The sequence below is a fragment of the Prionailurus bengalensis genome, chromosome A3 (genome assembly GCF_016509475.1).
Source record: "Prionailurus bengalensis isolate Pbe53 chromosome A3, Fcat_Pben_1.1_paternal_pri, whole genome shotgun sequence".
NCBI classification, from domain to species: Eukaryota; Metazoa; Chordata; class Mammalia; order Carnivora; family Felidae; genus Prionailurus; species Prionailurus bengalensis.
The window spans coordinates 84,741,801-84,813,889 of NC_057354.1; positions in this window are offsets into that span (position 1 = coordinate 84,741,801).

Here is a 72,089-nt window from a genome sequence, read left to right on the forward strand (position 1 = left end):
GGGTGAAAAGTAAAGACTTAACCAAAAAAAGTAATCTTTTCTTTTAAGAAAGCAAATACCCAGAATACAGAAATCCTCTTTAAAAATTGTTTCAGTTTTGTAGCTTTTGCCAAAATACTTGAAAAACAGAATTAATGAGAAGCATTTATAAGAACTAAGGCTATTTTGCTGAAAGCAGCATGACGATAATGACGATGCTGATGATGCTATGTTTTATAAAGGCTAACCAACACATTTTTAACTCTACCAAGGGCAAAAATTAAATGTGTTCTGTACTAAGTTAACTGGGGCTGCCATAACCAGTACGACAGTCTGGGTGGCTTAAACAACAGATCTTTATTTTTGTCATAGTTCTGGAGGCTGGAAGTCCAAGATCAAGGTGTTGGTACAGATGGTTTCTCCTAAGACCTCTCTGCTTCCATTGTAAATGGCTATCTTCTGGTGTCATCACATGATCTGTATGTATCTGTGTCCTAATCTTCTCTTTTTATAAGGCCACCAGTCATACTGAATTAGGCCTACCCTAAGGACCTCATTTAACCTTAATTACCCTAATTACTTTAACCTTTAAAGCCTCTATCTCCAAATATAATCACCATCTGTGAATGAGAAGTTAGGACTTCAACATGTGAATTTGGACGGGGGACACAATTCAGCTCATAGGTGGTTTAAGCTGTAGCATAAATTTGGATATTATAAATGTTAGAAACACACCTACATATAAGAAATAAGAAAAACTTTGTAGATACAGGGTGAGTCAACTTTAAAACAATTTTAAAACCTGCTTTTAATAACTTATTACACAATTTTATAACATAACCTATGTTTATTTTGGTTTAAAACAAGGCACTTCTAAGAAAAGAATCAGGTTTCTTTTTACTCATTCCTCACCAAATGGTTCTGGGCACAATGGCAACCTAAGATCTCCAATGAAATCCTGCTCCTCCTCCTCATCTTCCTCCTCCTCCCCGAGCTAACATTTATTAGGTACTTCCTCATGGCATACTTTGTGCTAATACACATTACAAGTACTATTTCATTTAATCCCTATAAAAATCTTACGAATTAAGTACAATTACTATTCCCTATTGTGGGTGAGAAGACTGAGATTTAGAGAGTTAAATTATCATATGAATACATAAAATGAGTAAATGCTGGAAGCCTGATTAATGGCCCTTGGTGTCTGAGTCTCGAATCCCTATGCAGAACTACTTCTCGTGATGGATGTGATATAAAGGAAATGTGATATAAAGGAAATGTGATGTGACTAGCAGTCAGAACTAGGGACAGCGATATACAAATACAAGAAACTTGTTAAGAACTTCTGTAAGATTTAGACTACACTGAAGTAAATCCAGTTCTGATCCATATATGGGAAAGCATATGGCTTAGGAGAAGGGAGGAAGAGATTTGGGTAGAATATTCCCAGTATTTCCTGGAATAGGATTGTCAAGGGCAAAGGACGGGTTCAGCAGTGTGGGAGGACCTTGCCATGGGGTTTACCCTCAGCCCAACTCACTCTTATCACCGATGGCCAAATGATGAGCAAGAAAATAAGAGGAAAGCAGGGAAGGCAGCCTTTTGACAAGAGGGAGAAAGCATGAAGTGACATGGAAGATCAAACTTGTAAAATACTACAATTACCATGAATGATTTAAAGTCCCCAAAGGTTCTAGCCTGGCATGAAGAAACAAAATCTAGTTGTACACTCTTTGAAGCAAGAAACAAACAAAAAGGCACCAACCTAAATGTTCCAAATAGGAGACGAGTTAAAAATATCAGTTATATATTCAATGAAATGCCAAGCAACCATTAAAAATTATGATCTACAGATTAGTTATAAGGATTGAAATTCTTCAAGATAACATTTTTCAGGTGAAATATTGATTACAAAATATATTTAATATATCTTTAACACAGGGGAAAAAAGGCTGAAAATATGTGCCACAGAGTAGTGCTCCTTGTTCATGTAGTATTAGGAGTAATCTTTACTAATTTTATGCTTTATGTCTTAGAATTTTTTCTACAAAAACATAATAAAAATATGTTTAAAAACATAAAAAACATGTTAAAAACATTAAAAAAATAATAAAAAATAACATTATTTAAAGCAACTTACAACAAAAAGGCATCTTAAAAACTAGATGACGCAACTTGCTGAGAACAAGAGAAGTACTCAACGATACTAGAATTATGGCAGGCTCTTCAAGCAAAAAGGAATGAAACCGGGAGAATGCCAAATCTTCTGATGCTTCAAAAGCACACATGGTTAATTCAAGCTGTTGTATATTTTTTCTATCTTAATAAACAAAGTGTGAGTCCTGCTAATGTACTTGAAAGTATAAGGATTTACTCAAATCAAGGTGAGAATGTGTTGTAAAGAGCCACTAATCTACACCAAAGACTCTCAACTCTTTAAAAAAATTTTTTTAACGTTTATTTATTTTTGAGACAGAGAGAGACAGAGCATGAACGGGGGAGGGTCAGAGAGAGAGGGAGGCACAGAATCTGAAGCAGGCTCCAGGCTCTGAGCCGTCAGCCCAGAGCCCGACGCGGGGCTCAAACTCACAGACTGCGAGATCGTGACCTGAGTTGAAGTTGGATGCTTAACCGACTGAGCCACCCAGGCGCCCCTGTCAACTCTTGACAGGACAAAATCAACTGGAGAACTGCATAAAAATACAGATTCCCTCCGTCTATCACAAATCAATGAAATCAGATTTGCTGAGATAGGAACCAGTGTACTTTTTAAAAGTTCTGCAGGTGAACCTGATATGAAACCAAGATTGAGGACAACTAATCTAACTCTAAACATGATGTAGTTAATTAGCCCACAAATACTTTTATCCTTGACACATTCTTGGTCAAGAATTTTCTAATCAGAATTGTTGAATACATGTATTTTAATGTGTATTCTCTCATGATAAGACATTTTTGTCTTCCTTTATTATGAATAGCAAACTCCCATCCATTGCCATCATCAACCACTTACAGTCATATAAGGATTAAGTAGAACACAAGTGCCATTCAGAGGAAATTAAGAGAAGGAAATAAATAGATCTCCGAGCACGGAGTGTCTTCTTGCCCTCAAACAGATTTGCACTCTCCTCTGTTCTCCCAAAGCTCCTGTCAATGTCTCTATTTAATTGTGTCCTTTTGTATGTATCTCTCCCTCTCAGTCCTGCACTCCTTCAAGCATACAATGAGCCTTCTCTATCTTGTTTATCATCAAAACCCAGCACACAGTAGAAGTTTAATAAATGTTTGTTGATTGGACAAAGAGATGAAGTGCCAGGCATTATAATTCTTTCTATTATATTCCTTTCAGTTCTATCACTCTAGAATTCTATGACTATTCTCAATTTTCCAAACTTCCTATTTTCCTTCTACAATATGATAACATTACTTGATAAACAACCAACTTTCCTAGTCATTCTGAAAAGCTGTAAACAATTGTGAAATACACTACAATATTGTCCTCAAACAGGCCTGAGAGTTTTAAATGTTGTAACACCATTTATCAATGCAAATGGGAAGCCATATTGCTCTTTATTTGCCTGAAAACCCCTTTGACTTAATGAGTACCAAGTTATCTGTGCATGCCAAACTATACAGGGAGTAAAAATAACTGTGGTAAAGAATAAACGTCTGTGTAGGTGAACTATAGTTTATGTGGTCTGGACTTCTTCAATTAAAAGGAAAAAAATTCTGGAGGCAAATGGCCTAGGTACAGACAAATTCAATGTGCTCTGGACTGACCATGACCATTCTTTTTTGAGATCATCCATCCTCAAGGATGTCAGCTGAAGTTCAAATATGCCAGTACCCTATGGGTTAAGCTAATTCCATGAAACTTTAAAGCTTAAGATATGGTACAATCCATGTGGCAGGTGGACAATGGATCATTTTACACCAGAGGTCAATGATCAGAAATTTCAGGGCTGAGGAAGGATGTGTTATCCTAGAAAATATCTGCAATCTTTACTTACATAAACTATGCAACACTGATTTAAGCTATTGGGCATTAGAAAAAAATAGGCACCATGATTTAAAAAAAAAAAAAAAAACAACCATACAGTTTTAATCAATCATTTCAATGAAGTAAATATGAAATGAATTTTACAAGATGCTGCATGGCCTGCCTATCTAAACAGGGTATTTTAGCACCAGACTTAAAATATTTATCATAGACTGTTTTGTGCTTGTCCTATCACAAATAATTAGTGGAGATTTCACTTTCTGAGAAGCTGTTGTAAGAATAAAAATACATGTGGGTATATTTCACATATTATGTTTTTTTTTCTCATTGTTTAATTCCTTTTCTCGCCCTAGGAATCTGGATGCAAGCAAGTTTAATGAAGTTAAGATCTTAAAACTTGAAATCAAACAACAATATTCAGTGATCTTTGTTTTGGCTTCTTCTCTACCAAGCAGCTCAAATTATATTGCTGATGCCATTGCTGATATTGAATAACAGTAAAAGCTTTATTATAGCTTGCATATCAATCGAGAAGAGTAAAGACCTAATGTAGTCATATTTCAGGGCATGTTACTATGTGCATCAATCAATGCATCTGTCTTTCTTTAATAACAGCAGGTTCCAATGATTCTTCATTAAAATCATTAACTTTTATTTGATGAGTCACTATTATTTGTTGAAAGATAATGAGGACTATTCACACTACAGAACTGTCATATGTATTATTCTGTATTCAGGAAACTGCTCGCTATATATTGTAATATGCCATACCACACTGCATGTCCCAAAAATCACTACAAAGATTTTTTTTAATGTCCCCCGTATACACAATTGTATATACACAGTTGGAACTTCACTACTGGAAATTAAGGTAAAAATTCAGCAAGTAATAAACATATTGATATATTTCCTTGAGAAGATATGTCAAGTAAATTGATATAGAACAAACAAAAAGGGATGAACTGCAGGTGCTTATACAACAGCTCAAGTCAGTATCCTCTTTAAATCTGAATATTCAGAGAGAGGGAAACAAACCATAAGAGACTCTTAAGGATAGAGAACAAACTGAGAGTAGATGAAGGGATGTGCGTGGGCGATGGGCTAGATGGGTGATGGGTATTAAGGAAGGCACTTGTGAGGAACACTGGGTATTGTATGCAAGTGATAATTCATTGAATTCTATTCCTGAAACCAATTTTGCACTGTATGTTAACTAACTAGAATTTAAATAATTTTTTAATCTGAATATTACCTTTTATACCTTTCTAGCACCAAAATTCAGGAAAACTTGGTTATAACAAAAATCATAAATTTTTTTAAAAGATGACTTACTATCTGAAGTTACTTACTCTTGACTATTGGTAGAGGAAAAAAAAACAAATATGTTCACTTATCAATACCAAGCAATACCTCAAGGAATTTGTGACCTTCCTTAGACCAATACTCAAAGAGCTCACAACTGATGTAAAGAAACTTTAGTAATATTCTCATTTAACTACAGCATATTTCACTTGCTTTCAACCACTAATTTGGGAACAAATTCAAAGATGCATGATTTTGGTTGTCATGAAGTATAAGTTGGAATTTTTCCCCAATGTTTTATTATTAAATTTTCAACAATACAGAAAATTGAAGTAATTTTACAGTGAACACCCACATACCCTCCACACAGGGGTATTTTTAAAAGCTGTGAAATGGGCCATCTATTCTTTTTATGAAGTAATATCATTGAAAGAGAAAAAAATGCATGTTCATAGACACTTAATTATGTCTGGCAATTGGGCATAGAGTTGAGGAAAATGATAAAAGACTATTTAAATTAAGAGAAGATGAAGAGCAATTTATTAGCAACATATAGCTTAATTATGAATGAATCCATATTATGGTAGAATGATTCAAATACAATTTAAAATAGTGTTCAGTAGAAACCAACCATCACTGAGATACTAAGAAAAGGAAACATTTTTAGATCTCATCAAATTGCGGTTAAATGTGGGTAAAACATTGCCAATGAATGTAGCTGAAAATTGCTGTTTTAATGCAGTGTTTTCCAAAGTGTGGGAGGTATAGCACTAGTGGTATTGGCTTCTACACTACATAATTAAAACGTGAGTTTATATGAAGAAAAATTAGGCAAGTAATTGTACAAATATAACACAGATAATGGCCAAAATTATAGGGGTAGTTGTCAAATGCCTAAAGAGAAATATCATTTTAATGGTTGTTAGTATACAGCCAATGAGAAGATACTACACACGATAAAGTCCTTCAAAGGACTGTAGGTATCACCCTTCTCTACTTATTAAAAATTGATTTCTAGGCTTCTCTCATCTAAAATTTGAACATGTTCCTACATATTTTGTTTGTAAATGAAAACTCTAAAAATGACCAAGAGTCTCATTTCCTTGAGAACACCCAACCTATTGAATAAACTATTTTTATTTCTGAAAAGGAGTAAGGCAAAGTATTTTAATTCCTTCCCCTAACTCAATGAAAGTCTGTAATTTGAAAATCTTCTTCTATAATATAATAAATTACCATCACAAACAAATAGTGTGATTTCTAAGTCATAAAAACAGCAGGTGGATAAATATAGGTTGTGATTGCTTAGAATATAAAGTTAGTACTGTATCATCGAAAGTCTTAAATTATTGGCACTCAACTCCCCTGCAGACTGTAGGAGTAAATTTCCTCATCTATCATCATGCCACAATAGTCTTTATAGCAAATGTAGAGTCTAGGATAGGTGACTGGAGTCATCATGTTCTGCAATATGAACCATTTGAAGACAGATTTTCTCGGTGAATGAGTTGAACAAAAGATTAAATTCAACCATAGGAGTTTTGAATGTTCATTTTATTCCAGCATTTTTATATAGTTTATATAGCATATTTCCTCACCAAACCCTTCCTTTTTGCCTCCCTAATCTTCCAGAGTGGAGAAGTAGGAGAAGAGGATAGTTAGCAGGAGCAAAGAAAATATCCAATCCCATTTGGTAGAACAACACCATGCTAACTATAAACACACACACACACACACACACACACACACACACACACACACACACACACATCCCACATGAGAGAAAAAAAAAACCTTTCCAAAATACAAATGCTTTTATAATTCAACTATTACAATGTTCTGTTATTTGATTTTACTAAACTCTGTTTATAAAATAATAAATAGATTTCTATGTGGGATTTCAAACCATTTCAAATAGTTTCTTTCTATATATTTGATTATAGGTCTTCAATCTTTACTAAATATCACAGTGGTTGTACTAGAATAACTGAAGCCTATCCTTTTATCACAGAGGGAATATTTGGGCTTAATCTCGTGTCTTATAGTCAGAGATAGAGACTAGGATCACACTTTTTTCTTCTTGTGTACATTTTGCTACAGCCTACTAAGCCCTAGGATCAAAGTAAAGGTCAGATTTTCCTAACCTATATATGGGAACTTTTATTTTTATTGTTTCCAACAATTTTTGGTGTTTTATATTGCATTAAAAATTTAACTTTTAATCTAATCCCTCAGCCAGGATCATATTAACCATATTAACCTCTAGTACCATGATGTGGATGCTAATGGACCATGGCTAATAGACCAGAGTTTAAGTAGCCCTACAATCATTTTGTTCAACATTTGAGTCTCTGTAACAGAAAGGAATATGAGACTAATAGAAAGATTTGGATATTTAAGAAAAGTTTGGAACTAAGAGATGAATAATCATTGTATATTCACTGTAATTTTACTTCCAATATTGACCTGAGATTTGGAATTCTATTATGGTTGCTAGACCATCCACCATACTCATGTAGACCAGATGTTATTTTTAGCTAGATGAAAGAGAGTCTCAATCAAAATATTGTAGGCTTCTAGTGAATTTTTAAAATTAATGTGATTTTCAATAAGATTCATGTGAAAATTATCTATTTTCACATAGAATATGAAACCAATGAGAATCACTAGAGTGTTTCCTCATTTGGAGGCCTTGATTAGGAACCCCTATCCCAATTCAATTTGATGAATAGAGGAAGAGAGTTTAACTTAATCTTAAATAAAATAAACCCCCTTAAATTCCATGTCCATCCAATTTTTTAAATAAATTTTTAATGTTTGTTTGTTTATTTATTGTGAGAACCCCAGCTCTACCAAGAGTGTGAGCACAGTAGGAGCAGAGAGAGAGGGGGACACAGAATCTGAAGTGGGTTCCAGGCTCTGAGTTGTCAACACGGAGACCAACATGGGACTCCAACTCATGAACTACAAGATTATGACCTGAGCTGAAGTCAGATGCTTAACCAACTGGGCCACCCAGACACCACCAATTGGTTTTTTAAAGTAACAGTTTAGTAATAAAAAATTGGAATTCATTTTGTTCTGAGTTTCAGTCAAACCAATTCTCTTCGGTTTAGATAAAACTAGGAGGGAAAGTCAGTTTATTATTATTGTTCCCAATACCCAATTATAAAAATGTCAGATAGGAACTTCCTCTATTTTCCACAATCAAATCCACCAAATCCCTTGCGCAGTTTATCCCATTGCTTAGGATCTGAATCCAAGTTCATCTTACTCTCTTGGAAATCTTACAACATTGACTATTCATCCTTTAATTTACCTGCATTTTCAAGCTCTTCTTTTCTATTGCATTATCTCCAACAACTTTTTAAGCAAGTTCAAAAGTTCCTTTCAATCTTAAAAAAAAAAAGGAAAATCTTCCCTTGAAAACACTCCCTTGAAAACACTCCCTTGAAAACACTTCCCTTGAAAAAACTTGATTTTTCCATCTTCTCTCTGCAACTCTCTGACACTCCTGCTGATGCACAGTCTTCCTGACCCTTAAGTGTTGGGTGTTCCTCAGGGAAGGTTCTTTACTTTCTTCTCTTATTATTTCATATTCTTTCCATAAGTGACCTTCACATCCATGGCTTCTTTACCCATTGATAAACTGACATATTTCAAGTACAAATTTCTGATATTAGTATGAACTGGTATCCATCCCCAGAAGCATATCCCAGGATGCAAATTTGAATGTGAGTAGTTTATATTGAAAATGATCACAGGCAACACCAGTAGAGGAGGCGGGAGGCGGTGAGAAAAGGGAAGCAATCCAGTGGCGGGTGTGTTATCAGCCAGTTACCACAGTGAGCTAGATCCCAGATCCCACCTGGGGAAGTCTGGAAGAAGCAGATCCAGCACTATAACATCCCCATACACTCTTTAAAGAATGTTACTTTAACAAGTCTTTTTTTTTTGAGTTGCAATGATAAATGCAGTAACTCTGAATAAGCTGTGTTACTGTCTCTCCTGCTATAGAGATGTAATATATATGTAATTGATTCAAATTGCTTTAAAAGAGTGTATTACCCTATCTCCAGGGAAGAGGAGAGACTAATACACATTGGACTTCAATAATAAATTATCATCATCATCATCATCATCATCCTCATCATCAGTAATATGTGCCATGTGGATTGTCAGACAGACCTATACTCTTAGAAATTATAATGGGAACATACTACTTCCTTCTTTTTAAGAGGCTGCTTATCTGCTCTGCTTATTTTAAGAACATATCCCTGGTTCTTGGTCCATCCTCCTGTCTCCTGTTTCAAGGAAGCAAATCTTCCTGTTTACATTATTCCACGTTTCTTTTCTTCTGAATGATCTTTCCAGAGCACTCTGTCATCTTACCTCCATCTGCTAAGTCCCCTGGCCAGTGACAACTGAGTGCACACATATTCCCTACTTGGGCAGCCAGTCCTGTGAAATCATGATAAACAATAATATAATTAACTAAATGGTGTGGGGGAATATGGCATATGCAGGAAATAATAATGCTATGACTACAGGCATAAAGTGGAAAGTAGGAGAAGCCTGAAAGGTCATGCTTTCTACAACAAAGGGATAAAATCACTCTCCCTCCCAAAAGATCACAGCCACTCATTAATCCAGGAGGTGGTATAGTTTATTGCTTATGTGAGTAGGCTGTATTATCAAACTGCTTATGTGAGAACCCCAGCTCTACCAATTTGCTAGATTAGTTTCCAACCTTAAGAAGTAGAAATAATAATAGTACATAATTTACAGTGTTGTTATAGATCAAATGAGATGTCCCTTGTAAAGCATCAACCACAGTGCCTGGCATATAGTGAGAACTCAATAAATATAGGCTGTTGTGAACAAATAAATCCAGTCAGCATCTGCCAGGCATGATTTTCTCCCAGGCACATGTCCTGTATGTGACTGAAATTGAAGCATCGGAAGCAGCTGCTCAATTTCCTTTCTCTGGCAAAGAAAAAAAAAGGTGCAAAGAGAGGGATTCCATTTGACATGTCCAAATGTTTCTATTCAGTCTTTTCCAAGGCCCCATCTAAACCTCACCAGACATGTCCAATTCCAAAAGGTCTAGGTAGCATATGTCTCCCATTTTCCTGGTAGGATCCAATATGGTGGTTGCTTTTGTGGAATTCTCCTTCCAAAGAAGAATGTAGGATTTTTTTTTTTATTTTAATTAAATACCCATGTGTGTGCTTTGATGTATTTGGTCCACTGACAACTCTTCTCTAGCATTATATACATCTCCCTTTAGTACTAACATTACCATCATATATGCCTGGAGAGTAATAGTCCTAAAATTAGGGATCATCTGGTTCAGCTGAAGTCCAGAGACAACATGAGCTCTATACATCACATCGTACTTGAGAGCTACAGATCTAGACAAAATGCCTGTCCCTGACTTCCTGGGGTTCTTTTCCCTTCTACTCACTACTTGGTTGTAACAGAGAACACACCCTTTCCCTGCAAAGAGTTGAATCCCTAAGAGAGATATCATAACATGGGATGAACCTCAAATAGAATCATAATTTTCATACTTAAAAGGGAGACTTTCCTCCTCGCATGTTGATTTATTTAGGTCAGCAATTTTCTTACTGAGTGAGTGCTGAATTTCTTAAGTGTATACCTAAGGCTTTAAGGTCTTACTTCTAAAATTAAACATCAACTAAGAAAAACAAAATCTTCAGTTAGCAATTTAAAACATCAAATAACAACATCCAATTTTTCTATAAATGAGCTATGTAATGGTTCTTTTAATAAACAGACATGTATAATATTCATAAGTATTCAGACAGATATACATATAGATGCACACACACATGTGTATATGTGTGCACTGCTTAACTATAGGCAGACATTCATCAGGTAATACATCACCTCTGAAACTTCAGCACTTTTGGAGTATAAATGCAAGAGTTGGGCACTGCAGGTACTCCCTGTTGTGAGTTATGGGTTATATAATAATTTGCTCAGCTGAGTAGCAGTCTAATGATTTGCAATCCACAATGCTTTCTCCTGATTCAGCTGATGCCTCAGCTTCTTCAGAGGATTCATTAAGTAATTTTTTGATATTTATGTTCTACTCCTGTACTTTATTTTCTAGCACTGTGGTTAACATGTAGGAAATCCCTGACAGCCAAGTTTAATCACCACAAAGACGAGACTCAGTTCACTGCATATGTGTTTATGTTTTGTTATTGAAAATTGCCTGGAACTGGATAATGCATTCTGGGCCAATTTGTTGTGCTATCGTGGTGGTGGTGGTGGTTGCAGAGGGCAGTGTGAAAGAGCTTCAGGATCAAAGCAGTGGCAGCAAGGGGCAAGGAGGTGAGGCTGAGATCAGATTAGAATTGCCTTTCACAGCAGCCAGACAGGAAAAGTAAGAGTTGAAAGAAATTAATCGGTCTTGGTAGACTTTGAAACTCTCTGCTTAGGACAAAGGCATGGATAGTGACTAGTAAACAGCTGGTGACAAGAATGGATGCTACAGAAATTAGACAGAGGCCCTAGTCTGTAGAAAAGTATGAGATGGAAGTAGCAGCCAAAGGAAAGGCTTTTATGAGGAAATCATGTTTCCAAGTTATTTGAAAGTAAATCAGATTCATTTCTCAAATGAATGTGCTTTATTTTCTCATTAACTCTCAAAGTTGGGATATGCTACTGCCTTTGCAATGCCTTCACCCTCACCCTCTCACACGCCTGGGAATGGCGGGAAAACCACAGTGCTTAAGACACAGTCATTTCTTAATAAACATGAGCTATGGCTATTTCTGAGTATATGCTAAACATTTTATTGCCAGAATGCAGAGAAAGCTTTTACCAACTGCAAAAATGTTTACTTGTGTTATTTAGGAAGCTTCTCCCATTATTAGATAACCTACTTCTTTTGTTTTGTTTTTGCTGGATTATGAATTTGACTTTATTTTGGCGTGGAGGTATTAGAAAATAGAATATTTCAGAAATATTTTTGCCATGTTCAAAGTCAGCTTATTGGTTAGCAATAAGGCTTGGCTTCAAATAATGTCACAATATTTATTAGAACGACAATCTACATTTTATTCAAGACAGATTCTTTTAACATAAGATTAATTGTTGAATTATCTATTTAAAAAACTACAGTGAGCCTGACTGATTTATAAAAACTTAATATACCAGGATCATGTACACTTTTTTTAACTTCCTCATTAGAAGCAACCAGAAGTGATTTTTCTATGGCTGTTGGTTGCTTTACCTTGAAAAAGTAAAAAATAAAAAAATTAAAGCTTGGCAAATCCCTCTGAAAAGTCAAGCCAACATCTGCAGGTAGCACTAGCATTGGAAAATATGATAGTTTTAGGTCCTCACATGGTTAGCAGGATGCCATACTGTTATGGCAATCAGGTATGAATAAACCAGACCTGTCTGACCAAAAATCTTGAAGTTTTTTGATAAGCTAACGGTGTTTTACTTCTCCAGGATAATTCGATTATCTTAACCATTCAGGATTGCCAGTCATCAATAAAACCAAGAGAAGTAGCGAGTCCATTCCATTAGAAATCTCCAGAAGAGGGGCACCTGGGTGGCTCAGTCAGTTAAGTGTCTGCCTCTTGATTTCGGCTCAGGTCATAATCTCAGTTTGTGAGTTTGAGCCCCGCGTTGGGCTCCATACTGGCAGTGCACAGCCTGCTTGGGATTCTCTTTCTCCTTCTCTCTGACCCTCCCCTGCTCATTCTCATTCTCTCTCTCTCTCTCTCTCTCTCTCTCTCTCTCTCTATCTCTATCTCTATCTCTCTCTCCCTCTCTCAATAAATAAACAAAGCTTAAAAATTAAAAAAAGAAACAAAAAAAGAACTCTTCAGAAGATACTGACCAACTTTCCCTTAAAAATACTGTCTGGAGCTCATTTGTCATTAAACACGGTTCTGGGGCAGCCCCATTTTCCATTCTGACCTTTTGCAAAAAAATGTTCAAAGCATCCTGAACCTCTGCTTCAGGTCTCACTCATTTCAAAATTACATCTTTGCTCTTGGTCTCAGCATTGGAATTTTCTCCCAAGCATCTCCCTGGGTTGCTTTGTCTCACAGCAGGTGCACATGCTAATAGCCACCACTGTTGCTGATCCCATCATTTTTCACCTTATTGCTTTGATTTATTACTGTTTTGAGTTTGAATTTGGAATCCATTGTATATTCTGCTGCATACTAATGAGACTTTCTGCCTCAAAGGTGTGTGGCAGTGCCCCCCCTTTTTTCCAACTTCATATGTTATTTGTACAAAGCTGATTTACATTAGCCGATTTTTTATACAATGACCTCTCTCTCCCCCTTCTCTCTTTCCTTTTGTTTTTAACTTTCTGCCTTCACAAGTAAAGAAAAAAATTAAATTTGAAAGTATGCTCTCAGAATTCTCCCCTTATTTTTTATGAACTACCATGTTCATTTTCATAATATTTTAGTTAGCATGTATAGTATTTCAAGCCCCTAGGCTAAGTGTTTGGAATATGTAGGCGGAAAAAAACATATAGCTTATGCCACTGAGAAGCTAACAGTTCAGCAGAGATGTGGTCAAGAAAATGGACACTTATTCTACAACAGGATAAAGTCTGTAATGCCATAGTGGAGGTGCAATGCATAAAAAGAAGCCACACTCCTTGAGGAAGTCAGGGAAGGCTTCACAGAAGAGGTGATATTGATCTGACTATTGAAAGAATGTGAATTGACCAAATGCACCCAAGAATGAGGGTGAAGGCAACGCTGAAGAAGTACAGAGTCAAAGGCAGAGAGAAATAAGAAAATGGTGCACATTTTGGGAATTGTAAGTAGTTGCTGTGGGTCGTATGAGTTATTTCAAATTAAGTTGGGCTGTCTAGGGACTGATCATGAAGAATCTTGTATTTAATCCTACAAAGATTAGATTTTTTATCAATAAGTTGAATAAAAAAAGACTCACTTGGGGAGAAAGTTAAATACACATACATACATATATATATACATATACATATACATATATATATATATATTTACACACACACACACACACACACACACACGCACATATATATTAGAACCTATTTCCTCCAAAATTCTAGCTTAGTATCCTAAGATGGGCACTGGGATTCTACATTCTTAAAAAAATCCCCCTATGTGATTTTTGGACCACACCACAAAAAGAAGTCTTTGAAGAAACCTGAGCAAGAAAGGTAGTTACATAATCAGAAAGGCATGTCAAATACTTTGGTAATATTGTAGAGAATGCCAAAATAACTATTTGGTCAAGTCATTCAAACTACTGATCAGCACAGTATAAATATTTGCCAAACTCACTGGCCAATTCAGTCTGAAAGGTGACCCAATGGTCTAAAAGTCTAATGGTTTAAAAGTATTCCTCTAAGCTTATCATTCTACAGAATAATGTTATTGTTTGTTGTTGTACTTCCTTCAGTAACACAACTCAGTCTTTAAATTTTGGTGGTTTATACTCCAGAAATTATCCTTGGGTGACCTTCAAGTTTTGTAGCCTCCATATTTGTGTTAATCAAAATCAAACATTCAGCATTGGAAAAGATTTGAGCTTCTACTTGTAATGATGCAAATGAAATTGTAAAATACATTCAATTTCATACAAGCTATAAACTGGAGCCCAAGACCTTTTTCTAGTTATATCTGATTTTTAAAAATACTATCTGATCTGATCTCATGAAAGTTGTCACTTTACAAAACTATCGATGTTAGTACCTCACTATATATCCCACTCAAATCTTCCTATGCTATCAAATGTTTCTTCAATGCATAGAAATATGACTTATTTACAAACTAAGAGGATTCATCTCAGCATATACAGACCCTAAATTATATAACTTATTTTGAATTATAGTAGGATTCTCAGCTTGGAGTGAGGACCTCAGCCCTGGAGTCCAAGACTCTGTCACATGGTCTGCATTATCCTTTTTCTTCCAACTTCTTCCAGCTTCTCTCCTAGGCTGAATTTTCTCCATATATTTCAACAATTCAACATATCCAGCAGATTGCGACAGAAACCAATATGAGAATTCAGCTGTTATCTATTAAGCCAAATAAAATATTAACAGGATTTGCAAAAATCAATGCCATTTTCCATTATTTCCATTTTGCATTATTTTGTCATAATTATTTTTCATAAAATACATTACATGACTATATACTGTGTTTGTCATTTTAAATAAAATAATATATATTTTTAAATTTTCTCAGTTTTAATGTCTAATGTTGGAAATATTGATAACTGTAAGCTCTTTGGGGTCCTCACTAATTTTAAGAGTGCAAAGGGTCTTGTGATCAAAAAGTGTGAAAAATACTGGTCTATATAAAATGTGGTATATTTGGTAGCATTCAGTTCATTTGAGAAATTTAGCTTTGATTTGTTCTCTCTTGAATCAAATTCCCTAGTCTTCACTTCTAAAGACTAAATCTAGTGTAAAATCAAAAACATTGTTTTCCAACAGTAGCAGTAACTGGTAAAAATATAAGTTGATTTAAAAAAAAATGCCGAACCCTTAAAAACACTGTTCTTTCCTTGCAGGAAATGCACGAGTGTGTGTGTGTGTGTGTGTGTATGTGTGTGTGTGCGCCTGTGCATGTGCTCCTGCATGTGTGTGTGTCTCCCCTGCAGGACAGAGAGATGTGAGTCTGAAAGGACTGGAACAAAAAAAAAATAGAATTCTGAGGTTTTCTACCAAATGGATATTTTATTGCTCTATGTGTCCATACCAGGCCATGCACCTCTTAAGGGCACTTCCTGCTCCATGCTCTTGTAAAATCTTTTCCAATATTGCTACATATGTTGCCTTCTGGATTTTCTTCTAGAAGAATTCTTGGTTTACAGTGATTTTCAGAATCACTATCTATATATATCTATATATAGATAGATAGATATATGTTTTCCATCCAACTTTTATTTTCTGATCCAATTTCTAATTTCTTAATATTCCTTTTCATCATTTGTCAGCTTCCACTGGAGTCTGCTTTTTCAGTTTAAATGTGCAGATTTCATTAATACATTATTGTTTACGCCCTTCTGCAGAGCATCAATGAAAACGTTAAATAAGGCCAGACAAAAACCAGGCTTTCAAGCTCTGCACTAAAAATCTCCCTTCCCCATGATGTGTTGTTAAGTACTGTTGACCTGTCTCATTTATCATTACGTTTCAATACATGCAACAGTGTTTATATCCAAACAATTTGAATTAATTTTGCAAGTAGGATTTTGTTAAGCCCTGCATAAAAATGATTCACTAAAGTCAAGTTGGATCGCCCGCATCTTTCTAGGAAACTGTTTCTTTGCTAACTTTCAATTCTTCTACCTAGAACCCTAAGCCCTCTGCCACAACCCAAGATCTCCCTTTGATGAGAATGATCTGTGTAGTCCACTTATTAGCCATAAGTTATGTGTCACCATCAAGTTATTTGGATGTGGGCTCCTTTTTAAAAGAACTTTTAAAAGGAACTTAAAGCTTGCAAACCTAACCTTTCTGACCCCCCAAAACACTGGATTTTCCTGCTAGAGACCAGGGCTTATTTCCTTTACTCATTTTCTCTTCATATATGTATCCAGAACTCTGGGGCCATTTTTACTCATTTTGAAACTAATCTATGGTACCCATATGGTATCCATGGTTAGAATTGTGCTTCCTCAGTACCCTATCCACAATCCCTTCCAGATATATTCCATGGACTGTGGGGCTTTCTTGATAGTACAGTGTTCTGTGGCAAGAATTGCCACATAGGTAGAGATATCTGATGTCAAGAATAATCTAAGACACAGTCCATAAGCTTTACTACTTAACTTGAGAGTTAAAACCCCCAAATTAGGTCCTGTCTTCTTGTTAGGAAATGAGGGAATAAGATAGATAAATAGTTATGGAGAAATATAATTTACTCTCAGCTGACAGGTCAGGAAAACCACATCTCTGTGCCTAATCTCAGCCTGCGGGAGAGGGAGAGAGGTGACAGTATGGCAAAATTAGGGCATAGTCAGTGTTCCAGTTCTAAAATAGATAGATTACTTATTTTGAGAACTTGGCAATAGTATCTTTTAGGTAAATCTGGGCACTTTATTTTAAAATAAAAAATATTCCTGAGAAAGAGCATACTAATTGTTGACTAGAGCTTATAAATTAGTACCCTACCTCCCTGAAAGAACCCATATACCAAAGGGGCAGAGAAAGCAAATGAATAATTGAAGATATGAGAGAGTGAGATATGGTAAGGAAAAGTGTTGAAGTTGGCGTTCTAGGCACAGTTCTGCAAGATCCAGTGTCCTGAGCAATAAATCCAAACTTTGGGAAGACAAGGTATCTCATTTTGGAAAGGTGAGTAACTTGAAAAAACTGAACTAAGATCAGGATGGTGAAGCAAATGGATCCTTAGTGCCAGTAAACAGAATATTATAGGGGACAAGGATCAATCATTCACTTACTTCTTCACTCATTCCTCATTTATCCATCCATCTATCCAACAGTATTTTAAGCATCTTTTAGGTTCCAGGTGCAATTCTAGAGGCAGGAAAGACTACAAAGTTGATACAAAGCAATCAGACTTTGCCCTTAAGTAGTTCACAATATAATGGCATTGCTTCTAGAAAATTGAGTAGAGATTAGAATCCAGAATATGGAAGCAGTTTCAGAAATGTCAGAAGACTCCCAAGAGAACCAAAAAATTACCTAGGGGACCAGAGAACTGAGCCCTCTGTTTATTCTTCTGTATAGATGATTGGAAGGCAAAAAGGGGCCGGGGACATCAAGGAGGTTATTGCCTTATAGAAACTTTGCCTGCTGGCCTGGGGTAGGAAATCCAATCACTCTGCTCTGTGGAAGAAATCCAACTTTGCTTCAGGTCTTAGTTGGGCAAGAACAAAAGGGACAATGCTTTCTTTAACTATCTTTTGTTATTACAGAGCTCTAGTTAGAGAAGGGGAAAAGGGAAGCAGTTGCAAAAGCAGAATCAAGTTATGCCGATGATGCATTTATTCTAGTTTTATTGCACTGTAGTCAGGAACTATAGTGAATTGTATGATGGTCTGCCCAGGAGTCATGTTTGACCTACCTGCAGGACGCAGCATGAAAGAGTTAATGTCTCTAGGAGCAGTTCTTCAACCAATGGCAGATTTCGGGTGGAAGAATGCCCCCACTTCTTGACTCTTCAGTTGGAATAACTCTAACATGGTCCTACCGGTTTTCTAGAGAGCCTGACTTTCAGTTGCTATCAGGTAATGGACTGGACACCAAACCTTCACTGGCTCCCTTCCTTTTTTCTGACTCAGTTCCTCACTTCCCTACCAGGTTTCCTACCAGAGACCATCTCCCAAAGAAACCACTCATACTTGCCTTGGGGAACCAAAAATCAACACAGAGACCATGTCTTGAACTTTTGCATCTATATTTGCAAATAATGTTTTAAAAGACCAGCCTAAATATAACCTCTTTAGATTTTTCTTCAACCTAACCACAGTTAAACAATCCTTCAGCCATTTTGTTCCAACAGTATTGCACTTTGTTATGGCAATTATTAATTGTTATTTAAACTAATTGGGTAACCCAGTGGCCCAGTTTTAGCGTCTTGTGCCTAATTCTCTTCATAGGACTAATTCAAACCCTCATTCCTTATGCAGTAGGAAAGCCAATGACCTCCTCAAGAGTACTTTGACTTTGTGGGGTTAGAATTTTCTCGTCTCTAACTCCAGGTTCCAGTGAATGCTGAACTCTTGTCCCCTGCCTTGCAATTTGTGACTGTTCCTTTATCTCCACCCTAGCCTTGACTCATATGTATAACTTAGCCCTTTTTTCATGATTTCCACTAGAAATGAAAAAAAATGCCATGGGTAGTCATTCATTTATTTGAAACGATATATCTTAAGTGTAAGTACTGCACAAGATATCATTCTAGGCCCTGGGGAAAATGAATAAGACTGAAATAGGTCTCTGTTTGTTCTGGTAGACTTATTATAAATACTATGTCTTATCTCCATTGGAGCATGGTTATGACTGATCTAAAATATCATTTTTCCCATTTACTAATTCATTTATTGAGCATTTGTAAATATGTACTATGCACCAGGCATGTTTTCAGAAGTGTTAGGGATGAATAGTCCCTGCCCTCAACTAACTACTGCTGCCCAACAAATATAAAATACTCTGTCATCATCAGAAAAGTCTGGGATGCAGAAGGTCCTTCATTTTCCATCATCTGCAGTTTAGGAATTATAGCCCCAGCCCAAGCTGGTGGGTAGCAAACAATAGGGCTAAGAATCCAGGCTGCCAAGATATGGCTAAATAAGGCCAGTGGATTCATGGCCAGGAAAAGGGCTACAGGGCTATAGAGGTTACCCACGTAGTAATGGTGTTACCTCAAGAGAAGCTGGAACATTAGGAAATAGGAACAAAGGCTGAGGATGGATGAGTAGGTAGGTGGCAATACAAAGCCACACACAATAAAACTCACATGGTCCTCTGAGAGCAGTAACCAGAACAGAATGTTGAGTGACCCAAAAGCAGTGACCTGGTGGCTCTAATTTTCCAGTCCTTGTTATGAGTATATTCAGCCCATCATTTTTGTTTTCAAAAGCTTGATTAAGACAACTGATTATGGCATCATCAGTGCCAATATAACTGCTACAAGGAATTTATTGGCAATCCAGCTAATTGGGTAATTTGGAATATACTTGAATAGGTCAAACCTGAGATACCCTGATTAGTGGTTTGTGGCTTTCCTATTCAAGTTGTAATCATTCTCCTTGCTCAGAAGAATGAACGTCCTTGTGTATAATAATGAGCCAGTTGATTTTCTCTTAATTGAGCTGGTAGTGTAACTGGACCCCCTCATTCACTGGGGATTGGCTCTCAGCTCCCCTTCCCTTTGGTTAGGAGACACCAGTACTTTAGCAGCTATTGTAGTGTTCTTTTATGCTTCATAAATCTTATTGTCTTTATGTTACTGTATAAATTCACAGCAGAAACTTGAGATGGCTAATCTTAAACCATGGTGGGGTAATATTTTAGCAAGTCTACCCTATTTTTCTTGTTGACCCCTCTCCTCTCTATTTCTCTCTGTCTGCACTTTACTTTGGGGTTCTACACACTCACCAGTGATGAAGTCTCCCCTTCCTCCCTGATAGAGCATTCATATCTGCCATTTTCCCTTTCATATCTTCCCCATTTCATTTCTCTTTTCCTCTAGTAACTTAATCTCAGTAAGAAAATAAATATTTAAATTATACACTTATTGCCAATTTGGTAACATCTCACGCTCAGTCACTGCCTATACTTTTAAGTGTTTTATTTCTTCTTATGCTATAAATCCATAGAGACTACAGAGAATGATACTATGTTAATATTTATTTATTTATGAGATAGAGAAAGAGAGACAGACACAGAGACAGAGTATGAGCAGGGGAAGGGCAGAGAGAAAGGGGGACACAGAATCTGAAGCAGGCTCCAGGCTCTGAGCTGTCAGCACAGAGCTTGAATCCACAAACCATGAGATCATGACCTGAGCCGAAGTCAGATGCTTAACTGACTGAGCCACCCAGGTGCCCTGCTATGTTAAACTTTCAGTGACTCCTGTTCTTCCAAAGCAGTTTAAAGGTAATTTCCAGTAACATATCAAACTAACAAAAGACATTCATGTGAGAATATTTGAGAATATAAGGAGAATAATATGCTAGTTTAGTTTAAATTTTAGCGAATCTAAGAATTATGGTGTAGCTTGTTAAAAATGCAACCTTCTAGGCTTTTGCTGCTGAAATATTAATTTAGTAGATCTGGGGTAACCCCAAGTTTGAGTTGTTTTTTTTAATAAGTTGCCAAGTAACTCTTAGATGATAAAGTTTGAACATCATTGCTCTAATTGGTAGAAATAAATATGTTGTTTTATTGTTTTGCCAAATTACATACAAAAAGTATTTGCAGAAATACCCTGTACTGGACTATTGGTTCTCATTTGCTGCATCATAGTTCCAAAACATAATGACTTAAAACACTAAGCAAAGTCTGTGAGTCACCTGGGTAATTCTGATCTGGGCTGGCTCAGCTGGGGACAGATGACCTTAGGATGGCCATCTCCATATGCCCTGTGGTTGTCTTAAAGTCTACTGGACAACAGGGATGATTTAGGTACATGTCTGTTATTATACAGAAGGCAAGCCAAGGCTTCTTCACATGGCAGATTTAGGGTTCCAAAGAATAGTAAGAGTGGGAAAGCCCATTATACAAATACTTGTCAAGTCTCCAATTCAGTAATGTTTGCTATTGTCTCAATGGACAAAGGAAAGCATGTGGTTAAGTCCAGAGTAAAGGTGGGAGGGAATTACTGGCGTGTTGATTCAGAAAGGCAAGTACTGTAGCTATTTTTGCAACAATATAATCTCCATGCTCAGCTGAAAACGCAATTGACTTCTGAGTGTCTGTATGGCAGAGACAAAATTTATCTTCCAAATCAAAGACCTGACTTAACCCAGCATTCCACTTAATAACTGCAAGATGGGTATGTCTTTTAACTTCTCAGTTTCACTTTCTTCATCTATAAAATGTGAATACTACTACCACTAATATCTACTTTACAGAGCTCTTTAGAGATAATAACATCTACTTCACAGAGTTCTCTAGAGAATTAATGACACAAGAATGCTTTGTAAACTATAAGTGCTCCAAAAGTCAAGGTATTTGTAGATGCACAAGCTTAATATGACTATCCCCCACCCCTCAACAAATTATTAAAGTATTTGTTAAATCAGTGAGCTTCCTGATATTTCTGTGACTGGACTGCTGTAAGTCTAGTCCTTCCTCAATCTGCTATCAGAGTAATTTTCCTTAAGAAACAAGATTGTCATGCAATCCAACACTTTAGTAAATCTCTGACAGCTTTCCATTGCCTACACAATATAAGCAGAATCAGCATATGAAGACAAACCGGGCCCATTTCCCTGCCTACCCAAAGTTCTTGACTCCATTAAATTTTACATCATTTTCTTTACACATCAGATCTTTATTATTTCAAGCTATATCCATTCTATTTCCCTCAAACTAGACCGTTCTCATCCTGAATCTTCACTTCGGCAAACTTCTATACTTTAGCACCCAAATCAAATGTTCCCTTCTCATTCTATAAACGTTTAGTGGGCCAAGAATATTTCTTGTTTCCTCCTATGCTAATTGTTCTTCTTTTTTGATTCCCACAGAACTTTGTTAAAATCACAAGCATTTACAATAGCATATTAAAATTTATGTGTGTATATTGTCTATCTCCCCAACTAGACTGTAAGCTTCTCTAGTACCAGAACTGGAGCAGATTCTCAGTACATGGTTTTGAGCAAATAAATGAATAAATATTTCACTCCTTTATCCCTTCTCTGGTTGGCCAGATTATGCTTTGACACTTAACTAATCTGCTCAACCCCCTGGATTTCCTTTTTCAACCCTGACTATAGACTGAAATATCTATGTTCTTGACTAGTGTCCATCCTTACATCTGAAAACCAATTACTTATGTCTTCACCTCAGGTTACTTACCAAATTTTGACCGACTATCTTTCCTGATCTCTTATTACTTTCTACTTAAGAGAGTTAATTGTATCTTTTCAAATACTCTTAAAGTTATAGTGAAGCTATCCAATGGAGTTGATGATCCAGGGAATAGGAGAGGAACTGGTTTTTTGTGAGTATGCCTACCATGAATTTTATGAAATCTTTTTCTCTCAAATAGAGCTGAAAACTGTGACTCACATAGATTAAATAACTTACTCAGAGTCACATAGCTAAATATGCAACTCGGAATCTTAACCCAATTTTGTCTAACCCGAAACAAAACAAAACAACTCTTCTGATCTTTTCATTCTACCACAGTAGTTTGGCAACATACAGGCTCATGCTATAGCTAAGATTTGGGGGACTAGTAAAAGTTTACACTTGTCTAATTTGACTATAAATCTATGACCTTGATACCAAGAAAAAATATTAAGAAGTTATAAATCAATTTAAAATAAGGCATCTAGGGATAAAATCATGTGTTGGTGGTATTATATTAATAGTTATTTTGGCTCCCAAGTTTCTAGTTTATCCAATGTTTTAGAGTAAATATAAGAATATAAGGGTCATTTAAAACAAAAAGCTATACAACTTCAGTCTCTCTGCTTGAACTTTCAAGTTCAAGATTTTATCTCCCTTCTAGGCAAAAAAGAAAACTTTTGTTTTCATTTTTACTAAAAATAATAATTATGGATAAAATGATACAGTTTAAAAGAACTGGCTCTTATTCCATCTCTGGAATTTCCCACCCTAGAAATCCTTTCTTTCTTGGCAAAATATGACATAATAATTTGAAAGAAATAAAAAAAAAACTTAAGTGTTTGAGGCCAGAAGTTAATTGAATAAGACCTTAGATTCTGATGAGTTTGTGTTTTATGGTTGATTAACTTGTTTTAATACCAAAAAATGCTTAGGAAACCCAATTATCATGCCACTTAATCTGAGTTATTGGCTGATTTCTGCTAGTTTCTGGATGTCTTATTGACCAAGTTATATTTCCTACTGTGATATACAATAGAAAATGAGCTTTGGTTTGAAAAGAAAACCAAATAGGTTTCAACATAAAATAATTCAACATATTAATAATTGCACCAAATCAGAAAGATTAAATTCTTAGATTATTATATCCTAAGACCTAAGCTTATAGTTTTGGTTACCAATTTCCTCCTGGCCCTAAAAATAAGGTAGATAGTGTGAAAAAATCAAGGCCTTTATATTTTTCTATAATTGACCTCTCTTCTATTAGTAGGGCTACTACCATCTCATTGTTGTTTGTTTACTTTGTTTAAAACAGACACTGAAGCCAGCTGGCTGGTTATATATAAAGAAGGTAGAAGATTTAATACCTGAAATTGTGGTATCTCATTCGGAGCCTGCTGGCCATACTGTAAAAAACAACTCATCATCATCCTGCACGTGTTACTGGTCCTGTCTCCACAAAAAGAAATACCTACTCATATGTTAGATGGACATCTTTCTTCAGTTGCTGGAGGAAAGCTAGATAGAGGTGCCCTAAAGGACTATTGGAACTTCTTCCATGATTCTTTAAAATAAGGATTCTTATTGTGAGCTCCACAGGAAGTCTGAGAACCTCTCATCCACAGCTATTTGAAAATTTGTACTACTAATTTTTTGGGTGAAACTTTCACAAAATCTAGATTCTCAAAGAAATCTGTGACCTATAAAAATTAGATCAAGAATGACTACTCCTGGGGTGCCTGGGTGGCTCAGTCAGTTAAGTGCTTGACTTTGGCTCAGGTCATGATCTCACAGTTGGTGAGTTTGAGCCCCACGGTGGGATCTGTGCCGACAGCTCAGAGCCTGGAGCCTGCTTCAGATTCTGTGTCTCCCTCTCTCTCTCTGCCCATCCTTCTGTCTCTCCTTCTCCCTCCCTCTCTCTCTCTCTCAAAAATAAATAAACATTAAAAAAAAATGAATACTCCTAAGTTCACCAAACTTCTAGGCACAGATATTTTTCTAGGACATCAAGAAATCCTGAGAACCAAAAGAGTAACAGGTAAAACAGAGGAAAAATTAACTGTGGCTTTTTGCCAAGTGCAAGTGGAGGCAACATGGGACCATACCTTTCAAGCATAGAATCGTAGGAAACTGAGTTGACACACTGGTCAAAATGAAAGCAACTCCAAAATCCTCAGGTTTGCTGTTCCCCAGATGAGTAATGCAGAACTCTATGTAGGATGGTTCTTTTCTTTGGAGTACTACATATTTAGGAACAGAGCACTAGAACCACTGAGTTAACTGCATTCGGAGTATTTAACCCGATTCATGTTTTCTATAAATATTTAGTCGAACAGCTACATTATGGAAGGTGTGATGCTAGCCACTACAGATATCATGGTGCACTAAGCAAGAATTAGAGGGGAAGAATAAGCAAGACTTGATTCAGCCAAATCTAAAGGCATTAGGATACTGTGAAAACTCTTTGGGCTGTTTTGTTCATTACAAGTTCTTCCAAAGCCACAGAATTTTAGAGCTAACAGAAAACTTGATGATTACCTAGTCCAATTCTCTTATCTTACAATAAAGAAAGTAAGAGCCTTATTCAGGGTCGTTCAGTTAAGATGGCAATGCTGGGACTGAATCTTAGGTTTTCCTTCATCTAACCCATTCATCTTTCTGTTTTAAATTGTGCTTCACAACCTGTCAATATCCCCTTTCATTTATATAATCAACCTATTTCAGAAATCCCTGCATGCCCCCAAACACCTAGATGTCAACATAAAATCCCTGGAACCCCTCCTCTGAACATCGAGACTCCCATTCCACATACCAAGAAGGAAAATAATTCAGAATCATTTCTTAAGTATATAGGGTGATGAGAGATAAGACCTGATCAATTAAAACACTAGAATACTTTCAATGCTTAAACCCAGCCTTTGCTCAGAAACAGAAGCATCCCTGGCTCTTTAAAATCGTGGTCTCAACTGGTCCACTCCCTCATGATGTCATATATAGTTTGACGTTGTCTGGGCAACTTGGTAAACATACTGCTTCCTCCACTGGTTAATTCCCTTTCCTGAATAAGATCCTTAGGCAACCAGGCTTCATTAGTTCAGGTGCTAGCCTCAGGGAACTACTTGTTTTAATTAGAGGGATGAAATGGCATTTTAATTGTGCACAATGATTAATAAACATGCTGAGCTGCTGCATAATGATCTCCTGCGTGAAGAGCTTTCTCCCTATTCCTGATATCTACCTCCATTAACTGATTGTTATCCAGGCTGAGAGCTATCGAGCTCTTCCTCCAACCAAATCGTACGTTGTCCGTCCTCCAATTTCTTTGATAACAATAATTATTAGAGTTAAGTCCCATTTTTTTTTTGTAGCAACAGAGACAGGACTAGAATGGAGAGAGCTTACAAAGTGGCATATGGTTTATGTAATTTATTTCACTGAATCTCCTTGCAAAGGGGAGATAATAATAGGACCAACCTGACAGGGCTTTGCAAAGATTAAATGAGACAATTCATGCAAAGCGTTTAGCTGAGTGCTGGCCCAGAGTAAGCACTCTGAAAATGTTAGCTGCCATTATCATTAGGAGTATTATTCTTATCATCATCATCATTAACTTCTTCATCTTCATCATCAATTTCATCATCACTATCATCAAGACCATGATCTTGGTCAAGATTAGACACTTAGATTAGATGTAGATTAGACTCTTAGAGGTCACAATGTCCACTATATCACATCTAATTTAGGAATAATTTTCCAAAAGGTGGAGGTAAACTAGATATTTTTCCCAATTTCTCCTTTATATTGTATGAGAGTAGTTTGGAATGACTTATGAGATACATGCACAAAGAAAGTCATGTATCTTAAAGACTTAATCTCTGCTCTAAGTAACCGAGTGTGTACCTGAACTTCAATGAAAACAGAAACCAGAAAACTGAATTATAAAGTGACTTTCTCTATAATAGTTGCACATGGTTGGGATTTGTAATAGTTTTACTGGCCACTATCATAACTTGATGTGTTCATACAACATATAGCTACTTTCTCCAATGCTGATAATGCTGGTAAATGGTTTTTCTTTGCATCTCTTGGAAATTATTTCTCTAAGTCATATATATCCAAGTATTTTACTTTACTTGATTTGGGGGTAGTAATTCTTGATGAAACCCAGGGAAGCTTCTGCTATTCACTATTCGCAAATGGCTATTGTGATGTTGGATATTATGTAACTGACCCTGTTCCTTAGCTTGAATTATCGACAGTATTAAAAAAAAAAAAAAAGCAGGCTAGTTATCTATTAGTCTACTTGTCCTTCTATTTTGAAAAGCCATGTAACTGTACACCAATACAGTTCACTACATGCCCAAGAAAAGTAGATATGACTGAACATGGTAGAAGCTAAATGTGGAAATAACTTTCTACATTTAGAAATGTAGGACTTCATGGAAATAAGTCTGCCCCACTGAAGATGTTCTCCTGTACACAGGGTCATTATAGTTCAGTGAAGCAGCTATGATTGATCACATGGGCCACATTTTACCCTGCTTCAGGGAACTCCTAATTCTTGTTGTAGTTCCTTTAAGGACATGCAATTGTCTGCAAGAGTCAAAAGGGAAAGGCGAATGAACATCTTTGACCATGGCAGAGCAAAGAGAAAGATTTTAGAATAGATGCTCAACCTGAAATATCTAGGACAGGACACAAAGAAAAGGAAGACTAAACATATTTTCTTATCTTCCTGTTTCCCTAGCAAGGAAGTCTTTAAAACTACTTAAATTCCACTGAAATGTAACTACACACTAATTAGAATGTTAACATTAAAAATACTGACCATATGAAGTGTTACTGAAGATGTGAATGAACTGAAACTCGCAAACACCGCTGGTGTTATGTTACATTTTACCCAGGTAAAATGTACTTTTTGGAAAACATTTCCATACCTTCTTGAAAAGTGAAATATGCTGCTACCACACATCAAGCATTCTGTTCGTAAGCATTAATCTGAGAAATGAAAGTATATGTCCATATAGGGACAAGTTTATTCATAATAGCCAAAATCTGGACACCAAAATGTCCCTTAACAGAGAAATAGATCAACAGATTATTGTGCATCCGTTGTACAATGGAGTACTACTCAGCAAGAGAGAAGGATGCATGCAGTAACAAAGATGAGTCTCAAACCAATTATGTTCAGCGCAAGAAGCCAGACAAAACCATAATCTAAAGTGACAGAAAACAGAGCAGTGGTTGCTGTAAAGTCAGAGGGAAAGACAGAGGAAGGCATAAGGAAACTTTTGGGGTGATGTATATGCTCATTATCTTATAGTGATGACGGTTTCAGAGTGGATACTTACGCGAAAGTTATCAAACTGCAGACTAAATATATATAGTTTATGGAATGTCAACTATACTTCAGTGAAGGTGTAATAAAGAAATAAATTAAATAAATAAATGAAATCACTTAGCTGAACTTTTTTAGTATAGTATCTATGCTAATGGGACTACTGGTTGGGATGTGTTTTACTCTGAAATAGTCACAACATAGTGTATTAATCTCTGGCAAGTATTATATGTGTGTGCTTTTCTATTAAAGGCTTTCTATTCTTATGTAAAGATATGGCCTCAAGAAAACAATTCTCTTATATACATGTAAACACAATTAAATATATTGAGAACATTGGTCTCTAATAAACAACCATAGTAATATGAATATAGCTGAGTAAAATATACTTGTGGTAAATTCTCCACTGTTTAGAGTCTTTCAATTAACCAGCCGGTAATATCATGCAAAATTAAGGACTTAGACTATATTTCTAATTTTCTTTCCAATTTCAGAGAAGACTATAAGGAGAGATTTTTCTGGACAATGTAATGTTAAGACTCTACCTTTGATCCCCAGCACAATGCCTTAGCATAGTTGAGTTGGTCAATCCTAGGCTTATTTCAGTAAGTCAATCCATCAATGAATCCTTTATTATATATAATCCACATATATAATATATATCCACATATAATCCACATATAATCCAATGTGTCCTTTCTTCACATAGTTTACCTTTGGCCTCCTCAGCCTCATTTGACCTTTCTTCCAATTTTTCTGTAGCCTTTAAAATGCTGAGATACTAGAGAGCAGTTCAAGAATATTCACTTAAGACATGCTTACATTTTTTTAATGTTCTATTTTCTTTCAAAATACCCCACCTCCTAAAAACTTGCTCCATAATGAAACAGTTTTTGAAAAAAGATGGTTTGTGAGAAATTTACTAACTTTGGAAAAGAAGTCCACTGAAATATAACGTAGACTGATATATGTTCATATAACTATGAAATCAGATGCACATATATTTATAATATATTACTACTAAATTTATATTTTCCATAAATACTCTTTAATAATCAAGAACAAAGTAGATGATAATAATTCAGATGCATCAGTCTGTACTGATTAGTTTAATGGTATTCCTCTCTTTGTTAGGAACTCAACACTTGTATTGAGTGCTTACATAATAAAGCTATCAGAACAATAGTTTACAATTACCTCAGTGAAGAAGGAAGGATGGAAGGAGTGCTAGACATGATCAGAGAAGGAAAAGATCATTTTATATTTGATTGCAAGGAAATTTTCATGGAAAAGTTGACATTTGTGTTTATTCTTGAAAAAGAATTTAATTTAATTGCAATGAAGCAAAGAGAGGCAGAGGAATGAATAAGGAAATTGGAGTCAAAACACTCAAAGGGTATTCAATAAGTGAGCAAGTACTCTACATTGGAACATTCATACAGACCAGTAGAAGACAGGACTAGATTTCAAAGGACCTTGAAAGCCAGTCTAAGAATATGACAGAGTTCTCTGATCCTTCCTACTTTGAGTGTGTTCTTCAAATCAGCATCAGGATGCTCTGGAATCTTGTTAGAAATGCAGATTTTCTCCCAACCCCAGACCTCATAAATCAAATTCCACATTTTAGCAAGATTCCAAGATCATGTGCATACACATTAAACTTTGACAAGCACTCCTCTGGGAGAGGAGAACCACCTGTGTAGTGAAGAAAGCACTAATATGGGGTTCCTGAGGATCCCAGCATTATCATACCCATACTGAGTGTCCTTGGATAAATCACTTAAAATCTGTGACCTTCACTTTTCTTAAATACAAAATGATAGGTTTTGAGCCTTTCAACTCTGGAACTCTATTCTCTCATTCAATGGGGATCAATGACATGGAAATTAAGATGTGGGAAGTGAGATATTCAGATAAGGACCATTTCAACCTCAACTAGAGATGAAAGAAAGAAGGAAGGAAGGAAGGAAGGAAGGAAGGAAGGAAGGAAGGAAGGAAAGAAAGAAAGAAAGAAAGAAAGAAAGAAAGAAAGAAAGAAAGAAAGAAAGAAAAAGAAACTAGAATACCAGTTAAAAGCATAGCATGGTATTTCAAAGTCATAAGAAGACAAAAATAAAAACAAAAAAAACATATTTTATGTATACAACTATAAGCATAGATACCTTCTTAGTATTAGCATTATATTCCCCTGTCTGCATTTTTCTTAATACACTTTTATTAATGCAGTAAGCTGCAAGACACACATCATACCAAAAGAGAGAGAGAGAGAGAGAGAAATCTTCCAAAACCCAGCGGTAGCAAAGAAATCCAAGCAAGTCCAATGGAAACATTAAACAGTTGTAAAATAGATTGTTTTCTAACTGGCACTCTTTTGATATGGCTATCTTTCTGATTAGAATATTGTAGCAAAAGTCATATGGCCCTGGAGAGAAAAATCTTCATGCCTCACTTAAAATTAGCTATAACATCAGCATTGCTGAAGACGTGAAATTATTTTTAAAGGCATGAACAAGTTGACAAAATACTATACTTTTGCTCCCAAAGAAAAATTTTACTTTAATATAGTATGTTGTCTAGTGACCAACTGGGGGGAAGCAGGGGACTTTTAACTGTCTTTCTTTACTTTTTCAAAACATTTTTTTTCATTTTGTAACATTTTCCTCCAGTCCACAAGTAGGTGCCTTCAGCCATCTCTTCCAGATAAATACAGAGTGCCTATTTGAAGTGATTGAATTCCACGGATCCACTTCATGATCTTTTATTTATGTCCTCCCACATTTAAAATAAATAAGGTTAATACTGATAGAACAAGGTTGTATGGGTCTTGAAGGATCTATTTTTTTCATCACACCTCTTTTGTTCCATCTTGCTTAGCAAATCAGATGCTAGATATATTTTGATTAGTTTGTACTTTAATGGATCATGCATGGAGGGTCCACCTTTCACATTGGGGCCATTAATTTTTCTTGAGTCTGATGGAAAAAAACAGGTAGAGCTTTTTTTGTGTGCTGATTGAAAAGTGATGGATTATTTTCATGTGGTAAGAAACACAATGTTTTCTTTAGCACAGCAGGATATAATGTTTGCAAGGTCTAACAGTGAAATATTATGCATATCTGCTGCTGGCCAGCTGCCAGAAATGGAACAGCAAAATCAGAGGAGATTTTGAATTTGAATCTTAAAACCAGTGCAGCCTACAAAGAAACTAATGAGCCATTCTAAGCAGAAAAAGCATTTGTACTAATAGATGATTCCTGCCATACACGCCAACATTTAACAAAATGGTAAATAATTATTCATTTAAATGTTACCTTGAACTTTATTTCAAGGGAAAAAAAAAGATACTTATTCTGAGTAATTTCCAGTAGGCACCAGTGCAAGAATTTTTTTCTTTTAGTCCCCAATTCAGAGGCCCATGACATTTCCTTCCTTGTGAAAGTAGAATCATTTTCCATATAGTTTTTCTCCTCACGTGGCTGAAAAATTGATTCACAGAAAACTTTATCTCTCCATTATTTAGTATTTAAAACTGGTATTTTAAAATCAGTACACAGCATCATGAAAAAGCTTTGAAGTGCTGTAAAAAATAAATACATAAACATGACTTTTAAACGTAGGGGAGGGGATGTTTTGAGTTTGCCAAATGTGTTGAGCTCTTTTGTTTCTAAAGTCAAGGAGTTGGCAATGGCAATCCTTTCTACGCTTAGCATTTTTTTTTAAATTTTTGGTAGGCTCTTGGTATATTAAGGGAAACAATCTGTATGTTCATTTACATCTATCTGACCAAGATATTGTTTTCTAAGAAATATCTGATATCTTAAAAAGTTGGTGCCGCCTTTTCTAGGCTTTAAATTCTTATTTCATTTTATCTTATTTTAGGTCCAGGTAATTTCATTTAGTAGGCATTAAAAGAAATTTGGGTCTAGTAGAGCTCTTGCCCCCGTTTTAAATGGAGAAGCTGTACAATCATATGGAAAATACACTTGTTATTACTGTCCCCCTTGTAAATAGAGAAATCTAATGGGAGGAGACATTGGCTACATCTTGATGCCTTATGTATTTTATATTACTGTATTTCAATCTCCATTTTAAAGGTGGAATTATGACTTTAAATTATAGGCTTTCACTTTTAAGACCATAATAATCTCCCAGTGCTGCAGGGAGGGTGCCCGGGTGCTCAGTCCCCTAGAAACGGAGGGTGGGAAAGAAGAGGGAGGAAAGCCTGCTGCAGTGTCACATCTTGCTCTTTAAAAATCACGATTGAGACATGCTTGTGACACATTCAATCAGGCCGTCCTCCTGCCTGAGTTACTAGCCAGGTGTTCCGTTTTCCTGGAAGCTGCATTAACTCTGCTGGGCCTCTAGGGCCCTACAGAGTAATTTACTGCTACGTCACCCCAAATGGTGCTCCTGCGGCCCAAGGCCTGGTCTATCTCCGAATCGACACAAAACCTCAAAGTCTTGCTAGGGGTGGCTTATAAATTAGGAGAATATGTTTTATCTTCTAGATACTATTTTTTAAATGCCATGTATGACATAGTCGCTTTTGATTTGTTTAGCAGATATAAGTAATAGATTTTTTTTAAAGAGCTTAGAGTCCAAATAGTCCGTGTTTCAACCTGCCAACAAGCCCCAAAAATCTTAATTTAAAATGTAAAAAAATGCAGACCCATAAAGTATGCAAAATAATACAATTTTTAATTTAAATGTTTCTTTTAAAATTTGCTATGCAACAGTACAGACTCGTTGAGAAATGTACTTTTATGTAAAAAAAATAATAAATTCTACAAAGGCTACCTATAAATTTGGATTGTGTGAATTGAGTCTGCTATATCCACATGGTTAAAAACTTATTAAAAGCTAAGAAAAAAATCAGAGGGTCTTTAAGAACACATTAGTAGAATGCTTAAGTATATATATTTCTAAGCAAAGTAGATAATGTCAATTCTTAAAACATTTAAACCTTAAAGAAATGTATGAGTTGTGCTATACTCTGCCCAACAAAACTAATAGATGGTGTTTAAGATGCACTGAAACTACAAGATAATATTCAGAATTTAGAGGTGCAAGGGAAAAATAATTCTAGCTAGGTTTTATTTTCACTGAAAATTCTAAAATGCAAGAAAGAGAAAAAAGAAGGAAGGAAGGAAGGAAGGAAGGGAAGGGAAGGAGGGAGGAAAGAAGCTTCATTAGTGCTACTGAAATATTAAATGATGGTACAATGCTTTCATCATGATTAAAATAAGATTATAGAGTCTATTTGTTCAAGACAACTAAAAAGAACATACAATATATAGTATATATTAGCATATGTATAACTATTGTACATGTGATATATAATTACTGTAAGAATGAAAAACTATAATTTTTTTATATAGTTTATGATTTTTTTTCCTGATCTCCATTTTCCTTGAGTTTTAGTAATGGTAGCAATCATGTTCCTATATTTTGAATTTGATTATGTTATGTAGCGATTACCATGTCCTTCCTGGCCTGTAAGTTTCAAGTGTTGCCACTTGAGTTACACTCTATCTGTTTGCTTGGACTTCACTTTGGCCTCAGAAAATGCTGAAATTATTATTTTTTTTAAGTTTTTTTTTAATGTTTATTTATTTTTCAGACAGAGAGAAACAGAGCATGAAAGGGGGGAGGGTCAGAGAGAGGGAGACACAGAATCTGAAACAGGCTCCAGGCTCTGTGCGGTCAGCACAGAGCCTGACGCGGGGCTCGAACTCGCGACCACAAGATCATGACCTGAGCCGAAGTCGGACGCCTAACCAACCGACTGAGCCACCCAGATGCCCCAGGAAAATGCTGAAATTATTAAAGCAAAATAACTGGACTTTCATGTATTTAATATTTAAGGGGATAAAGATTTAACCATAGGGTACAATAAATAAACAAAAATATAACTAGAGGTGTTGTATTTAAAGGTTCAAATGAAATTTAACATGTTCTTTAGGACTTTTCCAATTTTCCCAACATGCTATAATATATTTATCCTGAGCAGCTAAAGCCTGAGCATGAGAAAGGACTCACACATATAAACTTTACACTGAAGAGCTCCACTGAACGCTGCCTACGCTTGTGAAGTTAAAAGCGGAGTGGCCGATTGGCCATATACACATTTTTAATAATTACATACCAAGATACTTTGTTGCTACATAATCAGATGCCTTAAGTATGTCACATATCCTCTCTCTAAGACTAAATGAATTTGCAAATAAGAATAGCAATTTCAGTTCAATTAGATACCTGTGATTATAAAACACTAAACAAGTCAGATTTTTTTCTAATATCATATTTGAATTTAACACATTTTCCTAAAAGCAATTTTCTATTAAAAATCACAATCACCTCTTTGTCAGAAAAAGTATTTGAGGATATTCTTGGTAGGGTTAAAGTTTTACCTAAAATGTTCTCGGCGTGTTCACTTAGACATTTCTATAATTTATAGATGTTGAATCTGTCTTTAAGGTAGTGCCCTCCCTCCTGTAGATTCAAGAAACTCACAATGGGTGTGGGATTTAAAAATTCACTTGTGCTTTTGAAACCTTAGTAGAACTAAGAGTTTTCAACCCATAAAAATTTTAGTAAACAAAATCCATTCTAACCTTTGAAAACCTAAAAGTGATGGACTTCTATTTCACCATAACAAAGCAAAGCAGTAGTGAAATTTTAACTGGTAAATTTTAAAATGCTTTCTCTTTTAAGGACTGTAGAGTTTCAAATGTTTTGATATTAAAAACTGACAGATCCTTTATGAATATTTGGAAAATCATCCTTAGCTCTTTTGCAGCCCAGCAAAGATGTAGCAAAGAATCATAATATGCATTTTGGAAAGCTGTGTGGTGATATAAAAGACTCCCATGCAAAGAGCAGACGGAAAATGGTAGTTATTATTAATTTAGAAAAACAAAAGAGCAGCCCAGCATTTCAGTAATGTGGCAAGTTGTGTGCTCTTAAAGGAGAGGGGGGTTTGTAATTGGATTTTAGAGTAATTTAGAAGACGAGATAAGATGTAATGGTTGTGTATTAGAGGTTAAAACTACAACAGAAACCCATAATGTAAGGGTTCATTGCACTGGGAGAAAACAGAACAAAGAAAAGCAGCATCAACCGAAAATGGCCTGAGTGGGAAGCAACAAGGTGAAGCGGGCTAGGGAAACCCTGGGGCTGGAATGTTCTCACTTGGCACAGGCAGTGGTGCAGCCTCAAGCTCCTTCTACAGCAGATAATAAGGAACACAGGTTTCCTGAAAACTATTTTTTCTTCAGTGACCTTGTCACCTTCCCCCCTTCTCCCTACCAGGAGCTTAGCTTGGCATTTTTTTCTCCCCAGCAGCCCAGCAGTTCGTCAGGTTCTCTTCCACTCAGGCTTTTACTGGACATCCTAGGGGCTCACCTGCTGGATGCTGGATCCCAGGTTTTCTCAGGGAAGGTTATGGGGATTCTGTCCTCTGGCTTCCCTGAAACTACACCACACACACACACACGCACACACACACACACACTCACACACACACTCACACACACTGTCATGTTTATGCCAAGCCAGGGTGGCTGGCCTGACTTCTTGGTCTCTCTCCATCTTTCCCGGGGGATTCTGGGCTTCTGCCAACTGGGAGAGAAGGAAATCGAATCAGAAGGAAAAGTAAAACTTGCCTCAACCCACCAGCTTTCCATCTAAGCCTTGGGCAGATAAATGCACTCTTTCAACCCCTTTATTGGGATCCCTTTCAAAAAAAAAATGTTACATAGGCTCAAGCACTCAGGTAAGTGGCTCCTTTTGGAGTACACAGAATCTAAGCACTGGAGAAGAACACCGCATCTAGAATCAGAGAGCTGTGTTGCTGGCGCTGAATGGATCCTAGGAAGTTGAATTCCTTCCCATTTACTGGCACTTGGCTACCCCCTGCTGGGCGGGAAGCTCCCTGGCCTCCAGACTCACACCATTATGTTCCAGGGTCTAGTCTCCTCCCAAGGCCTGAGACAGGATCCACTTATTTCCTGTCAAATTGTTATCACACGTTCCCAACATGAAGCTGGAGTGTGAAGTTACCTTCCAATCCCCCAGAGGTGTTAAAGATTTTTTTCCCCCAAGCTCTTTGTATGCCAGTTTAAGCAGAACAAATCTATTTATTTTTTGTGAGGATTGGTTTATTAAAAGCACACACATAACTCAAATTGTATAGTGAAATGACGTTAGGCTTTGTTGAGCATGAAAAGTGTGCTTGCTCAAGCCCCATTTCCAACCCTTCAGTGCATCATTTTCTCCTGAAGCAGAACATGGGTTAGGTTAAGAGGACATCAGCCCAGAGGCCTAAAATCTAGCATAACTACCAGGCTTTCCCAAGCACTGCCTTTCCCTCAGTTCCCTTTTCTGCCTCTCAGGAAAACCCAGCTATGTGACATAGGAAACTTTGGCAAAATCTAAGTGGATGGAAAACTGATTTCTAACTGGATCAAGTTTTCAAATACAGATTAACACATTTTAATTGTCCTACAAACCATTCTTAAAGTCACTCTTAACAAAATCCAGACTGGAGGAAATTCACTGCCGTCACTATAATGTGTATACACTATTAAGACAGTTATGAAACCTTGAACACATTTGGAAGACATGGCTTAAAAGCGCCTTTAACACAAAATAAAATAAAGTAAAATACAAATAAAAAGAGATTAGTTGTTATAAGCGGTAATGCAGCTGCAATGACAGAAACTGCAGAAACATGTAAACACAGGGTGCTTTTAGTTACTCAGTGACCCAAATGTCTTTTTCAGACTCACACAATTCTGATTCCGGCACACTCTTTCGTTTCATTTATTTTGCAGACCAAGCAAAAAAGAAACGGACGTTCAGATTAAGTAAACAGGGGCTTTACATACAGCTCTAGACTGCCAGATAGACAACTTCTGTTTACACGGAGTGCAAGGGTAAAGAAACAATGTCAAAACTGCATCCCTTCCTGCATTTTTTGGTGTGATGTGAAAACACAAATATATTCACCAACAAATTAATAAAGGACAAGTGGGCTACTAACCTTGTGTGGTGCGTTAATGTGTCAGAACTCTTGAACTAAGTGTCCTACCACAGCCTCAGAAATAAACATCAACATTCCTCTGTCAGAAGGGGGTAAACAAATTAGGGTTTTGCTAAATCCTTCGGTTGTTTTGCTCCCATGTTGTGGCCTACAACCAGCCAGACCCTATTTCGACCCTATATCCAGCTGCAGTCAGCTCGCATGATGCCTTAGGCAAACGAGAGGGAGATAAGGTCGACTGTGAAGGAGGGGACTGGCTTTCCTGTGAGTCAGCAGAGCCGGCCAGAGTGAGAAAGCAGTATACAAGAGTACACATCACCGCCTTTGCAAAATCCTTTACTCTAATCCTATTTTTTTCTTGATGACCCCTGTGTCAATTACCTCTCTCACGGTGCAGTCTTATAATAGTTATGTTCAGAGGGTTTACTGAGGCCAAGCAAAGAGATAAGCCTATCTCTGAGGTAAGAGGCTCTTACTCAACATGAATTCAAGCAACCCTGCCCCCTTCACCCAGTTGGAGAAGCATGTCAGCCTTTCCACCAAGTTCTGCCAGATGACGTTCAGTTGTTTAATCTCTGTTCTTGCTCAGCCAATTGAGTGATTCCCCTTCTCCAATCCCTGCTTTTTCGTGATTACAACCCCTTCCCTGTTTGAGCCATTTCCTCTTTCTATTGTTCTTAAACATTCAAACCAGATCAGCCCTAGCTGTTCTTAAACACCCTTTCACAATTAATAGAGATTTGAGGGTCTCTCTTGTGTTCAGTATTTTACACTGTGCTGTGGAGGACAGAAAATAAAGGTATTTTCCTTGACCTAAAGCGTATTATGATATAATCAGAAAAACCATGTTGACCCATAATACACAGTAGAATGTAAGTAAAAGTTAAATAGTAAAATAATGACTATCAAAGATAAAGGACTTCAAATAAGTGAAAAACCAATGGGAAAAGAAAGCATTTATACAGCTTCAATAAGCAGGTAAAACATGAACAAACTTTGATTGTGGCTGTGGTATCATGAGTAAATGCGTATGTCCAAACTCATCAAAATGTGTATATCAAATATGTGTGATTTTTTGTGTATCAATTATATCTCAATAAAACTGTAAAAAAATGGAATAAAGTATAATCATAGCAAATATTATCAGGCTGACACAGACACAATTCTATAAAGTTTATTCACTTATTTGTTTGTTTATTTTGAGAGACAGTGAGAGAGAGAGAGAGAGCACTGTACAAGTAGGGGAGGAGCAGAGAGAAAGGGAGAGAGACAATCTTAAGCAGGCTCCAAGCTCAGTGCAGAGCCCAAAGCAGGGCTTAACCCCACGACACTGGGATCATGACCTGAGCCTAAATCAAGACTTAGATGCTCAACCAGCTGAACCACCCTGGTGCCCCACAAATACAATTCTAAAGACTTTCATATGTGTTATCTCCTTAGATCCTCTAAATAACCCTAAGAGGCAAACATTATTGTCTCCATTTTAGGGGTGAAGGAAATTGAGGCCTAGAAAAGTTAGAATCACAGAGCTTATAAATGGTGGGGCTAAGATTTGACCCTAAGCCAGAATTTGTAAAACTATGCTACTGTAATAGGATGCAAGAATGGGTTTGAAAGAAAAGAAAAGAAAAGAAAAGAAAAGAAAAGAAAAGAAAAGAAAAGAAAAGAAAAGAAAAGAAAAGAAAAGAAAAGAAAGAGTATTGCAAGCCAGCCTTCTGTTTTGAACTGGGTGGGTTTCATTGTCCTAAAACTGGAGTCACATTTGCAAACACTGCTAACCAAAAGAAACTGTGACTCCTTCACACCCCAGAGAGTTCAGTACTGCATAGTCCAATATACATATTAAAGTTGCTTATGAAAGAGACACGTGTGGCCAGTGAAAGAGATTCAAGTGACATTGGAAAGAAATGCATGCAGCTGCCAAAGAAATGTCCAAGTCAAAAGTAATAATTTCCGTTGATCCTTTTGTCATGTAATGTTTATGCTCAGAATGATCTAGGTGAGGGGAAAAAGGTGGTTACAAATATGGCTGCCTACTGACTGGCTCACTTCTAACAATTTGGGGGCCTACAGCAGGAATACAAATGGAGGTCCTCATGCTGCACGTTTTTATGCTGAAAAGTATATACAGTCAAGGTAACACACGGTTAAAGTAAAATGTGTTCTTTTTTCCTACATTAATTAACAACCTCGGAAGCTAACATTGAATTCAGAATTCTTGGACTGCTTGGAATTCTGTGTTAGAATATGGTAATATGGGGAGAGTTGGCTCATGGTCCATAATCCCAATCTCAGCATAAAGCCTGTGATTGCCCTTTTCTTTTCTGACCTCTGGCTCTTTTCTGCACTTCAAGGTCTTCACCCTTCTAAACTGTGTTCACAGACCCCTACCCTAAGCACGCCCTTGACCACCTCTCAGGCCTTGGATACCACGCTGGCCACAGAACCTGTCTTCAAGACCCAGGAAAGAGGCCATACAGGCTTGACATCATTTGCTCAAGGAATACCAGGAGCCTGGGTATGTGGGGCAGACCCTTGCTACTCACAGCAACACGAGATAATTAGGGATGCAGCGTCTCAGACCCACTCTAGGACTACTGAATTAGAATCTGTATGTTAGCAAGATGCCCAGGTTTTTCCTAAGCATATTTAAGTTAGAAAAACACAAACAAAAAGGAAGAGTGGGTGTCTGACAAGATAAGCCCATTTGTCCCAAGGACTCCTCATCCAATGGGGAGAGGCATGGCTGAAAGAGAGCTTAGATGGAGCTCACTAAAGAATAGCACTAGGACAGGGTCCCTTCTTGCACATGTCTGAAGGTCAATAAAGGCCAAGCAGATTACAAAAATGACTAAGTAGGCCTAGTGTAAAAGATACATGCCATTTCATGAGGGGAATGTTGAGGGTGTCAGCTCCGCCTAAAGGGGGCGGTTGGTAATCAGCTTTAGGTCATTATGGTCCTGAGGATATTGGCCATGGGGTGAGTCAAACTGCAGACAGATGTAATTAATATACTAGACTAGTAGTTCTCACAGTTGGGGGACTAGGGGTGGGTATCAGAATCTCCTGGAAAGGTATGAGAAAATATTCATACCCCCACCTCCTACTTTAGAGCAGTATCTAAAATTTTGGTTGAGGGGGGCGCCTGGGTGGCGTAGTCGGTTAAGCGTCCGACTTCAGCCAGGTCACGATCTCACCGTCCGTGAGTTGGAGCCCCGCGTCGGGCTCTGGGCTGATGGCTCAGAGCCTAGAGCCTGTTTCCGATTCTGTGTCTCCCTCTCTCTCTGCCCCTCCCCCGTTCATGCTCTGTCTCTCTCTGTCCCAAAAATAAATAAACGTTGAAAAAAAAATTAAAAAAAAAAATTTTGGTTGAGGAGGGAGACATATGCATTTTTATATGAAAAATAAATTCCAGATCACTTTGGGGTGCCCCGGTGGCTAAGGCAGTTAACCGTCTGACTCCATTTCCGCTCAGGTCATGATTTCATGGTGGGTCGTGAGATCTGAAATCGAACCCCCCATCGGGCTCCCTGCTGAGCGTGGAGCCTGCTTGGGATTCTGTCTCTCTCTCCTTCTCTCTCTGCCCCTCCCTTGCTCATTCTCTCTCTCTCTCTCAAAAGTAAATAAATATTTTTTAAAAATTCCAGGTCATTTGATAACCTGAATCCTCTCTACCCTTTGTCTCCACCCCCCTATCATGTTAATTGTTTTACACAACAAATACAGTTAGGTTTTTACGTTGATTGTCATGCTGGGGGCCTGGGGTTGTGTTTGGAAGAGGCTGATGACCTGCTCGACTCTTTCTTAGTCATTTTCTGAGTCACAATCCACTCTCCATCCCCTCTTGCCAAGTGAGAACACAATGGATGGGTGGCAGAATTCCAAGAGAAGAGTTCCTGGACCCTATGGTCCCTAAATGAATTTCTGTGGGAAATGCATTTTGCCCTATGCATCTGGGTTTTATCAAAGAGAAGGATTCTGTCTTTGAATAGTCATATTCTTCAAAGTAGGTAAAAGACAAAAAAAGAAAAAAAAAGTTGGATAAATCAAAAGGAAGGTAGTGTAATTATTGAAGAATCCCAAGACAATCACTTCTGTTCCTTTATCCATATTTCCACATGTATATTATTGCACAAACAATATCCAAGGCATAATTCAAAAATAATTCATCTTTGACGTTGGAATGCAATGTTACTTTTTTCTTTAACAAATATTTATTGAGAACACACTACATACTAGGCACTTTCACATACATTATTTCATTTCATCCTTACAATAACTCTTTGAGGGAGGCATATAAGCAGTCTGAGGCACAGAGAGGATAAATGACCTGCCCAGATCATTTATCAGCAAGCTAGTGGGAGAGTGTCTCCAACTCACCCAGTGTTCTTTCCACAACGATGCGTCTTTTACTTAGTTATGTGGCACTGCTGGGAACAGGGTTTCCACAAATATGATCTCTCATTATACAAGCTTAGCCTGCAGAGCAACCAAAGTCTAAAACTTTTGAGCATTTTTGAGGACAGACTTTTTAACATATATTGTTTATTTCCCTGCCATCTAAATAAAGGGTAGTGAACATTAGTTAATCTTTTGCTAATAATGCAGAGCCATTATCATGACATTTTTTCTTGGGTTCTGTACTAGGACAAATAGGTTTATATTTTCTAAATTTTCTGTCCCTTTATCTCTCATCTCATATGTCAAAATAAGCATTTAGGAAGTAGAGCCCAAGGCATAAAGTGCATGGAATCAGTGTTAGGTCTTTGTGACTATTTAATGGGATGGAGGACCCTTTGACTTCCAAATTCAGGAATAAAATTACTTGTGAACTAACTTCGGGATAAGTTCTGGGGCAATAATTTCACTTCTCTAAAACATTCTTACCTAAAAATTTCCTAAACCACACAAATAATTAGATACAGCTCCTACCATCCACTTGATGAAGAATTAAAAAAGAGAGAGAGAGAGAGAGAGAGCAGACTCTGAGTTAAGAGCATTGGACTCTGAAACTACTAAGATATTGTTTCTGTCACTTACTAGCAGTATGACCTTGAGTGAGTCATATAGCTTCTCTAGACATTATTTTCTCACCTATTCTTAGGAGTTCTTATGAGGATAAAATATATTCTTTATACTTGTAAAGCTGTTTAAATACTGCTGGGCATGTAAAAATTGCTTTTAGCTTGTAAAATAATATAGACAGAAGCCACATTCTGTTGGGGAAAAAAAAAAGTCATAGATAATCCTGCAAGTGTATAACCAAGGATCAACTACATAACTAGAATGACTCTAGATGTGAGGCTCCCCCTTCCTGCCATTCTGTATGTGATGCCTATTAAAAGGGCCCCTCAGAAGTAAGTTGGTTATTTCTAGTGAATTCCATGGCTTGTGGTAACACGATCCATCATGAGATGCTGCAACAGGCTGACATTTTCCACATGTAAATCCTGCACTTTGTAATGTAAGAGCAATTACTTTTATGAACAAAATCTTTCCAATCCACCATTTCAAATCCTTGTCTTGCCATGTCATAGTCAAAACATCTGTCCATTAAAGCCAATGTAAAAGTATATTAAACCAAGTGTGTTTGGTTTGGGACATCTGCTTCTTTCTACCAGAATGAGAACTATTCTAAATTCAATGGGTTCAGTCTACGGGGCTTTCATGAAAACTTTTCAGTCATATTCATGGGGATTATCAAATAGCCCACATTTTGATTACCGTTTCAGGTTCAAATAGAATTCAGAGTTCAACAGGGGACTCCATCAAAATAATGACAATAATAACAATTATAATGCAAAGAATAAAAATCTTTGTGTGACATTTTTATACAAAGAATTTCATATACTGATGTTAAATATTATATAAACATGATATAATGACCTGTACTATAATGAGTATTCTGTATTTTTAAAACCATCAATATTTTTTCCTTTTCTTTATTCTGCATATTTGCTGAAAGTAGTCATAGTCTTCATAACAAATTTAAAGGATTGAATTCAGAAGATCATGATAGGCATACTTGTCAGATCATGCCTGACTCAACTCCAGTATCTTTATTGTTTTCTCTGTAGATTTCTTAGCCGAAGCTGAAACTATGTGAAATTCTGGACATATCTCCAAGAAATCATTTGCTAATAAATACGAGTCTGGAGCTCAGTAGCAAAGTTGCCCCAGATGTGATTAAATTTTAGAGAAAGATATCTAAGAAATGCAGTCAAGAAAATATTCTTCTTTCATCGTTTTCAACCAACATTTGGCTCATAAACAGTAAATGCAGTTTTCTAAAATAGCAAAGCCCTGTAAGGCTTCCCAGCCATGGCATTTTCACTGATCATTCTCCACATTTCATTTTCTTTCCAATTTATCAGCAGTAATTCACAGAAAGAACAGAGAACTTGGAGGCAGGAAAACTGTTTAAGTCCTAATATTGCCACTTATTGACTATAAATTTGGGCAACTAACACAACATTTCTTCTTAGTTTCCTCAACTCAGAGAGTTAATATGTGCTGCCTACCTGGGGTGCCTGGGTGGCTCAGCGGGTTAAGTGTCCAACTTTTGCTCAGGTCATGATCTCACAGTTCATGAGTTCAAGCCCCACATCAGGCTCTGTGCTGGCAGCGTGGAGCCTGGAGCCGGCTTTGAGTTCTGTGTCTCCCTCTCTCTCTGCCCCTCCCCCTCCCCTGCTTACCCTCTGTCGCTCTCTCAAAAATAAATAAACATTAAAAAAATTTTTTAATATGTGCTGCCTACCTAATAAGGTTAAATGTTGATAAAAGTTGCAACGTGGAAGATATTATCCATTCATCAAGTGCCTCTCATGTGCCATACTTTATCTGTGATGTGGTTGATAGTTTAAAATGGCCCCTAATAAATCAAGGCTCTCTGGGTCCATGCTAATTGCAAAGAGACTTCACTATTCCTCCCATCATTCAAGTCCACCCCTTGAATCTAGGTTGGACTTGTGACTTGCTTTGACAAATACAATACAGCAGAAATGGCTTTCTGGGACTTCCATATCCAGAACCGCTTTCACACTTGGAATATCCCTGACACACTAAAATTTGTAGCCTATCCAACTGGACAGACAGGTCACAATGGGGAGAGAAAGACCCTGGAGGATAAAAGCCACATGGAGGGAGAGACCACATGGATAAGCACTGAGCCACTCTAGGTCTGGCCAGCACTACATAGAGCAGAAATGAGCAGACTCCTCTGAGCCCTGCCCAATTTCCAACCCACATAATCATGAATAACATGGTGTTTGTGTCAAGTCACTATGGCGTGGCATGGTTGGTTACCTTTCAGTATATAACTGATATACAAGATGACTTTATACTGTCAGTCTTCAGAACAACTCTCTGAAGTAGGCATTGTACCCATTTCACATTTGAGGAAACTGGATCGAAACAGACACATGTTGAATGTAAAGACTAACCCACAAACTCCCGAACTGACAAGGCAATTGTCACTGGCAGCAAAATCACAAAGTCTCCCTCTTCATCAAGGAGTCCACTGCAGAGAAACTTTCTGTACTTTCTGTAAAGTGGTTTTTTGTTTTTTTTTTTTTTTGCTTCATGCAATGATTCAGAAACCCCCAAATGTTCCCAATAAGTCTCTGTCATTTCCCAATAGGCTAAAAGCCTACTGCAGACTCCAGCCAATTGAAAGTTCTGGGAAGATCAAAAACATTTGTATTCTAGCAAGATTTTCAGTTTCTCACGTTAATAGAAACAAGACTCAAGTTTGTATTAAGAATTATACAGTAGCCTTTTGATGAAGTTGGGCTAGTTCATAGAATTTTAGAACTGAGAGGAAGTTCAGAGGTCATCTGGTCCAAATCTCAAATATCATGGTTTGAGAGTTGAGAACCTTGCTTAAGTCCCTACCCCCCAACCCCCACCCCCAGTCAGCCCCTAACCTCAGGGCCAAGCCAGGTACCTGATTACTAGTCCACTGAACACTGCCTTTCAGACGCAGTCCCAAGATCTCTAAGCTCTCACCATGGGCACCTAGTGTAGGATTACCTACTTCCAGAATCTTGGAAAGGATACTTAAATGCATTTCTCCTTACATCATCACTTCTTCTATTTGCATTAAATTGCATTCTGTTGCCATTTAAGACTAGATCTAAAGTCTTTCTCAAAAGAGAGTATCTACTCTACTTATTTTTTAAAAACAATACCAGGATGACTTTTAAAGTAGCATAAAGGAAAGTGCACAAAAAGGCCTGAATGGCATTTGATCAGATGAAAGAACTGTTTAATTGGGCAATATGAGCCTGATTCTGAATTCATTATTTATGATGCTTGTTGACATTTGAAGTGAGTCACCAGTGTTACCTTCTTAGCATAAAATAAGTGTCTTGGAGGAAATACCATGCAAGCAGAAGAACATCTACAAGGTGTATCAAATGGTAGCAGAAAAAATTAAAACATCCTAGAATAAGCTAGTTCTGTTTTCATGATGTTCATTTGGCTTCATTTGCGCATCTCTAAGCAGCACAAGTTACAAGCAAAGGTTGCGTTCCTGAAGCTAATTTTGTTAAAATATATTATCCTGGTCTTAGATGAAGGACTCCTGAGAAATGAGAAGCAAACAAACAGCAACAAAAACAGCTTTGTTGGCCCCATGACTGGATTTGGCCCACAGAGAAACCCGACGTTATTTATCCCTGTCCTGTGGCGCATATGTGCACATTGCCTTGGGCTGTACTTTTGACAACTGAGATGCTACCGCATGCTTCAACTATGTGTGTCTCATCTCCCGAACTAGATCGAATTCAATGCGAGTAGAGGCTGTGACTTACATCCCTTCCTCCACACTGCCTACCAAATTCTACACTAGAGAAGGAGAACATTTGCTAAAAGCGTAACAAGGATGATGGTTAACGTGTTACTCTCTTTCCCAAGGTCATCGTCTTATGCCATACTGACTGAAACCCTTTCGAGAAGGAAATCAAGAGAAGACACAAACTCAAGATAAAGAATCTGGAATCAGAATGCAACCAGCCCCAGTGGTCTCTGCATGTTAATGAGGAGCAGTGTTAGGTACTGAGGCACTTGGAATCTGCAAAGACTTCAAGGCCCAGTAGTGATTTAGATATATAAGTTATATATTTGGGGAGGAGGGGTATTACCTTAGTGTAGCCATACTTTGTGATGTGAGCAGAAGAGACATTTCTAGGTTGGGAGACGTGAGGGAGCAAGCACTCCATTGAAAATCTCGAATTACAAGGTGACCGCCAATTCTGTATCTTGGGGACTACTAAATGCGCCATAGTTCCTGGACTAGCCCTACATGACCCAGGAAGGGGGAAAGGAGAAAAGGGGAGAGGTGTCTATGTGAATTAGCCAGATGATGCACACAAAGTTCACAAATGAGCTTTTCTTTCCCCCCTCTAGGGTGTGCCAGGAATGCCTCCTGTCTGCTTCTGTCATTTTTTTTTTAAGTTAGATATTTGCTCTTCTACCAGAAAGCCTTTCTATTGACAAAGTAACAGAAGAGTAAATTTTAACTTGAAGTTTTTCCACAAAGCAGATGTCTTTTCTTGTGAGGACTGGCATATTTTTACCCTCAGAATGATCTCTGCTTTCATATGCCTAATTAAAGTTTAGAGGTCCCCAGCTTAAATAAAGATTTATTAGCTGTTAAAGTAGTAGCATAATTCTCTGCCACCTCCATGCTATCCTTGAACATATTTACAAGCAGACTAGCTTATCCACTATAAAAATATCAATGATTTAATGCTGTTAAGTTATTGGTGTCAGTTACCAAAATTCAGCTTCACAATAGAGCTTTCTGAAGATACTGTTAGCTAACTTTTAGACTGTCAATGTGCTTGAAGAAAAAGAGTCTGTGAATTTCAGTTATTAAGTATTTGAACTAGTTAAGCTAAATGGAGGTAATCGGCAAGCCTGGAACCCCGAAAGCAGGGCCCGTGCAAGGTTACAAGCTGCTCCCTATATGAACATGGTCACATCACTAAAAAGCCTTCTCCTCATGAGTTAATTCACAGCTACTAACATTCCTGTTTGTTTAGTGAGACACACAAAACTCACAGAAAGATTGAATGTAATGTTTTGAAAAAATAGTTCCACAAACCAACAGCCTTGACATCTTCCTCCCCCCACAACGCCCCCCCCCCCCCGGGGATTTTTAGTTGCAACTTTGGCAACATTCCTAAAATATTCAGAATTAAATTAAATTTGGCAACATTTGCAAGCTTCTGAAGTTCTGTTTAATGAGAACATTTCTAAGCATGGATTGCACTATGCCTATTTCTCACTGGACTTACTCAATTTAATCAGACCTTTGGATTCAATGCAGTCAACCCAATGAAAATCCCTACTGACCTCAGAGTTAAAACATCCCTTGCAGACAAAGTGTCCCTGGTCAGAGGAGGGACACTGGGTAGAAACAAAGTGTGTATTCAGTTATTTAATAAACTGTAATGCTTTGAAAGACATAACTTCTATTTTCTAATTTATAGGAGAGAAGAAACTTTGTCAAGCTTCACTTCTTAAATCCTCAAGCTTTGCTTCAGATGCCTCCTAGGCAAGACCAAAATATATAGATTATAGTCAATGGAAGTGCAAGGTCAAAGGATTGGCATCCCAGTTTTAAAAAAAAGAAGAAAGAAAGAAAAATGATAGAATTTGAGAGTTCTAATTAAAACAGCTTTTTTGAGTCCTATGTTACTACAATCCAAGGATGAGGAAGAAAAATCCTTCCAAATAATTTTCATAAAAATAACTCCCCACGTACCTCCTTCCATCATAAAAGCGTTCTAGTCTTTGAATAGCAATGTTATGTTACCTTCTAACCTCCCTGTAGATTAAACGAATATAACTTCTTACACCTTTTGGGCTGATACAAATTAGTTTTTGTCTCAATGCATTTATTTATCTGTAAACACACATAAAAGAAAACACTTTTTGTGTGTCTGCCTTAGCCAGTGGGGAACAGGAGAACTTTGTTTTCAGAGTCCCATCAATACACAACCATTCCCATCTTTACTGATGCATTTGTGAGCCTGAGAACATCACATGGGAATGTATGGCCTAATACACATTAGTCCTAAAAAAGCTAAAACTTTCATGGAGTAAACATGACTTTTTTTTTTCTTTTTCTTATGTATCATGGCAACATGCATTGCCTTGTGCTCCGTGTAACAAGCAGGTGTCAGAGGTTTTGAGAATAGAAAGGAAAAGTGAGATCCACCCAGATCTCAGAAACATACTGTAAAATTATGAGCTGTCCCTGTTGAAATTTTACCATGTTTCTTTTTTAAATGTCATTTAAGATTCTAAATAAAAAGATGCATCTGTTCAATAAACACATTTACTTCTTTATATCCTTTCATTTTTATGGCCAATTGTTTTTAAAATGACCATAAATGACAAAAAGGGAGAAGGGAACCCAGACTGAAACACAGTGTATTTTATAATCTACCAAGATGTAAATTGTTAATGTTGCACCTCATTTAAAGAAAACACACACACATACACACACACAGTGTATGAACTCATGTAGGCATGTACATAATTTTTGAAATTGTTTAATCATTTTGTTGCAATATATTTTGAATCATAACAAAAATCGCTATTTAAAAATCCTACCAATCAGTGAACTCTTTATTTAGATATTTAGTCTTCAAGACTTATAAACATCTGTATGTTTAAATTTTGGAATGCAGTTACCACAGAGAGTTTAATTCTATAATTTTTAACACTGCTATGTATAATAAATGTCCACATTCCATTCAGAACCACTTGACTCAGCTAATTTGCTTGATTAATAATAGGAACAGACAATAGGAAAATAATATATTTCTAAAATATTCTGGATTAAGTTACCTATATTTAATAGCAGAGTAATCTATTACATTTTGTGTGATTTCTTTTTTTTTTTTAATTTTTTTTAACATTTATTTATTTTTGAGACAGGGAGAGACAGAGCATGAACAGGGGAGGGTCAGAGAGAGGGAGACACAGAATATGAAGCAGGCTCCAGGCTCTGAGCTGTCAGCACAGAGCCCGACGCGGGGCTAGAACTCACGGACCACAAGATCATGACCTGAGCCGAAGTCGGCCACCCAACCGACTGAGCCACCCAGGCGCCCCTGTGTGATTTCTTTAAAATACAGAGCAGATTGCATGGAATTATTTAATGTAAGCTATTAAAATGGAAGTTCATTTAAAACACACAAAATATCTTTCCCATACTTTTACAGATATAAACTGGGTTTACCTTACTAGATCAGCCTGTGAAAATTAAGTTAAAAGGGGTGCCCAGGTGGCTCAGTTGGTTAAGTGTCTGACTTTGGCTCAGGTCATAATCTCATGGCTCATGAGTTTAAGCCCCACGTGGGGCTCTGCACTGGAGCCTGCTTCAGATTCTCTGTCTCCTTCTCTCTCTGCCCCTACCCGACTTGCACATGCCCTCTCTTTCTCTCAAAACCAAATAAACAATAAAATAAAATAAAGTTAAAAACCATAGCAAAATTTTTTTGCGGGCCCCATCCTCACCCAGAAATGAAACAAGGTCACATTCCTTATCCACCTCCCTCTGCTACGCACACAACTTTGGGAAAGCTTCTTTCTAAGTGTGCCTCTCCTGAGCTCCTGGATAATCTGGCATCTAACAATTTTCTCCTCTCCTGTTTTGGCTTTCTCTGGAGAGGTCTTCAGCTGCCTTCAAGTGGTATGCAGTCTCCACCATTAGTGATCATCCAAGGCTTCAGTGATGCCACTATAATGTCACTAATGCCCTCCAGTGTGTCCCTGTCTTTGTGGCTGTCTGTGATACCAAGGATGCATGAAGACCTCTTCAGTGGTTCTATATCTGAGCTGCAGGTTAGTCTACTGTGGCTTGAGCCCTGGATTTTGCATTTGAATCTGCTTTAACCTTGTCAGAACTTCTAACCCTCTTGTGTTACACTGTCTTACATAATCTGTGTCTCCAAAGATTTATGCCCCAAAAAAAGAAAAAGAAAAAGAAAACCAAAACAAACAGAAAACACAAACAAACAAAAGCAAATAGATCCTCCTGTTATTTGTTTTGCTTTTATTGGCTTGCAATCCCTAGAACTCAAGTGCAAATTCATGTGGGCTGACCTGAAAGTTATCTTTTGTTGCCATTAGATAAAGTTTCTATGCCTTAGGGATGTCTCTTCTTACCATTTACTTTTTCTTAAGAGATGGTTCTATCCCTTATACACAGACCCTGCTAAGCACATCTACACATTCTGCAAATTTGCCCAGAGAAGTTTCAATCTCTAATGAAGATGTATGAAGTCAAGATAAAACCTCCTTAAGAAGACATCCAGATGGCCAACAGACACTTGAAAAGATGCTCAAGATCACTCATCATCAAAGAAATGAAAATCAAAAATACCATGAGGGGCGCCTGAGTGTCTCAGTAGGTTAAGCAGTGGACTTCAGCTCAGGTCATTATCTCATGGTTCCTGGGTTCAAGCCCCACACTGGGCTCTGCTGACAGCTTGGAGCCTGGAGCCTGTTTTGGATTTTGTGTCTCCCTCTCTCTCAGCCCGTCCCCTGCTTGTGCTCGGTCTCTCTCACTCAAAAATAAATAAATAAACATTAAGAAAAAAAACTTTTTAATACAGTGAGATATCACCTCATACCTGTCAGAATGGCTAAATTAAAAAACACAGGAAAACAACAAGTATTGATGAGGATGTGAAAAAAAAGGAAACCTCGTGCACTGTTGGTGGGAATGCAAACTGTTGCCCCCACTGTGGAAAACAACATGAAGGTTCTTCAAAAAGTTAAAAATAGAGGGGCACCTGGGTGGCTCAGTGGGTTAAGCATCCAACTTCAGCTCAGGTCACGATCTCATGTGAGTTTGAGCCCTGTGTCAGGCTCTGTGCTGACGACTCAGAGCCTGGAGCCAGCTTCAGATTCTGTCTCCCTATCTCTCTGCCCTTCCCCCACTCACACTCTGTGTCTCTCTCTCTCTTTCAAAAATAAATAAACATTAAAAACAAATTTAGGGGCACCTGAGTGGCTCAGTCGGTTAAGGGTCCAGCTTCAGCTCAGGTCATGATCTCACGGTTCGTGGGTTCAAGCCCCACATTGGGCTCTGTGCTGACAGCTCAGAGCCTGGAGCCTGCTTTGGATTCTGTGTCTCCTTCTCTCTCTGCCCCTCCCCTGTTCACGCTCTATCTCCGTCTCTCTCTCTCTCAAAAATAAATAAACATTTAAAAAAAATTTTTTAAAGACTTAAAAAAAATTTTAAGTTAAAAATAGAACTACTCTATGATCTGGTAATTGCACTACTCAAAATACAAAAACATTAATTCAAAAGGATATATGCACCTCTATGTTTATAAGCAGCATTATTTATAATAGCCAGCCAAAGTACGGAAGCAGCCTAAATGTCCATCAATAGATGAATGGATAAAGACACACAGACGTGCGCGCGCGCGCACACACACACACACACACACACACACACACAAACACATAATGGAATATTACTTACCATTACATAAAACATTACATATTTTACATATATATTACACAAAAAAGAATGAAATCTTATCATTTGCAGTGACATGGATGGAGATACAGAGTATTATGTTAAACAAAATACTTTGTATCTTTTGTGATACAATAGCTTTCATTTTCTTCAGTTTAAAGATACATGTTTAAAGATACATGGAAAGAGCCTAAATGTCCATCAACTGATGAATGGATAAAGAAGATGTGGTTTATATATACAATGGAATACTACTTGGCAATGAGAAAGAATGAAATCTGGCCATTTGCAGCAACGTGGATAGAACTGGAGAGTATTATGCTAAGTGAAATAAGGCAGGCAGAGAAAGACAGATACCATATGTTTCACTCATATGTGGATCCTGAGAAATTTAACAGAAGACCATGGGGGAGGGGAAGGGGGAAAAAAAAGTTACAGAGAGGAAGGAGGCAAACCAAATACTGAGAACAAACTGAGGTGGGAGAGAGGGGAAGGTGGGTGATGGGCATTGAGGAGGGCACCTGTTGGGGTGAGCACCGGGGGTGTTGTATGGAAACCAATTTGACAATAAATTATATTTAATTTAAAAAACTAAAAAAAGATATATGCTTTTTGGTTTTGTTTTTCCTTTCTTTTCTTTTCCTTTTTCATATTCTAGCATTTCTGAAATCAAGACATTACTTATGAACAGTATGTGCATTTAATGCTTGGGGTTTTATCTTTTTTTCCCTTCAAAACATTTGAGGATGAATCTTAAAAATGATTGCTCTGAATCAAGGAAATACACTGTATCATGTTTTGACTATTTTTTATTATTTTCACTGGGAAACTATATTTGGCCTGAGATGTATCCAAACATACGTGCTGTAACAAATAATAATATACTGTGATCCAATGAATGATTAAGAAGGTGACCTTTAACCCAGGTTTCAATGAACATGACTGAGGCAATCCAGTCAACTTGGTATAAGATATTTTAAGCATGAAAGATTACCTGGTAGGAGGTGTGTAATGTGTAACTACAAAATAATTAATCAGAATTTTGATGTATATTGTGGGTATGTGATTTTCATGTGAATCTACATGGAACATACATTATCCTTAGAATGAGCCAACAAACATTTTGCATGCATGAACCTGACTTTAACATATGCTGGTTGTTGACAGGGCAATTATGTGTGTGATCTCTCCATGGAACCAGTAATCTTGTCCTGTTACCTGACCATGGGCTGTGCCCTGATATCAATCACATGTGTCTCTCAACTTTGCACTACTCTTTTTAATGAGCTCCTTGTAAAAGAGTGTGAATAAATTAGCATAAATGAATCCCCACCATGGAAAAATAAAAGATATTCTTCAACAACATTCCAAAAGCAAGTTCTTCTTGATTTGGAACAAAGAAAAACAAATTGCCTCTTATGCTCCAAACTACAAAGTGACGTAGACCAAATGTTCTCCCCATTCCTCCTCAGCCTTGGAATCTCTGCCACCTAACCCTTCAGTCCTAGATCCCCTTTGGTCAACAGTAGTCACCTTTCCTAATTTGGAGGCCACAATGATGAAATACGTGAACTGAACCATAATGAGTATGCTTCTTATGTGTTGATTATTGAACACAGTTTCCAACTGTGCTCCAAGGAGTGTCACTGACAGAGGACACAATGAGAATGTATCCCCTGAAGATGTATATTATGGTGCTGGCAATATTGAATTCAGACTGAGCCAGATCTTCTACCAACAGTGCTGCCCGAACCACATCCATTTAAACTCTTCCATCTTTAGTTGTGCTAGTTTAATACCGACCTCTCCAAATTGCCAGGTCTCCTTCTAATTTGCAATGAGTCCCAAAGAGCACCAATTTTTCCACTTTCAACTTTTTATCACATTAGGCCCTCCTAGCCTTTGAAGAATCTGTATCATTAGGTGTAGTGATTACTAAACCACAGTCCCCAGAACAGTTGTGTGGAAACCAACTGAGATACTGGTTCAAAATATAGATGCTTGTCCCCCGCCCAGGACCTACTCAATCTGAATATCCAGAGGCAGGACCCATCCCCAAAGCACGCCTCGTTTAGGAACCACTGATTTAGGGGGACAACCAGCAATACACTTTATAACACTAGTAGAGCAGGGCAGCAATTTCCTCATGCTCCTAACAGTAGTTGGTAGAAGGAGAGCAAACTGCCCTCCCTGGTAACTTAGACACACTCACAAGAACTGACTTCACAGTCACTGTCATTCTCTATTTCCGACTTAAAGCAGTATTACCCTCATGGGGGCAAATAAGATTCCAACACAAACAGGACCTCACAGTTAAAACTTTGCTAAAAACAGGCAGATGCCAAAGACCCATCATTCAAAAGTCAGCCTAGTCCGAAAGAAACCGCCAGAAGGACATCCAATGTTTTATTAGCAGCACTTTGCTCAGCCTCTGGTTAAAAAAGTAGTTCTTTGCAGCAACCCAGTTTTAGCTGTCCCCAGGGCTCTGGCTTGAAACAAAGTTTGACATTATTTTTTCTAAGCCAAAGGGGCACTCCTAGCATAGAAGTATCAGACAAGACACCTGGTCAGGAGCACTGCAATTCACTTATTTCCCACTGAGCAAGTTAAGACCCTCTCTTTTTTGCCTGAATTGCTTTCCCCAGATGCCATTCCCATGGGCAGCCTCTACCATCACAAAGCTCCACTCCTGGTATCGATAGGTCCACGTGCCAAGCAGCCTGAGGAGAAACATGGTTTGACATCCTAGGGGCAATTTCTCTCCTTGGGGAAGGGCGGACTTCCATTGCTCTGCTCTGTCTCTCATTAATGTGCCCAGTTAGGTCTCTTTACTGCTCTATTTAACTGCATCCATTCCATTATTGATCATATTGTGTGTAATGGTACATTTGCTGAGGAAAATGATGATTATGCTGTAAAGAGAGGGCTGTGTATGGGATCTTGTGTCTATACAATTTAGTGATGCTAAGGAGTCTGCCTCAAATAAATGAATTGGAGATGTATTCCGGATGAACAGTGACAGAAACAAAACCAGTTCCTGAAGTTGAGACAATCTAAGTTTCCTTCTGCACTGGAATTCAGGGCTACTCCAATGTAGTTGCTTTACATTTTGGCCCAAAGAATTTAATAGTAGAGGCCTTTTGTAATCCCTAAGTGGACACGCTGCAATTTTGACATGGAGCAATGTGCCTGTGTCATCACTTTTCGCCATTTTCTGTATTTCAATTTTATTTGGCATATGGTAAAGTTAAAATTTTTGGTATATTCTTGCTTTGTTCTTCGTATTGAAAATTGCATGGTATTGTAACCTTTTGTAATTCACGGCTATTTCTTCTGAAAGCTGACAATTGCTTCAATTGCATTCTATATTCTATTATTCCTACTATTACCAATACCTCCTTTTCCAGCACATTTTTCATATTTAACTCAATAAGTCATGATAATAAAAGGCTTCATTTCTTTCTTTTTTAGAAGTTGTTGAACTAAAGATGGGAGGATCATTGAATCAGTCAGATTCCAATCAGGAGACAGAAAAGACACAGTAATTTGAACAAGGAAAGTGGAATGAAAAAGATTATTGACTACAAGAGGGGATTATCTGCCAGGAGTAGGTAACCGATTACAGAAATGGATACAGAAAGCAGCCACTACCTCTAGAAGTGAGGCGAAGGACCCCAGGAAGCCCTCCTTCCTTCAAGGACTGAGATCCAAATGCCCTTGGAGAGCATGTGATCATGGCCCACTGCGTGGCAGAGAAGCTTGCTGCACCAGTGGAACTCTGCAAAGCCACCCTCTGGGGTGTAGGAGAAGCCACCTAAATGGGTAATTCTGATGAAACTTGCTGGTGCTGAGCACCACTGGTACCCCATGAGCTTCTGGCCACCGTATGCTGCAGGAGCAAACAGAGAATACAGGAATCCAGGAAGAATGGCCTTTCCTTCTCTACTGTCCTTGCAGTACCCTCTCTATGAAACAGTTTAACACTGTGCATGATGGCAAGGAAGAAATATTCTATTATCAAAAGCAGCATACCGAAGGGTGGAGTTGGAGCTGAGCAGCGATAGTCTAATGAATGGTATGGTCTATTCCTTTGGCTATTCAGCTACCATATGTACCATTCTCTACACAATTGAACTTCTTTATAACCATAAAACAAGTTTATGTTTTCATCTGACAATATATATATATAGCTATCCTTTATAAAGTAAGTTCTTACCATTTCCCTAAAACGAAGAGACACATTGTCTCAACAGTCATGTTACCCATTACTACCTTTATTAATTACTCCTCGAATTCATAGTCCCACTGAATATTCTGTTACTGAAAGACTAAAATATATTCTACGGCACATCTTCCCCTACATGGTATTTTCATGGTCGTTGGTCCTTTCCCTCCCAAGCACTAACCTTTGTTTCCTTGCCTAATCTAAGGTGACATAAACCACTGGTGCCTACTTCCCCTCCTGCTTCTTCTGCTACTTCCTACCCTTCATCATTGTTGTGTTTTAGTAGCTGACACCTGATAGATAATGCCTTAAGATGCCAATGTAGGAGAGTACAGATACTATGGGGCATGCATAACGGATAAAATTACACAAGTAATTGTTAAATGTTATTTTTGGCATCTAATTTCAAACTCCTCCCCGAAATAGGGAAACTGGCCAGTCTGACTTTAACTCATGTCCCTCCCATCTCCACCCTGTTAATGAGAACTGAGTGGCCTAAAGCCAGTGAGGAGAGGGATAAAGAGAAGCAGACTCCATTATTAGCCTATGAAAAGTTAAGACTTAACCATACAATGTGCCTTTTATTTATTCTAGTGTTTTTCTTCAATTGTTGAAAATCTGTGATTTGTTATATTTGACCCAGTGGAAGTCTTGCAAGCCACACTGACCTATTAATAGAAACTCAGCCTCCTAACAACCAAGAAACAGAGCTCGGGCCTGCTTTATTTCTCCACTTGCACCTCAATGGCAGCAGTGACCTTTGTCTATCATACCCCAACAGTGTGGAGGGCATCATATTTCTCCTGACATCTCTGTTTGGTGTGTGAAGTTATTTCCAAAAAGCTTCATTTATTTATCTTCCAGCTGTCTGAAAATCTTTATGGGTGACCATTTTTAGCTTGCCCTTTACCCTTTGCGTTCTGAACCTAACCGGGTCCTTGCTTGAGGCTCCCAAAGGTCTAAGATCAGTAGGAGAAGAAAGTAGAAACTGGATGTCTAATGAAACAGAAGTCAGCTGGAAAAGTTCCATAAAATCACTTTGGGGAGAAGCCGGTAGGAGAGATGCCACAGTGTTTTTATTTCTACTATCACAACACAAAATAATTAATGGGTAAAAAATACTTTTTGTTTAATAATTGCTGTTCTTCATTAGTGTGAACCAAGGGCACAGTCTATCTAAGACAATAACATCTGCACCCCATATTTCATTATCACCAAACTTCACGTTTCGCACAAAAGCATTGCTAGCACAGCCTTACAGCTTTAATTAGTTTCTGCCATAGCTGTGAAGGTCAGCCAATTATTGTGTGTGAAATTTCAATATGAAGTGGCTGAATTGAAGACAGCATTGCAACAGTGTGGGATTCTGCAGTGCTGTAAATCTAGCGTTTGGGGACCTTTTTTTTTAATACAAGATATCATAAAATAATCATCAGGTATGTACAGTTTCAAGGATTACTGGTTAATTTAACATGTGCTTTGTGTGTGTGTGGGGGGGAACCCCACACAATTTCTGATTGTTTCTCAAATTCCCTCTATTACACTGTCATTATCTCTGACAAAATTGTTAAGGCTGATCTGTGTTTTTATGGTTAACTTGTTTTACTCACTTAGAACCCCTCTGGAACATTTGATCTAGGAATAAAGCCTGGTCTTACCAAGCTTTACCTGATGGAAAGTTAAAAATACTCATGCACATATATATCTAAACACTGTATTTGATTCATAAAAATGTAGATGCATATTAATTGATTAGGTCAATCAACTTCAGAACGTCCTTTTACTTAAAAACCTGGTGAAATAAAACTGTTTTGTTAGCAATAAAATTTCACGTTTTCTATTTAGGATCATAGAAATTCGGAGTTGGAAAGCATCTTGATGCTTATCTGCTCGAGGGTCCTTTGTTTATAGATGAGAAAATATACCCAAGAGCAATACCAGGTTTCATAAGGTCACACAGCTCCTTAGCAGTAGTGTCAGCGACAAAATTCAAGTTCTGTCACCCTTTCCTTGTGGCTCTCCACAGGCCTGTTTTACTATCACAGAGTAATTTAGGGAAGATGTAACATGATATACAAAAGCTCCAACTTTTGCTCAAGCATTTTTCGTGAGGTGTGGGTGCTGTTTCGTGAGATGTTTAAACATAGACATCTATGTAGTTTAACACCAATTCAAGCAAACATATTTATTGGGCCATCGTCCAAAGCAAGCCACCCTGTAAGGCATTACAGATGTCCAGGATGATTAAAATGCTCTTGGTGAGCTTACACACCAGTAGACTAGATAACACAAAGAAGAGGAGGAAGAGGAGACTGTAGATTTAATGGAAACAGATTTGTCTGGTTAGAGGAGATAAACAGAGCAGAGTCAAGGAAGGAGGCCTAAGGCTGAGGGAGAAGGAAGAGGCTATAGAAAGTTTAGCAGCCTGCCTGGCCTCTACCCACTGAATTCCAGCAGTGCCTCTTGCCCCAATCCTGGCAATAAAAACTGTTTCTAGGGGTGCTTGGGTGGCTTAGTTGGTAAAACATCTGACTTCAGCTCAGGTCATGATCTCACAGTTCACGACTTCGAGCTCTGTATCAGGCTCTGTGCTGGTAGCTCAGAGCCTGGAGCTTGCTTATTCTGTGTCTCCTTTTCTTTCTGCCTCTTGCCCACTCACACTCTCTCTCTTTCTGTCTCTCAAATATAAATAAACATTAAAAAATTTTTTAAATTGTTTCTAGGTGGGGAGAATGTTTTGGGAAAGGGTAGCAAATTCACTTCAGATGCACTCATCTAAAGTCTAGTTTTTAGATCACAGAATACAGTGAATCTTAGACTTCCCCACTCCAGAGACTTTGCTTTAACCTCACTGGGATCCAGGATCTCTTGACCCTTTCCTCATTTCCCAAGCTACAGGCTGGGAAGGTGGCATCACTTACTTCAGAGAAGCTTGGGAAACTAAGGGCTGGACTGGGGTCACTTGATTTGAGTGATTTGGTGACCAATGGAAGGAAGTTAGATTGTAGTAGATTAAGGAATAAGTGAGTGTGACTGATCGGTAAACATGACAGCAGATGTGCATGAATTTTCTAAGTTACAAAGTAAAAGAAAGAGCAGAAGTGGTGCAGTATCTCCAAGTAATTATAGGGTTGAACACTCTCAACCTCAGGAAAGGAAGACATCTGGAGCCAGGTAAGTCTTGGTTGGGGGTTGGGGGGAGAATGTCCTATGATCTTTTTTTAGGATATTTTGCAGCACCCTTAGTTTCTACCCACTAGATACCAGTAAACACCCTTCCTCTTGTTTGTGACAAACAAAAACGTCTCTGGATATTGTGAAATATTCACTAGGGGTTAAATCGCTTCTGATTGAGAACGACTGGATTAGGAAGAGAGATTTCTGTTTTTTTAATTTAGGGTGGAGAACACGAAGCAAGTGTTCAGGAACAGAAGAAAAGACAACTAGAACGGGAGAAATTGAAGATGCAAGTGACAGCAAGGAAATTTGGCAGAGGGGGACATAATATGAAGAAGGTGACAAGGAAGAAGACCAAGAATGCTTGGATAGGAGAATGGACTTTCCTTCAGAGCAAATAAAGACATGGTCCCTAAAGTGGAGACATCTGAGCAGCCAAATCAGAGCTTGCTGGAACTGTTTGCTTTTGCACCAAAATTGTTGAGTATTAGTAACTGTGGGCTTCCTATGGCATTTCCAAGGGAGAAGCACCATTAATTAGGTTTTCCACATTCCTAAGGGGAATCTGACACTTTGAATGTTATAGCATCTCTGCATTTTTAATAGAATCAAGTATTTCATTGAAATTTCTTCTTGTTCTAAACATTTTGTTTGGACAATCCCTTTTGTTTTGCTATAAAATGAGCCAATAAAATAATGGGAGAATATAATGGGAGGTTCCACATAAATGGAATGCTGTAGATGAGCTTCATCTGTTGACAGAATCTGAGAGGGGGGAATTCACTACAAAGTTAGAGATAAGCTGCAGGTCACTGCTTACCTGAGATTAGAGAACATATCTTTGCAGCAGAACCAGGAAGAAGTGTATTGAAGATGCCATATTTGTTGCTTATTCAATTGACCGTTACTAGAAGCAGGATCAAAGAATGGACACTTCCTAGGACTAGGAACTGTCAACAGAAGAACGGCAGCAGGACAAGTGGTCGAGAAAAGTGGGGGTGAGGCCAGAATTCTGTGTGGGCTCTATGAGGTTAAAACTATGAGGTAAGTGAAGTCAAGAAAGGTGCCAAAGTTTGAGAAATGAGGGAAGGCTCAAGGGATCATGCCTCCTAATGAAATTGAAACAGATTCTCTGCTTTGAAATTGGGAAGCCTTTTTAAGACCCATAATACTATATGGTCTAGCGTCTCGACACTCGATTGGTAGTTCTCAAATGAATTTGCCACACACGCTCCACCCCTGCCTCTCCATGTATTTGGTAATGTCTGGACACAATTTATATTGCCACGACTGGGGTGGAGGGCACTGCTGGAACCTAGTGGGTAGAGGCCAGGGATACTCCCAAACATCCTACAGTGCACTATGCAGCCCCCACAATAAAGAATTATCTGATCCCTAACGTCTATAGTGTCCTTGTTGAGAAGTCCTGCTCTAGATTAACACTAAATATCTAGTAAGCTATTTAATGGAAACTCTTGGGAAATTTTTAAAGAAAATTAAACTGCAGGGCACCTGCCTGGCTCAGTCAGCAGAGCATGCGATTCTTGACCTCTGGGTCATGAGTTCAAGCCCCACACTGGGTACAGAGATTACTTTAAAAAAATAAAAGAAGACAAAAAAAGAAAATTAAACTGCTGAAAGGTCTTTTTACTATCCCATTATACCTTAGCATCAATTTGTATAGCCTTTCAGAAAGCAAGAACCTCCAACTGCTTTTATTCATGCATTCATTTATTATTTCATGCAAAATAAGTTATTGCATTTTATTATGGGAACCATATTAAGCATTGGGAATACAAAAATAAAGTAGACATAGACAAGCATTAACTCAGAGAAAGTATTGCTATGGACTGAATTGTGTCCCCTGCTCCCCAAATTTATATGTTGAAACCCTAAACCGCAGTGTGACTGTATTCGGAGATCAGGTCTATAAGGAGGTAAAAAAGGTTAAATGAGGTCATAAGAATGGGGCCTTAATCTGATAGGATTAGTTTTCTTATAAGAAGAGGCACCAGAGAATTTGTGTTCATGCTCTCATGCTCACTTGCTCTGGCTCTTGCTCTCGTTCTCTCTCTCTCTCTCTCTCTCTCTCTCTCTCTCTCTCTGTCTCTCTCCTCCCTTCCCCTTGTGTTCAGGTCATATGAGCACACACATTGATGGAGCCCACCTACAAGCCAGGAAGAGGAAGCTCACAAGAAACGAACCATTCTGGCCCCCTGATTTCAGACTTCTAGCCTCCAGAACTGTGAGAAAATAAATGTCTGTTATTTAAGCCACTCAGTCTACTGTATTCTGTATGGCAGCCCCAGCAGACTAAGATAAGCAAACTCTCCTATTTACCTGTTTTTATCCCAAGGCTTGTTCCAAGCAAATGCCTTCTCACTCCAACCTAACCCCTTTTCTTATTCTCTACTTTCTCCTACCTTTGACAGTATGAGAAATGAATTTGACTTTGAAATTAGGCAAACCTGATTCTAAATTCTAGCACCTAACCATAGAGGCACTAAATATCCTCACTTATTAAAATGGACATAACCACTTAAACGATTTAAATGAAAAATCAGATAAGAATGCCTAATATTGCTCTAATACATAGCAGTCTCTCAACAGTTAACACTTTCCATTTTCCCTCTTGGATCACAATTGTATTCAAAGGCAGTTTTCAAGAATTATTTGGTTTATTTTGTTCTTCCCAACTGTCTCATTAGATGCTGGCCTAAAGAAGCTGAAGTTTTCCCTCTCCCAAAGACTCCCCCCAAAGACTTTTGAAAACAGAAAAATTCTCATTGTCTACAATTGAAACTCCGGTGATGAATTTCTGGCCCCATAACAAGTAGAGGAAGCAATGGTATTTGCAGTGTGAGTACCTGACTAGTATTATAAAATGAAATAAATATGTAGCTTCTACTAAAAATATCAAAGAAAAGAAAATAAAGCCTATGTCTATTTCTAGTGTATTAAATCACTTAAGCGTTTTTTGTGGTATTGGATAATACAGGTATGTGCCTGTCACCCAAGTATCCTACAATTCCTACTTGGCACTCTCATTACGTGCCGAGTACTGTGCTAAGTGTTTACACCGCTAACTCATTTAACCCTCACAGAAGACCTTGCTTCACTAGTATGGCTGGCTGGATTATGAAATGAGGGACATGAACCTCCGCTTGAAATTTATGATGATCCCTTCTTTTCTGTGACAAAAGACTCTGTAGAATGCCAACTCCTCTTCCGGGAGATAAGAGTTGTATTGATTCCTGTAGGTGCTGCATGGCATCTGAATTGAAGAATCTGGGCCAGTTTCATTTGGCAAAAGATTATCACAAGTTTCAGATCAATTTTTCAGGAAATTTCTCCAAACCATGTCTAGAATCACCTTATCTTCACCCTCTTTTGAATATCAACAAAGGAGACAAAAGCTCTTTTTATGAAGAATTTTTCATACTCTTCAGCTGTTTAAAATACAAGTCGTCTCTGGTTCATCATCTATAACCATGTAGGGCCCTGTGGGTTGCAAGGGAGGGGGTGGGAGTGGTCAGTGCTCTCCTCTAATAAACAGAAAATTGGCTCCTATTGCTCAGTGACCAGGTCAGGACACCTGATCTCTCAATCTGCTTTTCTAATAGAGATTAGAAAAGAGACTGTGGGACCAAACAATTGGAAGATGGGTACTCATTAATGCATGCTCTACCCTTTGCCTTCTAGGCTCTAGCTTCTAAATGCAAACTGTCTTCTGTTAGACAGTACAAACTAGTAAAATTCTGCCTAAATGACCAGACAGGGATCTACCTTGGCTTTTCCTAAGATAGTCTATCACCTCGGCTGTCCTAGACAACAGGAGCCATCTTTCATAGACTTTACCAGACTTATTATTTATTCTCTGGGTTCACTGACACAAGTTGCATGAGGGCAAGTACCTTGTCTGTCTTTATCACTGCTATCTTATCACTTGTAGCATTGTGCTAGGAACATCACAGACATGCATGGAAATTATTCTTATACAAGAAAGGAAAGGAAGAATGGAGGGAGAAGAAAAGAAGTTATCCTACACCCTAACCAGTGAGAAAGCAAAAAATATAGTACACTGGAATTGATACTGGTATTAAAATACAAATTTAAAGTTGGAAGGAATCTCATAAATGCTACTGAGCTCAGCTCCTTATATACTGAGGTTCAGGGACTTAAGTTGTTTACCATGGTCACAAGTTCATAGCAGAGGTGTCTTGGTCCTTGGTCCAAGAGCCATTCCCTTATACCGTGTGGCCTCTATAATGAATGTTTTTGGCCTCTTTGTCAGTGCTTTCCATGTTTTTAAAAAGTAAAATATACTTTACCTAGAGCCATTAAAAAATATATGGTGGGGCACCTGGGTGGCTCAGTCGGTTAAAGCATCCAACTTTAGCTCAGGTCATGATCTCACAGTCCATGAGTTTGAGTCCCGCTTCAGGTTCTCTGCTTTCAGCACAGAGCCCACCTCAGATCCCCATCTCACTCTGCCCCTTCTCAGCTTGTGCTCTCTCTCAAAAATAAATGTAAAATATATATATGTATGTTTGTTTATTTATTTATTTATTTATTTATTTATTTATTTTATGTAATAGGTAGATATAATCATTAGGTTTTCATCATGGAGTATTTCCTATTTCTGGAGTATGTATGCATAAGTCTATATATGTGTTATGTGTGTTTTCCCTTGCAGTTTAAACAGAGCAAGATAAGATGTTTATAGGGCTTTCATCATCAAAGGAGAATGATTTAAAGGAATTCAATGACTCAAATTCTCAACAGTATCCTCTTATTAAAAAAAGTACCTCTAAGGTTTTGGAATTGATACAGCAGAGACATTTAATTAAATGTTCTTTAAATTTCAAACCCTAAAATGTTCTGTGTGCACACTGAATATTGTGACTTGGAAGAAATAATCTTATAATTCCCAAGTTTAATGTCATACCTGTGAATTAAAAAGTTAGGTCAATTACAGTTTTTCAGGAGAGAGTCAATGGACAACTGCCAACCCATGAAAAATGAGCTGCTGAGCTCTGACACCAAAACAAGAAGAAAGACCTTGGCGGTGAGGAGGAACCAACTTCAAACATGGAAGGGAAGTTTCCACAGTCAGCCATCTACAACCTCACTTCGCCACTGGATTAGAACTGAGAGTCACGTCAGGAGTAGTTTCCAAAGAGCATAATATCAAGCGTTTGAATTTAAAATGTTATATTACATTTACACGGTGCTTTTAACCTCTGTATAGTACCTCCCTCTCCCTGTAGAACACCCTCCTGCCCATAACAAGGACTAGAATCCACTATTTTGTTTGTGTTTTAGATACACAAACTGAATATTGAGAAGTTAGATGATCTCTGAGCCATGAGTAGAAGTCTGTTTCTTAGTACCCAGTCCCATAGTCTTTCTATTTTACCTTGCTGAGAACGTTTTCAGAAGGAAAACTTTGGGTGAGGCATAGTATACTAAAAATTAAAAGATATAAGCAAAATTAATGGAAGAAATAGAAAACTGTATTCTTGTCACCTACTCTTGGCTATCTACCACTGTCATTATGGACAAGGACAGTGGAATAAATAAAATCCACAAGTATACAAGACCACCATGTTGGAAAGATGAAGTCAGTCTCTCAGAGACTGAAGCTATTCATAGAACGAGCATAGCTAATGTGCTGTTAATTTGCAGCTGATTTGACTTACATGGCCTCTGCCTTCTTCAGCCAACCCTTTGGATGGTAGTGGTACTGTGCAGTGAAATGGACACAAGGATCAAAAAGGCACAGATTTGGAACAATTGGCCCTCAGGTAGTTGAGAACTGACTGTTTCAGTGATCTAGCAATTGTGTTCCTTTTACCAAACAATTAACAACTTTCTGGAAGCCATCTTTCCCTAACTTGTAAAAACATCTCTCAAGGATCTCTCTAATACAGTGTGCTCTGGCCCTTGGGATTCAATATTTCAAGAAATGCCTTTAAATCAACTAAACTTCTACAGATTTTTCTGTTTTTACTAAACTCTTGTTTCAGTTCCAGTATTTCCTGGAAAACACTGATTGATTTACTGTGGTAAATTATGAGATGTTTTTAACGTTGGGTGCAATATATCTGATTTGTTATCTCAGGCCCCAGATGTTTTATAGCAGAAGTTTAAAATGTTCACCATAGCCTGGTACAAATAGGCTCACCTGTAAACCCATAAAGGCTTGCATTTGCTCCGTTATTACTTCTTTTCTCACACCTTCTGACTTTACTCTCCTTGATTCAGTCATGATCCATGTCAAAAACTTAGCAATGCATGATTTCAAATGGCTGATTTTAAACTAACCATGAAATAATCTAAGCATCATGCTAAAGGTACAGATGCTAAAGGCTTGGTGGAGGCTGGCTACACACGATGGCAGGCATCACAGAGGTCGAAAGGCATGGCCAGATGTGTCTGAAAAAAAGCAAAAAATCCTAATCTTCAAAGCTTAGTGGTTGCCTGTTGGGTTGTCTTTCCTGACAAACTATCAGATTTGTGAGGTCTGTGTCTGCTCCACTCACCATTGAATATCTGGTATATAGTCCTATGCCTAACACCTGGGAGGTGCTTGGCACATATTTGTGGAGGGGATGATAAAGAGGATGACCAAATGAGTCATGAGGAGGAAGAAGCACAAGTTCAACTGTAGCTATCAGACTCAAAAGCTGTATTCCCCAACTGCTTTCTTCTCTCCTTTGTATTTTTTGTAGACTTCTGTTAAACTCATTGTCATTTTTTATATAATTAGGATGAATTGAGCAATCATCAACTTCTGCCTATTTATTGACTCTGTTTCTAAAGACAGGTCTTGGTTTTAAGCTCTATGAGGATCCATTGGCACCCATCTGATCCATAACCAGAGACTCAAATTACTTCCGTGTTAAACCCTCTTACTGGCTATGTTAGTGTTCTAATGTTGACAGTCTGCAAAGAAAAAAGTGCTTTCTGACCTTTAATCCTAATCCTTCCCCTCACAAGGTGAACCCATGTCTATTCTGCCCAGGCACAGTCAGAGGACAATTGTTCACTAACCTTCATGCCCCATTTTTTGATTTCTTATGTGGATCAAGTAGCTTTTGCTTTATAACAAAGTGCCATCCTCAGTGGCTTAAAATAATAACCATTTTATTTAGTACATGATTCTGTGTATTATCACCTTGGGCTGGGCTCAGCGAGGTGTCTATTCTGTACTAATCTGGTCTCACCTGTGCTTCACTGAGCCTACCCACATATCTGGAAGGCTCAGATGGATGAATGATACCTCTATATACAAGGTAGAGCAGCCAAAGCCAGCCTTGTTCATATGGCGGCAAAGGGTAACAGAAGCTATGATGTTTCTCAGTGCTAGTTCAGACTCCATATATAATTTCTGCCACATTCTATTGGTTAAGGCAAGTCACTAGGTCAGTCCATATTTAAAGGATAAGGAAACAGATTTCCATCTTGAGAGGAAGACCATTTTTGCAATCTACCACACCATCCTAGGCTCCTTTAAGTTTCATTAGCTTCATCCTTTCCTCAAATTTTCCCAAAATAAGTCTTCTTTCTGTTTATCTTGGATACAACCTCCAGATTTCATGTGTATCTCATATATTCATTCCACAAATATTTACTGAGCATCTAGTATGTATCAAGATCTATGCTAGGCTTAAAGCCCACCAAAGCATGGTTCTTACTTTTAGGGAGCTTAAGGCTAGAGGAGAAGGCAAATATTGAAGAAAAAGGTGATAAGGAGCAGAATAAAGTATTCTAGGAACCATGGAAACATAGGGCAGTCAAAATGGTGAGCCAGAAAAGATTCCTGGTAAAGGCAATACTTGAATGAACAGTCTTTTAGGTAAGTGCTACTCAAAGTATGGTCTGGACTGGTAGCAGTGTTACTGGTCTGGTTTGAGACAAGAGTAAGAGTTGAAACCTTTATAGAAATCTGGTATTGCTGCAAAGTTCCTGGATTATCTGAGTGTGTGCTAAATGCAATCACATGCATCCTTATTAGAGGGAGGAAGAGGGAGATTTGTATGGAAGAGGATAAGGCAATGTGACCACAGAGACACAATCTGTGAGCACAAGCCAAGGATTGCTGGCAGCCACCAAAACTTGGAGAAGGCATGGAACAGATTCTTCCCTGGGGCCCACAAAGAGAACATGCACCTGCTGACCCTTGATTTTGGGGTTTCCAGCCCCCAAAACTGTGAAAAAATAAATTTCTGCTGCTTAAGCCACCATGTTTGTGGTAGTCTGTTACAGCATCCGTAGGAAATTAATACAATGTGTGGAGACAAGAGCCAATGAAGCAACATGGTACATTCGGGCATCCACACAAAACTAGAAAATGACCAGGGTAAAAAGATACTGTAGGGAGGAGGAGTAGAGATAAGGAAGAAGAGGGAGGCAGAAACTAGGAAGACCAAAGGTTCCAACTTCATCCCATACTGACATTTGAGAATTAATAAGCAAGCCATTCACCAATTGGTAAAGTGTGGCTATAGTCTACATAGGTAAAACACAGAAATATTGTTCCTCAAACTCAATTCAGGAAAAGAAAGTACACCTTGCATGAGCCTAAAAATTAAAAATTTGTTGTGGTAACTGATGTGTACCCTAAACTCAGCTATCTCAAGAGAGGAGAACTAGCCAAATTTGATAAGAAAAGTGGGGAATTAAGGGGCGCCTGGGTGGCTCAGTCAGTTACGCGTCCAACTCTTGGTTTCAGCTCAGGTCATGAGCTCACGGTTCTCAAGTTTGAGCCCTGCATCGGGCTTTGCGCTGACAGTGTGGAGCCTGCTTGGGATTCTCTCTCCCTCTCTCTCTGCCCCTCCTCTCCTCACTCTCTCTCTCTCAAAATAAATAAATAAAAACATTTTAAAAATAGGAAAAGAAAAGAAAAGTGGGGAATTAAGTTTATTTACCTGGTGCATAAGAAGTGGATGCTACAAACAAGCTAATGCGATAGTAAAAATAACTAATCTGGCTAGCCAATCTATCTAGCCTGCAACAACACACATGCATGCTCACGCATGCACACACACATTGCAAAACCAGCTTCCCAAGCTAACCCAAAATAAAAGGAAAAATCATTAAGGAAAGAGTGGGGAGAGCCTAAGGACTGGCAATTGCTAGTGACATGTTTACTAAATATGCTTTAAAACATTAAACATAACATTGGAAAGCAGAGGAGCCAAATGGTTGGAGAAGCCCACTGATTATAATTCAGGTTAGGTCTCTGATCTGCTTTCTCGGCACTTGGCTTCACAACCGGAGCTCAGCCAAACAAATCTGCATCTCTGGAGTCTCCAGGCAACTCCCAACTTGGCATTTCTGACACAGGAGAGCTAGCCAGGAAACCCCTCTTTGGAGGGGAACCATTGGCCAGACTCACTCTATCAACATCCAGACATCGTAGTTAATTACAAACACACAAGACCAACCTGACAGCCAGCTCTGCAAGTAGCAGACACCAGCCTTCCCCAGGGAACTGGCGTGGCTCCAGTGAGTACTCCCAGTGACAAGAACCCTTTTAAGCACGCCACTCCAAGGGCTCACCAGATTGCGACAGGTTTTGTATTGCCATGTAAAGACATTCTCCTACCACCACCACTTCCTCAGAAATACCAGATTTCTATTCAAAGACAGTGAATGGAAAGCCCTGGCAAGAAGATCATATCCAACATTTAAAAAATACAAGTGATTTCCTAATCACATCCCTACTTCCCATCTATCTGGCACTACACTCTTTTTAGACGGGAGCCTAGGAAAAGTCTTCGAAAGGAAATTGGTAAAACCCTTGACCCGTGACTCAGGTGTGTGGGAGGAAACGGTTTGACTCAGAAGCCTCTGATGTCTCCCCTTTTTTGACATTTTCCAACAAGAAATTATTCAGCAGGAAGACTGGAAATTTGGCCGCAAATGTTAAGATCCAGGCAATGAATTAGTCAAATGTTTTTACGGAGAACCCATTTGGACTTGACATTAATTTGGGTTGTCTGCGGGAAGGCCAAACTTCTTGGAAAAGTCGGGACCACAAGAACACAGTGCTATGCAACTGGATACTGACCGACTAAAGCAACTTGAGAAATGTACCTTGCTTCACCCCCATCCATCGGTGTGATCCTGGCACTTGTACTGGTGACAGAGAGTCATTTTGACTGATAAATGGCAGGATTAATCACATTACTCCAATAGCCCACCAGTGAGTGACGCATCAATGGCCATAACTTGGCCAAAGTCACTCAACTCAACTGAACCAGAGCATCAAGCCAACATTCTGTATGAAGTTTTTATATCCTGAAGACAATTCTGCTATTGTGCAGCTTGCCACCATAATGTGGAGCTTGGCTCCTAGGAAGAGTTTATTAAAGGCAATTTTTTTCCTCTACTCTAGCACATTTGCTTTGTACCCTTTCAGCAACCCATTGTGCCACATTCAATTAGGTAAGAGCTTTAGGCTTTAATCCTGGTTAGATAGTGGGGAACTTCCCTCAATCTTTCTTCCTCAGATGGAACTATATGTAGACTTCTCACTTACTTTTTCTGATAAAGAAATGTGTTATTTCTGCATAAGCAAAAGATTCTTTATCCAGAAACCACAACACCATCACATTCCAGTAATCATTGGTGTCTCTTACTTGGGAAGATTGCTCAAATAACATTTTCCCATTTGTATTCCATTGTCCTTTTACATGCTGCCCCTTTGAAGCTTAGACTCTTAAACCGTGTGCACATCTGTCACACATAACCCTTCCCCTTAAGCATTCCAAAGGTCTGTGGCAGAATACCAAGTTCTCCTTCCCAGGTCTACACTATTCCAGGAGGAAATCTGTGCCCTGAAAGAGAATAGCCCTAATAGAATGACCTTTACTGAGGCTTGACATCTGCTACCTTGTAAGCTTCTTACACACTCAGTCTAATCCACCTGGAGGCTTTTCTGCTTGATGGAAGGTGATAAAAAAGCTGTTAGGCTGTAAGCCTTGTCTTAGATTCAAAGCATGTAGGCTGCTTGAGATTCTGAGGCTTAGGGCAGACAGAGGGGGAAATATTTCTTAGTTCAGGTGCAATTCTCAAGATGCTTATTAGGATGAACTCTAGTCTAAGAACAACTTTATTGGTATGAAAGTCAAGACAAGGCTTCCTAATAGGAAGGAGGCTCCCAGCTTCCCAACATTTCAGAAGAGCTAATGTAATGGCGATCATAAAACTTGCCTCGCCGACAAGAACCAAGAAGCCCAACTCTAGAAATTTACAATCCACAGAGGATCAACAGCTTGTATTCTGGATATCTTAAAGGTGAATGCTCTCAAACACCCAACCGTCTGTGGTGATGAAAACCTGAACACCCGTGGTTATAAATAACCCAGTCCGTTTCTTACAGCAACTAAGAATAAGGCCTAAATTCCAAATCGAACTGGCTTCTTGATTTATACCCTTGGCCAAGAGACGAAAGCTCAGAGATGGAGCTTCTGAGAATAGTAGAGGCAGGTCTCCCAGGAAAGAGGGAGACTCTGAGATAAGCTGCTGAAGAGCAGCTCCCTGAATTAAATGATAATTGCTTCTCAGAACCACAAAGTGAAATTAAAATATGAACTATTCTGGAAGAACCAGAAAAGGTGAAAATCGGATTGTATTATGCAATGATTTTTTTTCCCCCAAACCAAGTAGTGGGATTCCTAATTCTCAGCAAACTTATCCCAAAGGGGAATTATTTATAGTCTGCATTGAAAGAAAAGTCTGCTCCATTTCAATAAATGTTTAGTGTTAAAGAATCTGGTATACTGGATAGATATTTGTCTTTTGATAAACTGTTTACACTGTTTTCTCTCACACATATTCTTGATTAGATTATGGAACTGTAGATATACTGCAGTTGATTTTACAGCAGGTATGAGATAAATAGATCTCATCGTTGCTGACATCACCAGTTCTGTGCTCTCTGATATATACATGTATTTGAATCTTAGAAAACCTTAGAACACCTATCCCTTGGGGAAAGAACACATCATATCCTAACAACAATAATAAAATGTCCATCAATATTCACAGCAGATGAGGGTTTATTTTAGCCTCATTTAATAGAATAAAATGTGAGAAGATTAGGTGACTTGTGCAAGGTCACACAGCTAGAAAGGATTTAACGGGTAATCCAGATCCCTGATCTTATGCTCCCTCTAGCACAGTAAGTTGCCTTTAGTCTGGACCCTAAATGGACCACATTCAGAAAAGCTAATAATATCTGTAAATGTCATTACAGGTATGTGATTTATTTTACCCAATTTCCATTCTTCCTGAAAAAGATGTCCGTATTTCCCAAGAGCTAAAACAGTGGTTGTCCTACCCACCTGACAGGAACATGGATGGCTCCCCTGAGTTGCTAAGTTTAGGCATATTGGATAAAGTGAAAAGAGGTAAAGTTATACTAATTGCACATCTCCCAGTTGAGATAGTGCTACTGAGAACGACTCAGAGTTGAATAAATTGGACAAGTGCAGTTTTGATTAATCCCAAAGGATAAAGAAATGTAGTATATTTTCCCTGAATTAAAAAGATAAAATAAATTGGAGCAAAATGAAGATCCTAGTCTAAGATATACTCAGTTTTATATTTATCTGATGAATTTTGATAATAAGTATTCAGGATAACTTGCAAAATCTATGCATGAAAATGATCCTTGTACTGGAAAGATTCATGGGTAAAACTACTGGGCAAATGGAACTATTTAAAACATACAGTTGCGTGTAGTGCAAGTTAATCCATTATAATAGCTCTGGCTAACATTCTCCCATGTGTACCATGTGCTAGACTTTGTGCTAAACAGTAATTATTTCATTTCATCTTCACATCAACTCTATTAGAAAGAATGAGCATTATCTCCAACCACAGACAAAGAAATTGAGGTTCCCTGATGTCTAGGCACTTGTTCAAGACTCCTGAGGTAGGAAGGAGCAGAGCTC